Raw genomic sequence first — 72,089 nt, 5'->3', positions numbered from 1 at the left:
CTGGAGGGCACTTTCGTGGAAACCATCAAGGGGTGGCAATCGGGGTGGTTCTACATCACCGGGCCATGCGACCCTGATTGGGCAGCGGCCCTCAAATTTAGATCCGGCATCCCTACACGGCTCACCTCCTGGAAAGAGAGTGGCCGGATCTGGGGGGATTCGGAGGAGCTGACCATACTCCAAGCCTGTATCCAGAAGCTGGTGGACAAGAAGCTCAAGCTTGTAAACGTAGTCCAGGTCATGCTCATCCGCCGGATTCTCCCGTGCCAATGATGGGGCTTCAACATGTGGGAGTTCGATCCGGCGCAGCACCAGACTCTGAGCGGGCTCTTCGACCCTATGTACGAAGATGTCTGGAAGGTGTTGTTCAAAGGCGCCGAGGCTCCCGCATCCGCTACCGAAGATCGCGGATTCCGCTTGCAGCATCCAGCTGACGAGGTAAGTGATTTCGCCACTTGTTTTCCATAGTTTGACTCTATGCGGGATCTAAACTCCCTTTACCTTTGACAGGACTGGCTGGCGAAGGACGAACGGACTATCTGTCCGGCCCCATTGCCGGAGGACCCAGCGGACGCCCGCCTAACGGGGCTGCTGGCTCCGGCACCCCACATGGTGCCGGAGAAGAAGGCCAAGAAGAAGGCCACGGGGACTCGGAAGAGTTCCCATTTTCAGGTGCTATCGGATGATGAATCCGAGGCCGACTCCTCCCACCAAGGCGAGGAGGAGAAGAAGAAAGCCTCTCCCCCAGCGGGGGGAGGGAAGAAAAGGAAGGCCTCCCCAACAAGGGAGGCCAAGGGGTCCAAGAAGGAAAAACCTCTTCCCCCGGACTGCTCCGCCACCGCCAGTGACGACGACGAGGACTGGCCTCCAAGGGCCAAGCCCCTGGCGAGATCGTAAGTATCCAGACTCCCGAATAACTTCAAGGTTGTCTTTTTCGCCACATAATGTCTTTCTAATGCCGCATACAACCCTGCAGTCCGCCCAAGGATGATCTTCCCGCTTCGTCGAGCGGGTCCTTAGGTGCGTCGGATATGGATTCTCTTCCGACTGCCTCCACCCCCTGTGCCACGGACGATGTCGAGGTGGGATCCCAGGAGGGGACCCGCCAGGAGGAGGAGGCTCCGGAGGTGTCACAGGACAACCTCCCGGACTTTGCACCGGACTCGGCCCCGGAACCCACAGTGGCTCCGGAGTCCGGCAGGCGGCCCCTTCGCAAGAAGGGCAAGACCGTGACGTCGGCTGCCTCCGTCCAACCGGAGGTGCCGGATAATTTGCTGGAGGCGCTCAACGGCGCCTCCATCGAAGAGGAACACCGTGCTGTTATGAGTGTGGTGATTCAGAAGGTGCAGCTCGCCAAGAGCGGGATGACCGAAGCCCGCAGCAGCCTTCTAACAGGCTTTGAGGTAAAAACTTCAATATGTATAAAATGGTACTGCATAGACAGTAGCCCCTGATGCTCGGTTCGGTGTTCGGAAAGAAAAGTCGAACTGAGGATCTAAAAAGATATACGCAGGAGTCATAATAAATATGTCAATATGGGATTGCAGGGTGCGCTGCTGACCTCTGCCGCACTGACTGCGAAGGTCAATACTTTGAAGGAAAACCTCGAGCAGTCCGAGAACGAGCTCGGCCGTGCCAAGAAGCAGTTCAAGGAAGGTGAGTAACACCTTATTAAAATTTCACCTTACAGAAAAGGATTTTGGTTGCAAAAAGAATGACAAGTATAACGTCGGTATTGCAGGGGCCACTAACGAGGTGGCGACCCTGAAAGAGGCGGTGGCCGCGGCCGAACGCAATGCAGCCGCGGAGCGCACCGAGCGAGAGAAGCAGGAGGCGCGGGTGGCGGAGGTACAACAAGAGCTCCAGGATCTCGTGAAAAAACATGAGAGCCTGGAGCGTGACTCGAAGACTCGAGAGTCCGAGCTTGCAATGGCTCTTGAGAGTGCCAAAGCCGCTAAGGCTGAAGCCTACAAGGCCCTCCAGGAGATTGAGGCGGTGAAGAAAATAGCAGCGGGTAAGGCATTTTTCATGCAAAGTAAGCATGTGAGTGTTAATTACCTGTTGCTTACCCGAATTCGGAGCTCTCTAGGAGCGTTCGCAGATCTTCCTCGCAGCGTGTCCGATGCTGCCGCATTCTACCGGGCCGAGGAGGGGAGCTCCACGGAGAAGGTCTTCTGGTCTCAGTATGCTGAGGCCGGACATCCGGTGCCCCTTAGCGACCAGCTGAAGCAGCTGGTCGAGCTCCACAAGGCGGCCGAACAGGCCATGAAGGGCCTCATAGTTCGGCTGTGGCCTAAGGAGGCCATGCCTGGGAGCTACTTCGGCCTGGTGCGGCGCCTGGTGGATGCGTGCCCGTGGTTTGAAGTCATCAAGCACTCCGCCTGTATTGAGGGTGCTCGTCGGGCCCTTGCCCGCGCAAAGGTGCACTGGGGCAAGATGGATGCCCAGAAGCTTGTGAAGGACCCGCCACAAGAGGGCAAGGAGCATCGCACGCCCGAGATGTATTATAAGAGTGTGCTGAAGGGTGCCCGCACTATTGCGGGGGAGTGCTCCAAAGATGTAATTTTTGAGTAAACTCGCAATTTGTTATCCTGTGCGCTGAAAACTTAGTTCATATGCGCTACGCAACGCTTGTTAATTTAAAATATTACCTTTTGTGCGGCTGTTTATCAAATCTGAGAGATGGCAAGTCGTCGGCTTCAGCCCCCATGCCACGAGTGCTGGGGTGTTCAGGATAAACTTGAGCACTCTTGTTCCCATTTTTGGGTCCATCTAGGGAGGCGCTCAACACAACGAACAAGGCAACCGGACTTATAATGCTTGAACACTCTCACTTAGCCATAGAATTCTATAATTTTAAATTTCGGCGAAGCCCCTAGTCTTCGGAAGGCCGAATTTGGGGCGCTATCCACGCCTGGGCCGGACAAGATCCGGCTCCTCGCTCTAAGCGGCATAAGTCTTTAAGGACTCGCAAAAACCTCTCGAACAGCGACCGGCTCTCGCCTCATCATGACGGTCAGTTTTAGCTTTCTCCACTGAGGCGTTAACCCAGCTCAACTGGGGCGCAATCGCAGTGGTTCTCCCAGTGCTACGTTAGCCGATATAACAGAACGTAAGGTACCAAAACATGGGAGCCGGGCAAACCCAACTATTGACCCAAGACATGATTCGGAGCCGATGCATATAATGCTATAAGTTCGGGGTGCCGCACTTGTGAAAGTGTTCAGACTTATCACACCATGATGCGGGAAACATAAGCCCTGGTGTGTTTTAACCGTACCAAAGTGTACGGATGCGACATGTCGTAAATGAACATATGTATAAAAACGAAATGCAATTATAAGCAAAAAGGTGCTGCATTGTTTTATTCAATAAGTGCTGTTATGGATGCAGAACGATACAAATAGTGCGATAAGCAAGGGATGGGACTGTTAAACATGTCCCCCTCCAGGGGTAGGCTGCGGATTGGTGTAGAAAAATGCTCGTAATGGAGACCACCTGTATATTCGTTGTAGCCTTTATCCTTCCCTGGCTGTTGCATCGTGAGTTCGGCAGGTCTGCTGCCGGACAGGGCCTCTGACGAACGGAGTCCTGTGGGTAAAAAATAAAAGGTAAAAAGAAAAAAGAACAACACACTTGAGAGCCCCTGGTGTGGTTGAGCCGCAGCCTGGGCTTATCGTGGTCGTGCCCCTCTCCCCTTGCCCATGGTATCTTCAGAGCGTAATGGTGTACGCGAAGGACCTATTTTGACATTTTGCAGGGGCTGGGGTTGGGGCCGCACTGCTACGCGTGCTCGGAACGTGCCAGGTGGTCTTGTTGTAGGTTACTCCGGGCGTGCTTAGCTATGTCCGGCCGCTTAACAGCCGGACTCGAGAATTGCCTTAAGAGGCTGCATTGTACTTCTGCCGCGAGAGCCGCTGTATGTTCCTCCGTTCGGAGAGAATGTTCAGTGTTTCCATTGACCGTGATGACTCCTCGAGGGCCTGGCATCTTGAGCTTGAGGTATGCGTAGTGCGGCACCGCGTTGAACTTTGCAAACGTGATACGTCCGAGCAAGGCATGATAGCCGCTGCGGAACGGGACTATGTCGAAGATTAACTCCTCGCTTCGGAAGTTATCCGGGGATCCGAAGACCCCTTCTAGTGTAACTAAGCCTGTACAATTGGCTTCTACACCTGGTATGACGCCTTTAAAGGTAGTCTTGGTAGGTTTAATCCTTGGGGGGTCTATGCCCATTTTGCGCACTGTATCCTGAGGTGAGGTGAGGTGGGGGGTCTATGCCCATTCTGCCGCCGTCCATCAGGACTCTGGTGAGGTGAAATCCGTCGACGATTGGGTCTAAGACCAATGCGGCGAATCCGCCGTGGCGGATGCTGGTGGGGTGGTCCCTTCGGTCAAAAGTGATCGGGCAGGAGGATCATGGATTGAACTTCGGGGCGACTGGCTCCATCGCGTATACATCCCTGAGTGCACGCTTCCGCTCCCTTTTAGGTATGTGCGTTGCGTATATCATGTTCACTGTCCGCACCTGTGGGGGAAAACCCTTCTGTCCTCTATTGTTCGGCGGTCGGGTCTCTTCCTCGTCATCGCTATGCAGCCCCTTGTCATTGTTTTCGGCAATTAACTTGCCTGCCTGCTTGAATACCCAACAGTCCCTGTTGGTGTGGTTGGCTGGTTTTTCGGGGGTGCCGTGTATCTGGCACGAGCGGTCGAGTATTCGGTCCAAATTGGACGGACCCGGAGTAGTTCTTTTGAATGGCTTTTTCCGCTGACTGGGTTTAGAGCCTCTGAATCCGGCATTGACTGCCGTATCCTCACTATTGTTGCCATTGATGCGGCATTTGTTTTTGTTACGACGCGACCTGCCATTTCGGTCCTTGAAATCCGGACTGCCAGAATTTTTGCTGAGGTTGTTGCTGCATGCTAGCCAGCTATCCTCACCCGCGCAGAAGCGGGTCATGAGTGATGTGAGGGCTGCCATGGATTTCGGCTTTTCCTGTCCCAGGTGCCGGGCAAGCCACTCGTCGCGGATGTTATGCTTGAAGGCCGAGCGCCTCCGCATCCGGACAGTCGACGATTTGGTTTTTCTTGGTTAAGAACCGTGTCCAGAATTGTCTGGCCGATTCGCCTGGCTTCTGAATTATGTGGCTTAGGTCATCAGCGTCTGGTGGTCGCACATACGTGCCTCGGAAGTTATCGAGGAATGCGGCTTCCAGGTCTTCCCAACTCCCAATTGACTCTCCTGGCAAGCTGTTAAGCCAATGCCGGGCTGGTACTTTAAGGTTGAGGGGGAGATATTTGATGGCGTGAAGATCGTCACCGCGGGCCATGTGGATGTGAAGAAGATAGTCTTCGATCCAAACCGCGGGGTCTTTTGTGCCATCGTAAGATTCGATATTCACGGGTTTAAACCCTTCGGGGATTTGATGATCCATTACTTCATCTGTGAAGCATAGTGGGTGTGCGGCGCCTCTGTACTGGGCGATATCACGACGGAGCTCAGAAGAACTTTGTCTGTTTTGTTCGACCCGGCCGAACTTACCGTGTCCTGCGCGACGGCTGTCTCACGTACCGTGGGGCGCCCACGCGATCCATAGATCTATCTTGATTGTCTTGCCTTATCCTCCAATATATCTCGCAAGTCCGGAGCGTTCCCCTGTGGCCTTGTGCTTTTCGAGCGATGCCGGGGTACGGGTCTAGTGAAGGGCCTAGAGGCCACTCTGTCGCGACCACGGGGTGGTCGGTCAGCCGTATTGTCTCCTGGTGATGCGGGTTCATACGCTTCCTCCTCTAATCGGGGGAGCAGCTTGCGTTTAGGGTAGCTTTTGGAGGGGCGTTCGAGCTCATGCTCTTCGGCCGCGAGGACTTCAGTCCATCTGTCGGCTAGCAGATCTTGATCAGCTCTAAGCTGTTGCTGCTTTTCTTGAGGTTGTTCGCCGTGGCCATAAGCCTGCGTTTAAAACGCTCTTGTTCGACGGGATCCTCAGGCACGACGAATTCTTCGTCGTCGAGGCTTGCTTCGTCTCCGGAGGGAGGCATATAATCCTCTACCTCTTCTTCTGCCGCTCTCTCATGAGGGCTGGCGTCTCCGTCCTCCTGCGCTGCATCTTGCTGGAGTGGGTTGTCTTCGGCACTGTCCGGTGTATTATTATCTCCGGTGCCGGAGTCTTCATTCTTGCGGTGGCGGGATTTAGAGCGGCGCCGCCGACGCTGGCGCTTGGGATGCTTCTTGGAGGGGTCATCCTCCGTTGTTTCTTCGCCATTCCCATCCTTTGGGATATCCACCATGTATATGTCATATGATGAGGTGGCTTTCCAGTGCCCAGTAGGCGTTGGTTCTTGGTCGTCTCCAGCATCTTCGTCCATACCGTCGATGTCTTCGGAGTCGTAGTCTAGCATGTCGGTTAGATCGTCGACAGCGGCTACCAAGTGGGTGGTGGGTGGGCTTTGAATTTCTTCGTCGTCCGCATCCCAACCGTCCTGACCGCAGTCCGGCCAGGGCTCTCCTGATAACGAGAGATACTTTAGCGAACTCAAGATGTCACCAAAAGGTGAGTGTTGAAAGATGTCCGTTGCGGTGAACTCCATGATCGGCGCCCAATCGGATTCGATCGGAGGGGCGCGGGAGGTTCGGAGTCCGGCAAGGAGTCCGGCGCCTCGGAGTCACGAGCTTCATGAGGGACAAGGTCATTGTTCGGCTCCATCGCCGTAAAGGTTGCAGCTCCCGAGGCGGTGTCTAGCCATCCGTCCTCGATCTGTGCAGCCAGCTCCGAATTGAAGATCGGAGCGGGTTCGCGTGCGGCCTCTAGGGTACTGTCCGGCTGCAGAGCTAAATCATGCTCATCGTGACAGTGCGGCACGCTCGGCTGTGGCTCGAATCCATCAAGGATCAAGTCCCCGCGGATGTCAGCCATGAAGTTCAAACTTCCAAATCTGACCTGATGGCCAGGGGTGTAGCTTTCGATCTGCTCCAGATGGCCAAGCGAATTGGCCCGCAGTGTAAAGCCGCCGAATACGAAGATCTATCCGGGGAGAAAGGTCTCACCCTGGACTGCGTCGTTGATGATGGTCGAAGAAGCCATCGAGCCTATCGGTGATGACACAGAGGAACTCTCAATGAAAGCACCAATGTCGATGTCAAAACCGGCGGATCTCGGGTAGGGGGTCCCGAACTGTGCGTCTAGGCGGATGGTAACAGGAGACAAGGGACACTATGTTTTACCTAGGTTCGGGCCCTCTTGATGGAGGTAAAACCCTACGTCCTGCTTGATTAATATTGATGATGTGTGTTACAAGAGTGGATCTACCACGAGATCAAGGAGGCTAAACCCTAGAAGCTAGCCTATGGTATGATTGTTGTTCGTCCTATGGACTAAAGCCATCCGGTTTATATAGACACCGGAGAGGGCTAGGGTTACACAGAGTCGGTTACAATGGTAGGAGATCTACATATCCGTATCACCAAGCTTGCCTTCCACGCCAAGGAAAGTCCCATCCGGACACAGGACGAAGTCTTCAATCTTGTATCTTCATAGTCTTGGAGTCTGGCCGATCATGATAGTTCAGCTATCCGGACACCCCATAGTCCGGAACTCCCTCACTGTCCTTGGGGAGATCATCTCGCTTCTCCCCACGAAGGATTGCGTCCGCACCCAAGTTCTCTCAATTCGGTGGCGCCCTCTATGGCGCGCCGTGCCCCTTAATCTCGAGTGTCGCCAGTTATCTCTCTTCAATGATTTTGAAATCCCCAGAGCCATCATCTCCTCCCACCAGGGCTCTGTTCAAAGCCCCTGCATCCCATCATGCTACCTGAGCAAGCATACCATGCCCTGCATGGTCGACGCCTGGCTGAAATCCCCTGAATTCACAGAAGTACAGTTGCTTGTGTTCTACTATTCCCCTGGAAATCACCTACCACATACCGAACGCCATGTACTTGTGCCCTCAGCACCGATGTCCATCTTGCGGTTTTCCTCCTCTCTCCACACCGCCACCTTTCCATTGTGCTACCTACCAGACAATCTGGTACTAAACCTTCGACTCCCATTTCTCAAGAAACTTTCCCTTGTGCTAGTCCGTATATCGGAGGCCAAATTGCACATCATCATCCACTCCAGTTGCCCTGCCCTTGAGTGCTTGGTGCTTGTTTTCACAGTTAGAATCGGTTGTCTCCAAATAAAGTCACCTAACCTTGTAAGAATTGGAATTTCTTTTAACGGAAGGCAGCTCATCATCCAAGATGCCCCTTCACTTCAAAGATTGATACTTGATTCTAGTTATTCACTATTGCAAATAACTGTCCTCTCTGCGCCTAAACAGGAGACCTTGGGTGTAATACATGATCTCTGTGCTCATTTCAATATGGTGTTTGGCTCCATAGTTCTTCGGGTACTTCATATTATCATCTACACTTGTAACCATAAGCTGCATTTTAAATTTCTGCGCATAAGTTAAATATCATCTTGGAGTACACATTTTGTACTAATATTATGTTCTATGCTCAATGAAGAGTTTCTCCATGGATGGCCTATCAATGGTGCTGGATTCTGTCAAAATCTTATATATCCAAATGAATAGTTTTGATCTGGACAAGATTATTGGCTTGCTGTAATGCTTTCCCTGTTTGGAGAAGTTGTATATAAACGTGATAATTTCACGCACGTTGGAAGCCCGCATATAGTGTACTAGAATTAACCGTTCAGCTGTTTCTCTTTCAACACTCTTTTTTTAGACCTTAATTGTTTTCAATCATCATGTCTATTTAGGCAACAGGATGGGGTAAGAAAGTTATAACAAATTGGTGGATTCGTAAGCACCAGGATTCTCTCACTTCTCATGAGATTCGATTGAAGACAATAACGCTAGAACGATGTGTAGACAACTGTGCAGACACTAGATTTGTCACATTCTTCCTGCTGAATGTGAGATTACTATTGTCCAGCAGGCTTAAGTTTATCAGTAGCATGGTTTTGACGGATGGGTATGTAGAAGGGCAAAAAAAGGAGTTTCAGGTGGGCAAAAGAGCTTCTGAATGTGTCGGGCTTCTATTTACAACATATTGTGGTCATAATCCAGTAAATTTTAAGACCAAGGATGTTCATTCTATGGACCTGACCGATCCATTTGATCGTGACTGTCGAAAACAATGCTGGAGTTAGATGTTGTTGCTCTTTTCAACCTGGGTTTTGTCTAAACCCGATGAACAATTGATCCTCGTGCTTTTGTATAGTTTGTAAGCTGGAGTTAGATGTTCTTGCCCTTTTCAACTCGGTTGTGACTGTTATATTTTCTTTGAAACAAGGCAAATGGCTTGTCATTCATTTAATTTAGAGTGAAATATTGTAACAAATCCCAACCAAGGAAATAACATCACTCTCGCTGGCTGCTTGAGCTCACTGTGCATTACAGAAGCCATGAGATTAGCCCCTACCAGCACCCACTAACTTATTTCGAACTAGCACATCAAATGGGCTGTAAATTTTCATAGGAAGGCTGAATGACCATGACAAATTTGGATTCTGACATTTGGTACCCAAGAGGAAATAGCCTATCCAAGGTGGTGTCGACTTACTAGCCAGTCAACAAACGATTCTGCCTACCAGCCGTTGGATTGACATCCAACATATGTTGTGTATCTTCTATCCGTTGTCTTCTTCCTCCAGCCGCCCAAACCAAACCACCCCATCGGCTCCGCCTTCTCCCGCCTCCCATGGCTGGTTGCGCCTCCACCGTCCTACCGTACCCTCCAATGTTGGCTAGTCGCTCCCTCTATTCCCCCACACGTCATGTTATTCTCCAGCGACGTCAGCCCCAACACGCACCCGCACCCGAACTAGTCAACCCTCGTACTCCCCTCCGCCTGCGACTGGACCGACGCATATTCCACAGCTCCTGTTCGTTACGTCCGAGGCCTCGCTGTCGTCCTCCGCCATGGTTCGATCACCGTGCGCGGGGCGCCGCCCTCTTGCATTGTCAACATCGTCAACAACCGAGAGGAACAAGGAGATGAATGTACATGGAGAGGATGACAGTAGGGACCCACCAGCGTCATAGCAGTACGCAAGCAAGTGCCTCGTTATTACAAGCCCCCAAAAATGGTTCCTCCTAATGGTTGGACATCTGGGGCTCACGCTATTGTCAACATAGTCAATAAACGAGAGAATTACACTACGAGCGGCTGACACCAAGGACCCAGGAGGTCACGCGGTTTTTTTAGGAACAAGAAGTTGTTATTTATACTATTTTTAGCGACGGATCAGGGTAACAATGGAGCTGTGTAGGGGTTGTGGCCCATCTAGCCAGGGTTTTATTTATGTTTACCACATCATGAGCCCAGTTGTGTTTTTTTCTTGCTGAAAATGGCTAGCCCAGTTCTATTTTTTTAAGAAATACCCAAATGAGGCCTACTTGCTTTATCAGCCCTACAGGGCTGCAAATCTTTCAAGACAAGGATAGTTTCATTCGGTTTGCCCAGAAATGGGTTGTACATTTTTAAAACACATCAAACCGGGAAATTGTTTCAATTTTTTTCATTACAAGATTTTAAATTCCATTGATTTTTATGCGTGGACAATTATTTGGAATTTATATTTATATAAATTATTTTTTCAAAATAGTTTGAATGTGAATCGATATTTGGGGATTAAAAACAGTTGACCACACCAAAATATGCAAAATTTCGTATAATTTTTAACCGTGGCCACAATATGGGGTGTAATGCTAACAAAAAGAAGATGGGCTCCAAAAAAATTCTTAAGAATTTGCAAATGGGTTGTAAACTATTAGAAATAATGGCAGATGGGTCGTATGCTATTTTCCACAGATTTGAGGCTGACTTGTGCGCCTACTATAGGTTGACGCATATGCTTTCCTAAAAAAAGGTTGACGCACACGCAACACTGTGTCAACTTAGCCAACACACAAGAGCAGTGACTGTTGGATGTCCATCCAACGGCCGTCGTGCTTCTTCAATCTCTGCTCTTCCTGCTCCAGCCACTCAAACAAGCGCCAGCGGGACTGCCTACTCCCTCCTCCCACGGCCAGCTATGCTGCCGGCAGGCCTCACCGTCCCACCGTACTCCCGTCGCTACCTAGCCATCCCTCTACTCACCTACACCTGTTGTTATTCTCCGACGACGGCAGACGGCAAGCGACGGCAGGTCGAGATTGCGCTCGGCGGCCTCCAGCGTCAGCTCTTCCTCACGCCTCCGGAGCTCCTCCTCCTCGACGGGCGTCCCCTTTAGCGACGCCAGGGCAGCCTGGCGCAGCTCCACTTGCTTCTCTAGGAAAGTGCTCTAGGCTTGGAGCTCCCACACATGCTTCTTTGCGATCTCGCATCGTTGGACTGCTTCCCGAGCCTCCTCAATTGCTCGGGAGCAAGCCTTTCGCGAGGCTGCAAGGGATGCTTCGGCCTTCGCGTTGTAAAGATCACACTGATGACGTGCAAGGGACTGTCACCATCAGCTTGCGTCGCTCCTCAATCAGCCGCAGGCCCTCGGCTTCAAGACATGCGTCCGCGTCTGCGAGCTCTCCAGCAAGCTGGCCCATCGTGTCCATTGCCCTCCGGAGGAACTCTTGGCGGACGACGCGACGCTCCCACGCCCGCTTGAGTATGTAATTGATATCACCCTCCGCCACCGGCATTGGCAGAGGGCCCTGAGGTAGTTCACCCCCTCTCGGTAGGGGGCTGGGGGCTGGCACCCCCACAATCACCGGGCGGGCTCCGCAAGGGGCCCAGGCCGGTGCAGATCCATTCCCAGAAGAAGAGCCAAGGACCGATTTTAACCATTCGTCGTCCACGATCAGAGGAGGAGCCCGGGGCAAGCTGGTCATGCCCCGGGCGAGGTCGCGAAGGAAGGGCGGGAAGGGCACATTCTCAGGGCACCATGCGGGCCGGCTTGCTTCTCCGGCCGAACTCGCGTCAGGGGCATCACGCAGACTCGGGGTGCTCAAGGCCAGCGATGGAGGAGAGGCCGGAGGAAGTTGCTTCATGGCAGACTCCACAGGCTTGGCAGGAGGGATCCTGAAGGGCCACAGTAAGGAAAGGGACCCGCGATTGAGGAGTCACAAGAATGAGGTACTTACTCGTCTATGGCGAAGTACTTCTGATGCTTCAACGGTCGGCAGGGGCGCTCGCTGCCACTCAAAGACTCTTTCCTCTTGCGGAGGGTGTCGAAATCTACACGGAACTGAACCAGGTGCTTAGCATGCGGGCCGGTGCAAGGCGCGGATGGAGAAGCACTCAGGCAGCCAACCTCAGGGGCGCCAAGCTGGGAGGAGCGATCGGGCGCCGCTTCTTGATAACCTGCCGAGGCCTCGGGGGCTCCAGCCTCGGGAGTCGCAGGTCATGTCTCCACGTCAACAACCGTCTCGGGGCGGACTTGATAAGCTCCGGAGGATGACGCTTCGGGAGCCCCGTGCGATGCCACGACACCAGAGCTTCCCACTTCAAGTGATGCTTGCCTCCCCGCACCAGCTCCTGGGGAAAGATCGGTATTGGCGACGAGGAGGGGAGCCACGGCGATGGGATTCTCGCGAGGCCCCACGAAGCTGGCTGGGTGCAACCCACATTCGTCGAAGTGAGGCATCTGCCTTGCGAACTCGGCCTCACCCGAGCAGATATACAGAAGGTTGCCCCCGTGCCGGATATCGCCCGGCGAGGGGTCGCCTGTCAAGACCTCCACCACCTTCTTCAGTGTTTCGGGCGCCAGCTCCATATCCTGGAGCCTCATGCGGTCCTGATACCCGGTCAGGGCCCACATCGGCCGGGATTGGTGCTGGAGAGGAGCAATACGACACTGGAGGAACTCCTTCGCCACCCGGGGCGCAGTCATGCCGAGCTCTCTCAACCTCCCAGTCGGCGCCAGATGAAGGAGAGGCGGGGGCTCGCGAGCCTCTCGTGGCCCCATCCTAGACTGGGGATAGCAGGCAACGTCGGATGCGAGAGCAGGGGGCTGGGCACTCCGACATCCACATACAGCCACCGCGTCCGGAACCCACTCATGGAAGGCGGAAGTCTAAAATCAATCCCCGAGGTGACCATCTCTACCACGGCCTGGAAGCTCACGCACCCCGAGCACTGCAAGGGGGCGGTTAGGCGCAAGAAAAGAAGTGGTGCAAGAGGGCAATGGAAGGAGCAATGCCCACCATGGCTTCGCAGACAAAGGCAAAGATGGCAAGAAGGGTAACGGATTGAGGATCAAGGTGCATCATGTGGATCTGATAGTGGGAGAGCACCGCATTGAAAAAGGCAGAGAAAGGAGGAACCAGGCCATCCCACAGGGCATCGACGGAGAATCTAACCTCCACGACAATCATGTCGACGGAGGCATGGGATGCTAGCCAAACCATCGTCCTCCCGCACTCATTGAAGCTGGAGGCGAGTGCGGGGCGGACCTTCTCCAAGGCCTACAGATTCAGCACCAGCGACTCACCGATGGCGAGCTCGATTGCCGGAGGCGAACTGGATGAGGACACGGGCTTCTTCCCCCTTTGTTTGTTATTTGGCCCCATGGAGATGGAGGGGGCAGAGCACAAGTCAGATTGGAAGCGGAAACAGAGGTTCGAGGAAGAAAGGGGAACTGGAAGCATGCGGGCGGCGAATAGGGAATAACTGTGTAAAGCTCCGTGGCTGCCTAGCCGGGTGGATATTGGGGGAGCATGGGGAAGTGGAGATGCCCATATCCCATCATTTGCCACGCATCAACCAAGGCCGCAGGCTGATGGGGCCCGCGGTGCTCTGCACTTGCCCTTTGGCTTCGCTGCTAAGCCAAGTCCAAGCGTGCCTTGGGCCTGGGGGCTACTGTCGGTGTTCTGGGAATGGGGGTCCTTAGACTTGCCTGCCTGCGGCCTGCGGCGTGGCTCAAGCAATGGCCTAGTATGGCCCGTCTTCATCAACCCAAGTTCAAGACCCTCGCGAGGGGCCAAGCCTCGCGGTGCGGACAACACAAGGCTTCCTCAGGGGCGGCCTCACCAGGCAGGCTCGCGAGGAGGCGGAGAGATCAAGGCAAGGAGTACCTCACGAGGTGCTCGTGACGCAAGCCATGACGATCAAGACCAGGCGGGTGCCAACTTGCACAGTGTCCACGTTTCCTCTTTGGTGCAAAGGGGCCTAGCGTAGGCGCGGAGTACCGAGGCATCAGGCAAAGGTTTCCATATCGGTGCAACGAGACCAAGACCAGCAGAGCGGCAGGATGGAGGTCACCATGGATCCCAAGACGGCGTCATTACTAGTGCCTTTGGCAGTCGAAGACCAACTTTAGTCAGGATAGCTTGTACTAGCTGTCCCCCTTCAAAATGGTCGTTGTTGGCTCCCTTCCCGCTCAATATTTGGGAAGAGGACCAGGGACTATATAAATAGGGCTAGCCACCACAGTAGGGAGGGATCTTGGATCGAATCCCTTCCCTAAGAGAACACCGCACCAGCTCAAGAACACCCCTCGTGAGGCTGTTCTTCCTCTGTACCGTTCATCATCAGCCCCAGAGGCAATCCACCACACCACACACTGGATTAGGGTATTACACCACAACGGTGGCCCGAACCAGTATAAACCTCGTGTCCCTTGCATTTTTCATGGTGCTAGCTTAGAATGGCGACGAGGTTTTGGGGCGCGGATCGGTAGGGAGAAGATCTTCGTGCGCACCCCAGAGTTCGAACCTTAAGGGTTTTGCCGGAACCAGATATCCGACAGCCTCCTTATTACGCACAAAATAATGATTCCTCCACCTGACAGATAGGACCCACTGGAAGGGCCTCTGTATTTCGTGAAAAAAATGTTCCCCCTGCTGACAGATCGGACCCACTAGCTATATCTTCGCACGCAAGGAAGTGCCTCCTTATTACGCACAAAAAAATGAATACCCCCCTACTAGCTGGGACCCACCATAGGATGCTGACTTGTGGGCCCACTAAGTTGACGGGGATGGAGGGCTTTGTCAATTTAGTCAATATGAATGATTCTAACTCCAATGACTATACGATGTGCATCCAACGACTGTAGTGCTTCTTCAACCTATGGTCTTCTTGCTCCAGCCGCCCAAAGCAGCATCGGCTGTGCCGCCTCCTCCTGCCTCCTGTGGCCGACTGTGCTGCCGCGGAGGCCTCACCACCCCCTACTACTCTCACTGTTGGCCAGGCCATCCCTCCACTCACCCACATCCCCTGTTATGCTGCGGCGACGGCAGCCTCACACCAAAGCCGAACCAGTGAACCCTCGTACTCCTCTCCGCGTGGGCACACAATTTTGCGTCTTCCTTGACTCTGTGTTGTCCCCTTCCTAGGCCTCACCGTCATCCACCGCCCTGATGCTCTCGGCGCGGGGTGGTCAACGTGGTCAAATAACAACTTCCATCACAAGAGTACTATACGTGGAGAGGCTGACAGCTGGGCCCATGGCCGCAGCAAGGAAGTGCCTCCTTATTACACAGAAAATAATGATTCCTCCACCTGACAGCAGGGACCCACTAGACGGGCCACTGTATTTCATGAAAAAAATGTTTCCCCCCCCCCTAACTGCCGGGACCAACCATCTACATCTTCGCACGCAAGGAAGTCCTGACAGTCGGGACCCAATTGGTCGAAGCATATGCGTCATTGTCATTCTGGTCGCGAACGTGTACGTACATACTGGTCGATGTAGAGGCGCGCACGTGTCATAGTAGAGGAGCGCACATAGCATGTACACGTACGTACAACGGCCAGAGTGCAAGAAAGTAAATATGGCCATGTACGTACATACGGGCGGGGTCTCGAACACCTACTTGTGCATACGTACGGCCAGGGCTTGTGTACATGGGGAGCCAACCGGTGGGTCGGAACGGAATGTGATGTCGTGTTCATCAGGAGGGCTTGGACGGAATAGCCAATGGAAACGAGGCATGGTGTACCGCAGAACGGGGGAAATGGCCTTGTGTTCAACCGGCCACGGTCGAAACGGGACCGTGTTCATCGGGAGGGGTCTGGCATACCGCAAAACGGAGGAAATGGACTTCTGTTGGACCTCCTACGGTCGAAATGGGTGTGCCATACCGCAAAACGGAGGAAACGGACTTGTGTTGGAGCGCTACAGTCGAAATGGGGGCCCTGTTCATCGGGAGGGGTGTGGCGTACCGCAAAATGGGACTCCACAGGATATTGTTCATCTCCACCGTTGACCTCCTCTAGCCTCCACGGGCTATTGTTCATCCACCGTCGACCTCCTCCAGCCTCCACTTGCGACTGTTCATCCACTGGCTCCTGTTCATCCAGCCTCCACCGTGCGCTCCTCCATCGGCTACTGTTCAACCAGCCCTCTCTACGGGGTCCTATTCAACCACCCCTCCACGGGCTACTATTCATCCAGCCCTCCACTAGCGACTGTTCAACAAGCCCTCCACAGGGTCGTCCTGTTCATCCAGCACTCCACGGTGTCCTGTTCATCCACCCCCAACTGGCTCAGTCGGGGTCATGTTCATCCAGAGGCGACAGTACGGGGTCTTGTTCATCCACCCCCCATCGGGAACTGTTCATCCAAACCCCTCAACAATGCTCAATGTTCATCAAGGGAAGGAGGCAGCAGGGTTCGATCGGCTTCAGTTAGCAATAGTAGCGAACGATTCACTCGGGTTCAGTTAACAGCAAGGGATCGATCACTCGGGTTTAGTAACATAGCTAGTGCAATCGCTCGGGTTCAGTTAGAGCCCGACGCCTCGCACACACGCGCATACGTGTACGAGTGAAACGTGCATCGCTCGCCCCCCGACCACCCACCGTAACCGGGAACTCCCCGAAATTTTCCTCGCCCTCCCTTCTATCATGGTTTTTTCCGTCATGGACGGCCCAAAGAATGTCATGCAGCTGCGTCTTTGGTCCGCCTAGGACGAAAAGCCCAATTTCTATCATGATTCTTTTTCTTATAAATGGGATCCCACCACATCTATGATGATACCGGGTTTTGTCACAATTATCGTCATAGAATTGTCATAAGTATGACAGAAAAAATTTCTTTCGGCCAAAAATGTCACGGATGTGTCCTTTTTTGTAGTGTTGAGAGAGGGTTTTGAGAAGTCGCCGTAATATATTAGCTTGATGCCGGATAAGTCCCTGTTGGTACCTATTATTTTTCGAAGACGCTTTTGCCCAGAGTTCGGTCATGCTGAACACTGAGCACTTTGAATTTTCTGCATTGAATAGGCAATGTAGTAGCCCCCGAGACACTGGTCGGGTGGCAACACCAGATCAGGGGATTGATGTGCCCCTTTAATATTAGTAAATAATAAGCCTGAAGCCCGGTAGCCCCGAGCCTTAATGCGGGCATGGGTGGCTGAATTAAGGATAGATATCCAGAGTAAAATCACAAATTATGTGTAATGATTCTATGTATCCAAGTACTCTACATTATTAATTAATGCTCGGATCCGCATTGTACAAAACTTTGTTGACCAAACCATCGGCTTCAACCTCCTGGGCCAGTAGTCAAGGAGTGTTTGTCCTACTTTATAAAGCCTTTATAAGGGCAAAGATTTACGGCAAACAAGGCAATCCGGCCATATGGTTTTATAAACAAAGGTACACGGAGAGATATGTTATATTACTATTAACGTAAGAAACATCTTCCAAAGAAAATAGTCCCGCTATTGGTTCCTTTACTTGGGTTGTCATGCTGACCATGATCATGAAACCTCACCTCCAGTAAATGTGGGAGAAAAATATTGAGGGTTTAGTTTGTGGAAAGTTCCCGAACTCTATGGTCTAGTGAACCAAAATCTTCACTTCCATCGTTGCCGACCAATTATATCCTTTAAGATGGCTAGCTTTCGGCTTCACCCAGTCTAAGGTACTAACTCGTATGACCTGGTAGTAACAATCACAAAGGTGCTCCCTTTACCGCCTAGTCGAACAATCAGGAACGTAGGGGTAAGCACAGCAGCCAGGCAACCCAGCTTGGCCAAAATCTTGAGTCAAATTGATGCATGTTTATGGCTTTATAAACATAATTACGGAAGGCGGAGCTTGTATAATGAATACAAACTCTGATGATATATGTTTATTTTGACTCTGTTGCGACCGTTTATCATTTGAAAGTTGCCCTTCATCGGCTTCCACCCCCTTGTAGATGCTACGCAGGGTGTTTCTGCAATAACAAAACAACCATTAGCCAACGTCTCGGTGTGGCACCCTGATCCACTTGGAGTAGGGGGCATTCGCACGTCAGCGCAGGATAACACCTGACGCACAACAGGTCCATGATACATCATTCCAGGTACAAGAGTATTCATCAAATACATGTCTATAAGATTACATCATTGATGAATACAATCTTCTGGCATAGCCCTAAGGCAATTTACATGGCAGCAGAAGTCCATATAAATGGTGGCGGAAGTCTTGGTTTGGCAGAATATCACTAAGGTTGGGCTCCATAAGGCACAGGACTGGCAAGATTATGACCTAGCACGACGGAACAAATGAACGACCTACAAAACTGGCATGACACGCCAGGTCAGTACGTTGAATGTATTTGCAAGAAAACCAAATACATAACATCCAAACAAACAGAAGACAAGGCAAGAACCAAGCATATGCAACAGTCTACATCAACACAACTTCTAAGCATGGCATGATATTAACTAGAGACACGCATGGATCAAAATAAGCATGAGCAACATCATGGAATCTACTAGCATGGCAACAACATGGTATATCAAACTTACTCTAACATGGCAACGGCAAAACAAAGCATAGCATAGGATTTCAATCATAACATGACATAATCTAAACATGGCATAAGTTCAGTCAAAACCTGGCATGGCATCATGAAACTATGCTGAAAATAAAATACCAATCATATCTGATGCAGACATGACATGTTACCTTTATGCTATCACCTCATGTTCTATCATGGTTCTTTAAATGCAAATAACAACTTACTAGTCATGCAATGCAACCAAACTTGTGCACTGATTCCCTCAGACTCTCATACCAACGGGTTGCCTCGCAACCGAACGGTGATCATTCACGGATCACAAACGGAACCACACTCGGTTCAACACTCACCGAGACCTCGTCTCATGATCATATCAACACATCATCGTGATTACTAACGATGGTCTCATAGTCCAAATCACCACATTATTTGTTACACATTATTCATCAACTTACTTATTTTAGGTTTATCCTCCATTTTGACCAAGACCTGATAGTGTGACCTATTACAAACTTGTGCCCATGACCGAGGACGCGGCTATCAATAGAATAAATACACTTTGCAAAGGTAGCGCACTGTACCCGCACCACGGAACCCATGGCATCGCATTCCCATTCGGGTGGACCAATGGTGTTCCGACAAAACCGTCCTACTACCATGACGCTATCCCGCCCACTCCGACCAACACCCCCATGGGGTTCAGTCCTGGGTGGCCCCGTGCCTACCAAAGACACCAACGGCCACCATCGTGGCAAAACAAAAACGGTCCCAAACGGGGACAAAAGCGCTTATCATCCAACTACAGGCACACAAGGCTTATGTCTGCCTACCTGATCAGGGTAGCGTGTGCCCATAACCTTCCCTCGTTGGAGGCACCAGCGAGAGGCATGACAATAGACCCAGTTAGGGCCTGTCCATAATAGGCAAATGTGGCTGCACTAGAAAATAAAAGCTCGATTTGCTGGCACTATGACTCGATCCCATCGATGATGGAGCAGGTTTGTTATTAAGTCATATTATTAACTTCTCCATCATCACTGATCATGCAAGCATTTTTAACATGAATGCAACAACTAGCATGCAACATACTGATGCGGTAGCAAAACATCAATCTTTTCAAGTGAACGGTGATAGCATGTGAAACATGGTAATACAAGTACTAGTAATTCCACGAGTGCAACAGAATCATCATAATATCGATACTACTAGATAGAGGCATGATATTATCATGAACAACATTGAGCTAGCATGTCAAATTATTTCATGAAAGCACAATCATGTAAGGCAGATAACAAAAACATATAGCAGGACTGAAATAACAGCAGAAGGAACAGACAAGACCCTACTGCAACTAAACACACACAAGAGGTGCAAGAAAAGTCAACATGCAAGTTCGGGGCTCATGATAAGAGGTTGGCTTGCCTGGGGATCGACAAATACTCCGGGAGGAAGTGTGAAACGATCGCGGAAAGATTTGTCGGAAATAGTTCTCTCTCGGAGGGGGCTGTTTATGGGCAAGGGGAAATGGTCATTTTAGAATGTGCAAACATCAAGAAAATAGTACCAATGGAAAGATCTCGACAAACAAATATAGTGAGCGCTGGAATCACCTCAATCGGAGTTACGATTAAAAAGTTGTGGCCCTTCACTTTTTAGGCAGAAAAGGCACAAAATAGTGAGCGCTTACAAAATAGCCACTTCGGCGGGCGAGGCTGAAAAAGAGAAAGCGCATTTGAGAAAATACGTTACCAGAGAAGAGAAAGCGTATTCTAGGCAATACATTTCAGTAATAGAAAGCGTATTCTTCGCCGGGCGTCTCTACTTACGCTGACGTGGACTCGGCTGAGCCCTTGACAGTTGGGGTCGCGGGGGGAGGGGCCTGCCTGACCAGTCTTCTCCTTCCTCCCGCTCGAGTGCGCGCCTGGCCGAGGCAGGCGTCCACCTCGAGGGTGCTTGTCGGTGGGTCCGGCCACTGCTGGAGGCGTGTGGCATACCGAGATGACCAGGGGAGAGAGGCGCATCCAGAGGTGGTAGCCGCTGCCGCCGATGTGCTCTATAGAGAAAGCAGCAAGGCCCGCGACGGAGGGAGGATTCGGCCACCAGAGAAAGGGAAGCTACGGTGGAGGAGGGGAGGGGCTGAGGCTACGGGGAGGTCCGCCAGAGCCTCGGGGATGTAGCGGTGGTGAGGGAATGGAGAGGAGAGCTCGAGATCACCAGAATCAAGCGGGTCCCGAGACGGCGGCCATGGCGATGGCGGGGGTTGGGGAGAAGCTCCGGGGCTAAATGAGGAGTGTGGGGAGGCGTGGGGAGAGGAGGAGGGGCTGCTAGTGATCTCCAAATGGTCTCGCGTGGGCTATATACATTCGGGGCAAAGACGCCTGAGCCGGGCACCGCCAAGCGCATCCGGCCGCGGCTCTGGTCGTGCCCAGAGGTCACGGGGAGGAGTGGGAAGGCGACGAGGGGGGTGTGGACAAGCGCCAGAGAGTCACGGAGACGAGCATCGCTCGGAGATGAGAGGAGGAAGATGACACCAGCGAGGAAGAAGACGAGCTCACGGGCGCGCACTGTTTGGTTGTTGGCACGGCTCACCGGAGAAGAAAACGGAGGGGGTGAGTGGTCTAGAGGGAAGAGGACGCCGAGGGGGAACTATAGGGCATTAATGGCGAGGCCAAAGCTGGTCAGAGCAGCATTGCCGATGAGAACAGTGCGTAGACCACCGTTTTGGCTGGCTCTAGCATTCTACTCCAGGCCAAACCATGTCTACAGCATAGTCCATCCAAAGTAGAGTATTACCACGGTAAATAAACGGGCAGAGACAAATGGAGCTGAGTAAACTAAGCCCAACAAGTTTGCTATTGCAAACTTGGAAACATTCTAGAGATAAAACCAGAGAGGTTAAAAGGTAAAATTGATGTCTGGTAGGCTTAGGGTGGCAAGGATTACAGTCCTGGGAGTTATGAGGTCATCAGGACAAGTATTTAGCATAGTTGTAGTGCAACTACTAAATCTGGTCCAGAAACCAAATTATGAAGAGGCACTCACTAGGAGTGTTAGATTGGGCTACCACTTGGCAATTCCTCATGATTTGGTCATATTTAGATGATGCAAAGAGATCATACCAAATGGGCTTGCCAAATTGGTACTTGCTTCATAAGCATCACTGCTGACCAGAATCTTGGGGAAACTTCTAGGAAAATATTGGCTACATGAAATGAGCCGAATTTGGGTGGAGGCTAATGATTTCGGATACTTGAGAGGATGGAAAAGTTTCATCCCATTTGGAAACTCTGTGAAGGTACTTCCTTCACAAAGTTACATTCTGGTCAGAAACTTTAAAAATTTGCACAAAGAGCTAGGATGAATGGATTTAGCTCATCTTTGGTATCCATGAGTGATTTATTAAAGTTAATCACCCTGCCAAATTGCATATCAAAATAAATTAGGAATAAGGCACTTCCTTTGCCAAATTTCTGAGAAGGCAGAAACTTGAATTGGATCATGTGCCAAATTTTTGACCTGTGGAACATGAGATAAAGATGGAACTTGTGACTATATAGCAAGGACAAGCTCCACAATTTATGTGGGAATTTTATCTGCTAAAAAATACTAGTTCCTTTAGAAAATGGCAGAAATGCAATATTGGCATAAAATAGGAAAAGGCAATTTTCCTTATTTAATTATGGCCAATATCTTTGCTAGTGCTTGCACTAGGCATAATTATCAACTCCACAAATCCTCATGAATTTAGGAGATGATTAGATATGCCTTTGGATTTTATTCCTCAAAAAGGCAAGAAAAGGAATAAATCACAATTCAAATATATTGCATGGGACTAGGCAATATTTTTGCATATCTAAGGTTGAAAAGGATAGGAGGGTCTCTGGGAACAGATGGGATGATTAACAGATCAAGGAAAATGATAGCTCCTTTGTAACCACAAAGGTCTTATTCAAATTCCATAAAAATTGGAATTAGGGTTTGAGAGGGTTGAAGCTGATGCAAATGAGGTCTTGCCCACTGAAAAAAGACTTGAGCAAGGTTTTGAAAGGTTGGAAATGACAAGAATTCTCGGAGTCATCCAGCAAAACTCAGGAGAAAGATTTTGAAAATGAGTGCCAGGAAGGAATAACAACACAAAAATTGTCAACCCAATTTAGGGGCTGTTACACTCGGTGCTCGGAGGTGCTTGTGTTAGCAGAAACAAGGCAATCAGATATGCGGGCTTTATAACTTATACTTAGTCATAGGAGCTTAAAGTTGGGAAGCCAGTTACTAGCCCCCAGTTAGTGTTTGGTGTCATCCAAGGTAAAGCCGTTAACACTTCAGCCAATGTTATGAACGACCCGTCTTTTAACACGGGGTGACCTCCATTGATCTTGTAGTTTGACACAGTCATCGGACCGCTGACCAGTTTAAACGCATTGTGACAGTTAGTTTTCGGCTTTCTCCACTGAGGTGCTTAACCATTCGAGTTGGAAGCACAATCGCAGTGGTTCTTCCTTTGCACACCTAGCCGAACAAAGCAGCACGTAGGAGGCAAGCACGGGAGCCGGGCAATCCAACTATTGACCGAAGACACAATTTGAAACCGATGCATATAAAGCAATGCCCGAGAACGCTTTGCCGAGGACTCTATGGGGTACCTTGACTTTGGTGGGTTCGGCTGTAGTCTCAACCCCCAGTTAATATTGCCAATGCTTTAAAGGCGTCTGGCGTTGCACTGCTCAGGAAGTAGTCTTGATGTGGCGTCCGAGGTATAGTTTGGCGGGAAAGATGTCGAGCTGTGGGTCGAAAAAAAATCTTTCGAGACGAATTATTATGCAGGGCACCTCGGTCATGAGGATATCCCGCTTCCTGAAAGAAAAATATAAAAATAGCTAAAAAGTGCCATAAGCTCGAAAAGCCAAAAAGCTTATGCAAAAACTTGACGCTCGAACTAAATCAAGTTATTGGTGCCAATCCGAAGATTGGTCTTAAAATTAGTTTGTGCTTCTCTCGTGTTGTAACATGACACATCCAATCTCAAGACTTCAAGTGGGTCAGCCTGCACCTTCAACCTCCTATCCCAAAGGCGGTGTATTTCTCATTAGGCCAGTTTAGCAAACTAAACCCGAGAAGCTTTATGGAGAAACCAGGCTATCCAGCTATTGACCACACACTTGAGTCAATAAAGGAGTGATAGAAAAAGAATTCGCAGTGACCAAGAAGAAAACACATTTACTATGAAACGGCTCATATAAATTTTAAGAGCCCCCAGTTAACATGGGTAAAGGGTTTTTCTTTTAACAAACAACATATGTGAGCATGGTCAAACCGACCACAAATTAAAAATTTAATAATTTGAACATGAAAGCGACTTAGCTGGTTAATGTGTTCGGTGTTGATGACGCGGTCCAAACTTGCAGCGGGTCGAGGCCCCGGCCCCCCAAGCCGGTACTGAAGTGCCCGAGCAAAGAGCTCGGCTTGATGAAGGGATAGCATGACACTACTGATGCGGCGAGGCAAAGCCACCGGTTCAGCCAAGGAAATGAAACTGGTCGGTTGGTGACGTCGAAGTCCTTGGAGTAGGTGATGAAGAGATGGGAAACCCCCGGTCCAGCCGAGATGTCGGAGTAGATCGGCTGGGAGACGTCAGAGCCGAAGTGACGACTTGGTTTTGGTCGATGTTGGAAGAACAAGGACGTTTGTTCGCCGAGGTGGCAACACAGAGCGGGTAATTAATGGCCTGGGTTCTGACACGGCATGGTTGACATCAGCTCGGATGAGTGACGTGCCGGCGATGTTGTTGCTGGTGCTAACCCGCGGGGCGTCAGCTCAGGACACGTGCAACAGTGACGCCTATACGTCATAGTGAAGAAACACAAAATCGCCAGGCGACAACATTGGGGCCAGCAATTACCTGTGTACAGAAGATGATACTGGCCAAAGCAATAATTCTCAAGAGAGAAAAAAAAGGTATTAAAAATAATTTGGAGAGGTAACACCTGATAGTAATACGAGGCAGCCATATTAAAGACAGTCAATGCAAAATCTGACAAAAAGGTTGTCCGGCTTGTGTGTCTACTTTGCCCATCATTCAGATCGATCTCACACCACGTTGTCGTGGGCGATAAAATAGACTTCCGCGTGCATGTTGGCTTGGTTTGGCGCCCCGGCCTGCTACAGAGACCATGTGACCTGGCTTCGATAATCTGAACCCTGGGTCATCTGACCGACATTGCGACATAGTTGGGTCGTTTCTTATTTATCCGTGTGTTGAGGTCGGATAAAAAACACAGAGATGTCGATGGCGTCGAGGCGTTGTGCTGACGCCATGACGAAGTCTCAATACACAACATAGATTGTGTCGCGCGGGCACTGTCCATCTACCTGCGGATCTCATGCTCCAAATCGTGAAATAATTAGCACACTTAGATTATGCATATGCTAGTACATAAGAGGTGTAGGCCACTACGTAAAAACTAGATAAAAAGCAAACTACTAGTCAAAATTAGACTACCTCCACATATAGTTAAACAATGAATAGAATAAAGAGAAAGGATCGAATCTCCCTGGGGTTGCCACGTAGCTGAATCGACTTCGGCCCAGGTGTGCTTGTTCACACGAGATATACTATGCACGCCTGGACTCCTTGTCTGGAGCGCCACTGGCCGGGCACCCTATTTTTCTTTTTTTGCTAGCATTTAGATCGGGTCTACGAACTGACGGCTGATATTTGTACGCGGGTGCTTCTCAGTAGCTAAACACCTTGGATCCGACCCAGTCGTGCCGCCGCCGCTAATATTTTCTTGATCCTGTTCTTCCTGTATACAAAGTACCACGACACGAAAGCAACGATTTTGTAGAAGAGATAATTTACATGAAACAGATCTTTACTGGAATATCACCTGATTTGGCTTTGATTTTGATTCCCATCGAACGGCGACGAACACCTAGCAGGCTCTCAATGAAAGCACTAATGTCGGTTCCATATCCGTCATATCTCGCAGTAGGGGTCCTAAGCTAGGAGTCTTGGTGTGATGGTAACGTGGACACAGAGTTTTACCCAGGTTCGGGCTCTCTCGAAGAGATAATACCCTACATCTGCATTCTGATTGTATTCATATGGGGGATAGTACTGAGTACAGGTATCTACCACGAGATTGTTCTAATGAATATATGTTGATCTATTGACTAGTATGGCCTCAGCTTATATAACACACCGGTGGCCTAGGGTTTTTAGGAGAGTCCTTGGCTTGAGCGCCAAGTCTTGTGGAGTCTTCCTTGTATGCGGCATGGGCTGCATAAAATGACCCATTAGTGAATCGCCATGGGGGTCCTCGGCCTGATCCAGCTGGTCGGGAGACGATGTGGTGAGTACCCCCTAGTCCAGGACACCGTCTCTTTGCAATTCTCAAAGCTGCGGAGGTAGAAATCAAGAAGGACCTGGGCCTACATAAATAGGGCTAGCCACTACAGTAGGGAGGGATCTTGGATCAAATCCCTTCCCAAAGAGAACACCGCACCAGCTCAAGAACACCCCTCGCGAGGCTGTTCTTCCTGTGTACTATTCATCATCATCCCTAGAGGCAATCCACCACACCACACACTGGATTAGAGTATTACACCACAAAGATGGCCCGAACCAGTATAAACCTCGTGTCCCTTGCATTTTTCCTGGTGCTAGCTTAGAATGGCGGCGAGGTTTTGGGGTGCGGATCGATAGGGAGAAGATCTTCGTGGGCACCCCAGAGTTTGAACCTTAAGGGTTTTGCCGGAACCCGATATTCGACAGCCTCCTTATTACGCGCAAAATAATGATTCCTCCATCTGACAGATAGGACCCACCGGAAGGGCCTCTGCATTTTGTGAAAAAATGTTCCCCCTGCTGACAGATCGGACCCACCAGCTATATCTTCACACGCAAGGAAGTGCCTCCTTATTACGCACAAAAAAATGAATACCCCCTGCTAGCTGGGACCCACCATAGTGGGATGCTGACTTGTGGGCCTACTAAGTTGACGGGGATGGAGGGCTTTGTCAATTTAGTCAATATGAACGATTCTAGCACCAATGACCGTACGATGACCATCCAACGGCCATAGTGCATCTTCAACCTCTGGTCTTCTTGCTCCAGCCGCCCAAAGGAGCGTCGCTCGTGCCGCCTCCTCTTGCCTCCTATGGCTGGCTGTGCTATCGCGGAGGCCTCACCGCCCCATACTACTCCCAATGTTGGCCAGGCCATCCCTCCACTCACCCACATCCCCTGTTATTCTGCGGCGACGGCAGCCTCACACCGAAGCCGAACCAGTGAACCCTCGTACTCCTCTCCGCGTGGGAATCCAATGTTGCATCTTCCCCGACTCTGTGTTGTCCCCTTCCTAGCCTCACCGTCGTCCACCGCCCTGGTGCTCTCGGCACAGGGTGGTCAATGTGGTCAAATAACGACTTCCATCGAAAGAGTACTGTACGTGGAGAGGCTGACAGCTGGGCCCACGGTCGCAGCAAGGAAGTGCCTCCTTATTACACGGAAAATAATGATTCCTCCACCTGACAGCAGGGACCCACTATACGGGCCACCGTATATCATGAAAAAAATGTTTCCCCCCTAACTGCCGGGACCAACCAGCTACATCTTCGCACTCAAGGAAGTGCCTGACAGTCGGGACCCAACTGGTCGAAGCGTACGCGTCATTGTCATTCTGGTCGCGAACGTGTACGTACATACTGGTCGATGTAGAGGCATGCACGTGTCGTAGTAGAGGCGCGCATATAGCATATACACGTACGTACAGCAGCCAGGGGGCAAGAAAGTAAATACGGCCACGTGCGTACATACGGGCGGGGTCTCGAATGCGACTTGCGCATACATACGGCCAGGGCTCGTGTACATGAGGAGCCACCCGGCTGGGTCGGAACGGAATGTGTCGTCGTGTTCATCGGGAGGGCTTGGACGGAATAGCCGATGGAAACGAGGCATGGCGTACCGCAGAACGGGGGAAACGGCCTTGTGTTCAACCGACCACGGTCGAAACGGGATCGTGTTCATCGGGAGGGGTCTGGCATACCGCAAAACGGAGGAAATGGACTTCTGTTGGACCTCCTACGGTCGAAACCGGGTCTTGTTTATCGGGAGGGGTGTGCCGTACCATAAAACGGAGGAAACAGACTTGTGTTGGAGCGCTACGGTTGAAACGGGGGCCCTGTTCATCGGGAGGGGTGTGGCGTACCGCAAAACGGGACTCCACAGGATATTGTTCATCTCCACCGTTGACCTCCTCTAGCCTCCACTGGCTATTGTTCATCCACCGTCAACCTCCTCCAGCCTCCACGTGCGACTGTTCATCCACGGGCTCCTGTTCATCCAGCCTCCACCGTGCGCTCCTCCATCAGCTACTGTTCAACCAGCCCTCTCCACGGGGTCCTATTCAACCACCCCTCCATGGGCTACTGTTCATCCAGCCCTTCACCGGCGACTGTTCAACAAGCCCTCCACAGGTTCGTCCTGTTCATCTAGCACTCCACGGTGTCCTGTTCATCCACCCCCAACCGGCTCGATCGGGGTCATGTTCATCCAGAGGCAACAGTACGGGGTTCTGTTCATCCAACCCCATCGGGAACTATTCATCCAAACCCCTCAACAACGATCAATGTTCATCAAGGGAAGGAGGCAGCAGGGTTCGATCGGCTTCAGTTAGCAACAGTAGCAAACGAATCACTCGGGTTCAGTTAACAGCAAGGGATCGATCGCTCGGGTTCAGTAACATAGATAGTGCAATCGCTCGGGTTCAGTTAGAGCCCGACGCCTCGCACACACGCGCATACGTGTACGAGAGAAACGTGCATCGCTCGCCCCCCGACCACCCACCGTAACCGGGAACTCCCTGAAATTTTCCTTGCTCTCGCTTCTACCATGGTTTTTTCCGTCATGGACGGCCCAAAGAATGTCATGCAGCTACGTCTCCGGTCCACCCAGGATGAAAAGCCCATTTTCTATCATGATTTTTTTTCATAGAAGTAGGATCCCACCACATCTATGATGATACCGGGTTTTGTCACAATTATCGTCATAGAAGTGTCATAAGTATGACAAAAAAATTCGTTCGGCCCAAAATGTCACGGATGTGTGTTTTTTTGTAGTCTTGAGAGAGGGTTTTGAGAAGTCGCTGTAATATATTAGCTTGATGTCGGATAAGTCCCAGTTGGTACCTATTGTTGTTCGAAGATGCTTTTGCCCAGAGTTCGGTCATGCCGAACACTGAGCACTTTGAATTTTCTGCATTGAATAGGCAATGTAGTAGCCCCCGAGACACTGGTCGGGTGGCAACACCAGATCAGGGGATCGATGTGCCCTTTAATATTAGTAACTGATAAGCCTGAAGCCCAGTAGCCCCGAGCCTTAATGCGGGCATGGGTGGCTGAATTAAGGATCGATATCAAGAGTAAAATCACAAATTATGTGTAATGATTCTATGTATCCAAGTACTCTACATCATTAATTAATGCTCAGATCCGCATTGTACAAAACTTTGTTGACCAACCATCGGCTTTAACCTCCTGGGCCAGTAGCCAAGGAGTGTTTATCCTACTTTATAAAGCCTTTATAAGGGCAAAGATTTACGGCAAACAAGGCAATCCGGCCATATGGTTTTATAAACAAAGGTACACGGAGAGATATGTTATATTACTATTAACGTAAGAAACATCTTCCAAAGAAAATAGTCCCGCTATCGGTTCCTTTACTTGGGTTGTCATGCTGACCATGATCATGAAACCTCACTTCCGGTAAATGTGGGAGAAAAATATTGAGGGTTTAGTTTGTGGAAAGTTCCTGAACTCTATGGTCTATTGAACCAAAATTTTCACTTCCATCATTGCCGACCAATTATATCCTTTAAGATGGCTAGCTTTCGGCTTCACACAGTCTAAGGTACTCACTCATATGACCTGGTAGTAACAATCATAGAGGTGCTCCCTTTATCGCCTAGCCGAACAATCGGGAACGTAGGGTTAAGCACAGGAGCCAGGCAAGCCAGCTTGGCCTAAATCTTAAGTCAAATTGATGCATGTTTATGGATTTATAAACATAATTACGGAAGGCGGTGCTTGTATAATGAATACAAACACTGATGATATATGTTTATTTTGACTCTGTTGCGACTGTTTATCATTTGAAAGTGGCCCATCATCGGCTTCCACCCCCTTGTAGATGCTACGCAGGGTGTTTCTGCAATAACAAAATAACCTTTAGCCAACGTCTCAGTGTGGCACCCTGATCCACTTGGAGCCGGGGGCCTTCGCACGTCATCCCAAGATAACACCTGACGCACAACAGGTCCATGATACATCATTCCAGGTACAAGAATATTCATCAAATACATGTCTATAAGATTACCTCATTGATGAATACAATCTTCTGGCATAGCCCTAAGGCAATTTACATGGCAGCAGAAGTCCATATAAATGGTGGCGGAAGTCTTGGTTTGGCAGCATCTCACTAAGGCTGGGGTCCATAACGCACAGGACTGGCAAGATTATGACCTAGCACGACGGAACAAGCGAACGACCTACAAAACTGGCATGACACACTAGGTCAGTACATTGAATGTATTTGCAACACAACCAAATACATAACATCCAAACAAACATAAGACACGGCAAGAACCAAGCATATGCAACATTCTACATCAACACAACTTCTAAGCATGGCATGGTATTAACTAGAGACATGCATGGATCAAAATAAGCATGAGCAACATCATGGCATCTACTAGCATGGCAACAACATGGTATATCAAACTTACTCTAACATGGCAACAACAAAACATAGCATAGCATAGGATTTCAATCATAACATGACATAATCTAAACATGGCATAAGTTCAGTCAAAACCTGGCATGCCATCATAAAACTGTGCTGAAAATAAACTACCAATCATATCTGATGCAGACATAACATGTTACCTTTATGCTATCATCTCCTGTTGGTCCATGGTTCTTTAAATGCAAATAACAACTTACTACTCATGCAATGCAACCAAACTTGTGCACTGAGTCCCTCGGACTCTCTTACCAACGGGTTGCCTCGCAACCGAATAGTGATCATTCACGGATCACAAACGGAACCACACTCGGTTCAACACTCACCGAGACCTCGTCTCCTGATCATATCAACACATCATCATGATTACTCATGACTGTCTCATAGTCCAAGTCACCACATTATTTATTACACATTATTCATCAACTTAGTTATTTTAGGTTTATCCTCCATTTCGACCAAGACCTGATAGTGTGACCTATTATGAACTTGTGCCCATGACCGAGGACGCGGCTATCGATAGATTAAATACACTCTGCAGAGGTAGCGCACTGTACCCACACCACGGAACCCATGGCCTCGCACTCCCATTCAGGTGGACCAACGGTGTTCCGACAAAACTGTCCTACTGCCATGACACTCTCCCGGCCACTCCGACCAACACACCCTTGGGGTTCAGTCCTGGGTGGCCTCGTCCCTACCAAAGACACAAACGGCCACCGTCGTGGCAAAACAAAAACGGTCCCAAACGGGGACAAAAGTTCTTATTATCCAACTACGGGCACACAAGGCTTATGTCCGCCTACCTGATCAGGGTAGCGTGTGCCCATAACCTTCCCGCGTTGGAGGCACCGGCGAGAGGCATGACAATAGACCCAGTTAGGGCCTGCCCATAATAGGCAAATGTGGCTGCACTGGAAAAGAAAAGCTCGATTTGGTGGCACTATGACTCGATCCCATCGATGATGGAGCAGGTTTGTTATTAAGTCATATTATTAACTTCTCCATCATCAATGATCATGCAAGCATTTTTAACATGACTGCAACAACTAGCATGCAACATACTCATGCGGTAACAAAACATCAATCTTTTCAAGTGAACGGTGATAGCATGTGAAACATGGTAATACCAGGTACTAGTAATTCCACGAGTGCAACAAAATCATCATAACATCGATACTACTAGACACAGGCATGCTATTATCAGCAACAACATTGAGCTAGCATGTCAAATTATTTCATGAAAGCACAAGCATGTAAGGCAGATAACAAAAACATATAACACGACTGAAATAACAGCAGACGGAACAGACAAGAAACTACTGCAACTAAACACACACAAGAGGTGCAAGCAAAGTCAACATGCAAGTTCGGGGCTCATGATAAGAGGTTGGCTTGCCTGGGGATCGACAAATACTCCGGGAGGAAGTGTGAAACGACCGCGGAAAGATTTGTCGGAAACAGTTCTCTCTCAAAGGGGGCTGTTTATGGGCAAGGGCAAAATGGTCATTTTTAGAATGTTCAAACATCAAGAAAATGGTACTAATGGAAATACCTCGATGAACAAAGAAAGTAAGCGCTGGAATCACCTCAATCGGAGTTCGGTTAAAAAGTTGTGGCCGTTCACTTTTTAGGCAGAAAGACACTAAATAGTGAGCGTTCACAAAATAGCCACTTCGGCGGGCGAGGCTGAAAAAGAGAAAGCTCATTTGAGAAAATACGTTTCTAGAGAAGAGAAAGCGGATTCTAGGCAATACGTTTTCAGTAATAGAAAGTGTATTCTTGGCCGGGCATCTCCACTTACGCTGACGTGGACTCGGCTGAGCCCTTGACAGATGGGGTCGCGGGGGGAGGGGCCCGCCTGACCAGTCTTCTCCTTCCTCCCGCTCGAGTGCGCACCTTGCCGAGGGAGGCGTCCGCCTCGACGGTGCTTGCCGGTGCGTCCGGCCACTGCTGGAGTCGTGCAGCCTACCCAGATGACCAGGGGAGAGAGACGCATCTAGAGGTGGTAGCCGCTGCCGCCGATGAGCTCTATAGAGGAAACAGAAAGGCCCGCGATGGAGGCAGGATTCGGCCGCGGGAGAAAGGGAAGCTACAGTGGAGGAGGGGAGGGGCTGAGTCTAACGGGAGGTCCGCCGGAGCCTCGGGGATGCAGTGGTGGTGAGGGAATGGAGAGGAGAGCTCGAGATCACCGGAATCAAGCGAGTCCCGAGACGGCGGCCATGGCGATGGCGGGGGTCGAGGAGAAGCTCCAGGGCAAAATGAGGAGCGTGGGGAGGCATGGGGAGATGCGGAGGGGCTGCTGGTGATCTCCAAATGGTCTCGGGTGGGCTATAAATATTCGGGGCAAAGATACCTGAGCCGGGCACCGCCAAGCGCGTCCGACCGCGGCTCTGGTCGTGCCCAGAGGTCACGGGGAGGAGTGGGAAGGCGATGATGGGGATGTGGACAAGCTCCAGAGAGTCACGGAGACGAGCAGCACTCAGAGACGAGAGGAGGAAGATGACACTGGCGAGGAAGAAGACGAGCTCACAGGCACGCACTGTTTGGTCGTTGGCACGGCTCTCCGGAGAAGAAAACGGAGGGGGAGAGTGGTCCAAAGGGAAGAGGACACCAAGGGGGAACTATAGGGCATTAATGGCGAGGCTAGAGCTGGTCGGAGCAGCGCTGCCAATGAGAACAGTGAGTAGACCACCGTTTTGGCTGGCTGCTCTCGTGGTCACCATACACAACGCTCGCTCTGTGATTCTACTCCAGGCCAAACCATGTCTACAACATAGTCCATCCAAAGTAGAGTATTATCGCAGTAAATAAACGGGCAGAGACAAGTGGAGTTGGGTAAACTAAGCCCCACAAGTTTGTTGTTGCAAACTTGGAAACATTCTAGAGATAAAACCAGAGAGGTTAAAAGGTAAAATTGATGTCTGGTAGGATTAGGGTGGCAAGGATTACGGTCCTGGGAGTTATTAGGTCATCAGGATAAGTATTTAGCATAGTTGTAGTGCACCGCCAAGAGTGTGGGGAGGCGTGGGGAGAGGAGGAGGGGCTGCTGGTGATCTCCAAATGGTCTCGCGTGGGCTATATACATTCGGGGCAAAGATGCCTGAGCCGGGCACCGCCAAGCGCGTCCGGCCGCGGCTCTGGTCGTGCCCAGAGGTCACGGGGAGGAGTGGGAAGGCGACGAGGGGGGTGTGGACAAGCGCCAGAGAGTCACGGAGACGAGCATCGCTCGGAGACGAGAGGAGGAAGATGACACCAGCGAGGAAGAAGATGAGCTCACGGGCGCGCACTATTTGGTTGTAGGCACGGCTCACCGGAGAAGAAAACGGAGGGGCGAGTGGTCTAGAGGGAAGAGGACGCCGAGGGGGAACTATAGGGCATTAATGGCGAGGCCAAAGCTGGTCAGAGCAGCATTGCCGATGAGAACAGTGCGTAGACCACCGTTTTGGCTGGCTCTAGCATTCTACTCCAGGCCAAACCATGTATACAGCATAGTTTATCCAAAGTAGAGTATTACCACGGTAAATAAACGGGCAGAGACAAATGGAGCTGAGTAAACTAAGCCCAACAAGTTCGCTATTGCAAACTTGGAAACATTCTAGAGATAAAACCAGAGAGGTTAAAAGGTAAAATTGATGTCTGGTAGGCTTAGGGTGGCAAGGATTACAGTCCTGGGAGTTATGAGGTCATCAGGACAAGTATTTAGCATAGTTGTAGTGCAACTGCTAAATCTGGTCCAGAAACCAAATTATGAAGAGGCACTCACTAGGAGTGTTAGATTGGGCTACCACTTGGCAATTCCTCATGATTTGGTCAAATTTAGATGATGCAAAGAGATCATACCAAATGGGCTTGCCAAATTGGTACTTGCTTCACAAGCATCACTACTGACCAGAATCTTGGGGAAACTTCTAGGAAAATATTGGCTACATGAAATGAGCCAAACTCTTAGGTCGGTGGGTTATATGGATAGGAAAAGTCTTGGAAACATTTTCAGCCATATTGGAGCAAGATAAAATATACTTGCTTCACAAACTGAAAATTTGGACAAAAACCAAGAATTGCTCCTATTCTTACATAGATCAATGAAAAGAGCTGAATTGGGGTGGAGGCTAATGATTTAGGATACTTGAGAGGATGCAAAAGTTCCATCCGATTTGGAAACTCTGTGAAGGTACTTCCTTCACAAAGTTACATTCTGGTCAGAAACTTTAAAAATTTGCACAGAGAGCTAGGATGAATGGATTGAGCTCATCTTTGGTATCCATGGGTGATTTATTTAAGTTAATCACCCTGCCAAATTGCATATCAAAATAAATTAGGAATAAGGCACTTCCTTTGCCAAATTTCTGAGAAGGCAGAAACTTGCATTGGATCATGTGCCAAATTTTTGACCTGTGGAACATGAGATAAGGATGTAACTAGTGACTATATAGCAAGGACAAGCTCCACAATTTATGTGGGAATTTTATCTGCTAAAAAATTGTAGTTCCTTTAGAAAATGGCGGAAATGCAATATTGGCATAAAATAGGAAAAGGCAATTTTCCTTATTTAATTGTGGCCAATATCTTTGCTAGTGCTTGGACTAGGCATAATTATCAGCTCCACAAATCCACATGAATTTAGGAGATGATTAGATATGCATTTGGATTATATTCCTCGGAAAGGCAAGAAAAGGAATAAATCACAATTCAAAAATATTGCATGGGACTAGGCAATATTTTTGCATATCTAAGGTTGAAAAGGATAGGAGGGTCTCTGGGAACAGATGGGATGATCAACAGATCAAGGAAAATGATAGCTCCTTTGTAATCACAAAGGTCATATTCAAATTCAAAAAAATTGGAATTAGGGTTTGAGAGGGTTGGAGCTGATGCAAATGAGGTCTTGCCCACTGAAAAAGACATGAGCAAGGTTTTGAAAGGTTGGAAATGACAAGAATTCTCAGAGTCATCTAGCAAAACTCAGGAGAAAGATTTTGAAAATGAGTGCCAGGAAGGAATAACAGCACAAAAATTGTCAACCCAATTTAGGGGTTGTTACACTCGGTGCCTGGAGGTGGTTGTGTTAGCATAAACAAGGCAATCAGATATGCTAGCTTTATAACTTTCACTTGGTCATAGGAGCTTAAAGTTGGGAAGCCACTTACTAGCCCCCAGTTAGTGTTTGGTGTCAGCCAAGGTACGTTAACTCTTCAGCCAATGTTACGAACGACACGCCGTTTAACACGGGGTGACCTCCATTGATCTTGTAGTTTGACACAGTCACCGCTGACCAGTTTACACGCATTGTGACAGTCAATTTTTGGCTTTCTCCACTGAGGTGCTTAACCATTCGAGTTGGAAGCACAATCGCAGGGGTACTTCCTTTGCACACCTAGCCGAACAAAGCGGCACGTAGGAGACAAGCACGGGAGCCAGGCAATCCAACTATTGACCGAAGACACAGTTTGAAACCGATGCATATAAAGCAATGCCCGAGAACGTTTTACCGAGGACTCTATGGGGTACCTTGACTTTGGTGGGTTCAGCTGTAGTCTCAACCCCCCGTTAATATTATCAATGCTTTAAAAGCGTCTGGCGTTGCACTGCTCAGGAAGTAGTCCTGATGTGGCGTCCGAGGTATAGTTCGGCGGGAAAGATTGTCACGCCCAATATACAACCCTATCCAAAAGGAACTCGAAGGTCCCACCAAGGATAGACCCGCATATTGAAACGCTTTTGCAAGGTGGTTATCATTACATCAACATTACATAATACATGGGGATACATACATAAGGCATACAATTCCACATGAATACAACATCACAATACATAAGAGCATCATCCGACTACGGATGAATCACAAACAGAAACTCAAACGACATCCACCCTGCTAGCCCAGGCTGCCGACCTGGAACCTATCCCCTGATTGAAGAAGAAGCAGAAGAAGAACTCAATGCAAGCAAGCATCGCTCTCGCGTCATGATCATCGCAAAACCTGTACCTGCAACTGTCGTTGTAGTAAACTATGAGCCACGAGGACTCAGCAATCCCATTACCATGGGTATCAAGACTAGCAAAGCTTAGAGGGAAAGGAAGTGGTAAAGTGGTGAGGCTGCAGCAGCGACTAAGCATATATGGTGGCTAACATACGCAAATAAGAGCGAGAAGAGAAACAAGTGGAACGGTCATCAACTAGTAATGATCAAGAAGTGATCTTGAACTCCTACTTACGTCAACCATAACCCAGAAACCGTGTTCACTTCCCGGACTCCGCCGAGAAGAGACCATCACGGCTACACACACGGTTGATGCGTTTTAATTCGGATCTGGTGTCAAGTTATCTAGAACCGGACATTAACAAATTCCCATCTTCCCATAACCGCAGGCACGGCTTTCGAAATATTATACCCTGCAGGGGTGTTCCAACTTAGCCCATGACAAGCTCTCGCGATCAATGAAGGAATAGACCTTCTCCCAGGAAGACCCGATCAGACTCGGAATCCCAGTTTACAAGACATTTCGACAATGGTAAAACAAGACCAGCAAAGCCTCCCGAATGTGCCGACAAATCCTGATAGGAGCTGCACATATCTCGTTCTCAGGGCACAACGGATTGTCTAAACTTCCGGTAGGCCAGCCCAGAGTTGCCCCTGGTGGCCACCGGCGGTTGACAGGTTGGACCAACACTCACGACGAGCACTGGCCCGGGGGGATAATAATATAAAGATGACCCTCGAGAGCACGACTCCCAAGGGAAAAAGGGCTAGGTGAGGCAAATGTAAAACCAAGGTTGGGCCTTGCTGGAGGAGTTTTATTCAAAGCGAACTGTCAAGGGGGTCCCATAAATCACCCGACCGCGTAAGGAACGCAAAATCAGGGAACATAACACCGGTATGACGAAAACTAGGGCGGCAAGAGTGGAACAAAACACCAGGCAAAAGGCCGAGTCTTCCACCCTTTACCAAGTATATAGATGCATTAATAATATAAGAGATATTGTGATATCCCAACCAAAATCCTGTCCACCAAGGAGAAATCTTCAACTTCACCTGCAACTAGCAATGCTATAAGAGGGCTGAGCAAAGCGGTAACATAGCCAAACAACGGTTTGCATAGGAAAGGTGTCAAAGGTTAGAGGTTCATGGCAATTTGGGATGGCTTGATAAACAGGTAATAGGTAGCGCAGCAAGGTGATAGAACGAAGCAACTAGCATAGCAATGATAGTAGTTAGATCCAGGGTAGCGGTCATCTTGCCTGAAATCCCGCTAGGAAGAAGAACGAGTCCATGAAGAAGACAAACGGATGAAGCCGAACCAAGCGTAGACGAACGAATCCTCACGATCGCAACGAACCAGGAACTATCGAAAAGAAGCACACAACATAGTAAACACACCACACATGAACAAGGCATGATGCACAACAAGCATGATGCATGACAAGGCTACATGAAGCTACTCATGGCAAGAGATGATGCAAACAAGAGCAACACATCAAGGCAAGTTTAAATGAGGCCGGGAACAACATATAGCAATTCCGGTAAGTCCTCATATGCATATTTCGAAATTGGTCCAGATCTGAATAAACCTTATGTTCAAGTTGTTAAACGGCAAGTTAAGATGCAACAAGATGAACTACACGAGATTCTAGTCAAGTTACATATAAAGTTCATTAGATTTGGAGTTACGGCCTAGAAGATATGAGCAAAACAAGTTAAACATGGCATTGATGCAAAATGCATACAAACACCAAGCAAACACTCCAAAACAAGGATGCAACATGATAATATGAAACTACATGCAAAAACAAGCAAGTTTCATATAGAGCACACTCAAAACGGAGCAACGGTTCAACACACACACCCCATACAAGTTTAAAGGACAAGCTGTCCAAAACAGCAACTAGGCATAATGCAAGCACCAAAATAGCATGCTACAGCACCATAATATGAAAACAAAAGGCATGGACATGATGTACTGGTAAAGCATAACAAAACATGAACACTGAGCTATCTCCAGAAATCACTAGAACATGCTCAAACACACATGGTAAGATTGCAAGTTATAACAATTACAGACTTTGCAGAAAATACCATCACGATGCAATGTTCAGAGCTATCAAACAACATGTTACAGGAACTTATAATGGCAAACAAAGGCATGACATTAATCTACTAAATGCATAGATCAAAAGTCCCTTACTGACCATAAGCCAAAAAGGATCAGAAAATATGATGGCACCCACGTAAACATAGCAAGTTATATTACGGATTCAAACATGGCAGAAACAGAATTATGAAGGCATGTAGATGAGCTTGTGAAACTCACTACAGAGCAATACATGGCATGGCAAGGCAGCCAACAGTAAGAAGGCATATTTGTGAAGCTAAGCATGGCAAGAGCAAGGTCATAGGGTGCATAGAACACTAGGAAAACACATGGAAACAACTGAACTTAATGTAAACAGGCTGACAGCAACATTATCAAGCAACTTTGGAGCAAGATATGTACAAGGTACAGCAAGCTATAAATGCAACCAGGGGCATTTATGGTTAGAGGATGACATGTAGATCAAAACATGTTTATAGAACATCTCCAGATTATGCATAGAATGACTAGTAGCAACATGTTTATATAGCATCACGAAATAATAGATTCAGCCCAGCAAAACAGCAACATCATGTACCCTACTTAACAAGTTCGATTCACTCACCACAAGTCATTGCATGACAAGATAAGCATAGCATCATCAAGAAGACATATTTGTGAAACAAACCAAGTCAAGAACAAGTTCATAGCATGCAAGGATCAACTATAGCAAGCTTGGCCAAATTGAATAACATGTAAACAATCTGCAAGGAAACATTTTGAAGCAAAAGTAGAGCACGAAAATGACATGCTAGACTACTCCATAATTACAAACAAGGCATCAAGTTTACATGGCATCAAAATAACAGCAGAACAGGGACTAAAACAGCAATATCACGATGCCTAGTTTGCATGCTTGTGCTAGTCACCACATTGATCACAAAAATACATGGTAAGCACCTCTGTAAAGAAGACATGGCATAGTTCAAAACACATGAAGACATCAACCTCATAGGATGCACACATCTATTATGGCAAAAATGACAAAAGAGCTCGTTCTGATAACAGACAGCAGAAAACATCATGAAGCACTTTTACAACGAAGATTCAGGCATCTAGATGACCTCAAATGAATATGATGCCATGGAATGAAATGATGTACTCTTTGAGACGAACAATTTGACATATTACACGCACAAAACGGAGCTACGGATGCAGAGATACAACAGGTCAAAGTATGCAACATTTTAATAGTTTCTGGGGACTTGGCAGATCTTTTCAGAAAAAAAAACATAGACGAGCGGCGGATAGCTAAAATGTGACCGGGCGGGTTTTAGCGGGCGCTCACCATGGGCTTCGGCCCAGGCTGGTGGAGGACGAGGTGGGCCGGGTTGCGGGCGAGGCCGCGCGCTAGCTGGGCCGCGGGGGAGGCGCTCGGTCGTCTCCTCTCCCGAACGGGGACGAGGCCGACGGCGCCGGTGGTTAACAGCGATGGAGGACGGCGGGACTCGGCGAAGGGGCACGGAGGAGGCCAGATCCGGCGAGGGGAGGCCGGATCCGGGCAGATCTGGTGCGGCGGGTCCGTTCCCGGCGACGAGCGGTGGCGGACGGCGCACCTGCGGGGAGAGAGAGAGACACCATGAGAGAGAGGGAGGAGAAAGGAGAAGGAAGGAGAGAGCGGCGGGGAGGGACCTGGTCCGGCGCGGGGCACGGGTCGACGGGGAGGGATCTCCGGTGAAGCTCCTCGCCGGAGACGGCCGGAGACGAATGTGGCGCGGTTCTGGGCGGCGACCGGCGGCGAGATCGGGATCTTCCCCGATCCGGTCGAGCGGGGCAAGCGGGAGGCGCTCGGGCCTCGCGGGCTTCGGCGGTGGCTGCGGGCCTGGGGTGGGCTGCGCCCGGGCCTGGCGGGCCTGTGGAGGAGGGAACGCGGCAGGGGCGATGTGGCGCGCCCAGAGTGGCTGGAGGCGGCCACGTGTCGGCGCGGGAGAGGTGGAGGACGACGGGAAGGCGGTGCAGGACGGCGGCTGGCCGTTGGGCCGGTGCCAAGTGGCGGCGGGGTGCTGGCTGGGCACGGATTTTGAGGTGGAGATGGTTGGATGCAGCTGAAAATGAGGGAGAAGGTAGGTGGAGGCCAAAAATGGCATATGGGTGGTGTTTAAATAGGCAGGGATTAGGTTTAGGGGGTTTGAGGGGGGTTTCGGAGCCCTTCGATCGCGATCTGAGGGTCCGGAACCGAGGGGGGTAGCTGGGCTGCAGGCGGGCGGTGTAGAGAAGGCGTTGGGCTTAGGGAGAGAAGCGAGAGAGAGGCCCGACGGCAGTTTCGAAGACCGAAACGTCCGACGAAGGTACCGACAACGGTACCGCTATACATTTATCGGTTGGGCAGTCAAACGGACTCCGAATGCGACGAAACATGACAGGCGGCCTGTCTACACTATAATAAGACCGCAGACAAGTTGCAACGCATTCCGAGAACATTTTTATGCCACTTATAAAATAATATTTCGGAGGTGCCGCGGGCGCGTGCGAGTGTGGTCTGGACTCCGAACGGACAATGGAGAGAACTGGGGAAACCCGAACGGACGCAAGTTTTGAAAAACATGAAGATGAAATGCAGATGATGACATGGCAAAATGCAACACGCAAGCAAATGGCATGGCAACGACGACGAATAACTAACGGACACCCGGCGCATCGGATCCGGGGCGTTACAACACTCCTCCACTAACAAGAGATCTCGTCTCGAGATCTTAGGACCGAGACGGGAGAGAAAAAGGGATGAGGTGAAACAAGAACTGAATAGAAGAAGCAAAGAATCGAGAGCACTCGAGAAGAAGAGAGGAACGACGAGAATGACGAGAATCGAAAGCTCACTGAATCGGATAGACTATGAAACAACTCCGGTTAGACGAGATAAGAAACGAATAAGACTAAAAGGATTTAGGTAGCACTTCGGTTGAAACATGGCGGAATAGAACACGAGCTTGAGGGGATGGAATGATACTTGATGAAGACATGACACAAAACCTCCGGAAAGAATTAAAAGAGTAGAATGAAAAGAACTTAGAAGGAAGCGTTGAACGGAGTTGTTGAGAAAATCAACAACGAAAGAATAAGCTTGTTGTGGACTTATGGAAAAAATCTCAAAATTATGAGGTGATCACCGACCACAAGCGGAAAAGATTGAATAGCCGAGAAGAACGAAGAAATGCAAAACTCCACTTCAAAAGAATACGGAGAATTAATTGCACTTCGAGACGCGAGAAGAACAGATATTTGAACTCCACCAACAAGAATCTTGATGAACTCTAGAAGAATGAATTAAATCATGAAGAACCACCATGAAAAACTCCAGTGACAAAAGGATGATGAGATAGAATGAAGGATGAGTAGAATAAGATGAGCCTTGCGATGATTTAGATTGGGTTCCGACGAAATGACCGAGGAAATTGAACTCCGGAAAAGAAAAGATGAAAACACTTGGAACTAGAATTTATTCACCAAGAACAAACTCCGAAGGAAGGAATTAATCACTTAAATGAAATAAGAATTAATATATTGTATGATTATACTTCATCAAATTAAATTGATGACTAGCAATGGATTTTTGCATACTACTTATTCTTCTTGAAAAGGATTGAGAAGTGACATATCGCAAACTTGAGAAGGTCTTCATAAACCACCGGTAGGATTGAAAAGAACGAATGGATTGAATGTTAATCAAGGAAAAAATAATCTTGAACGAACCACCGTAAGAATTCGGAAATGACTGACGGCAGAGAATGAAACACCGGTAAGGATTAGAATAACCAATAAGCAAGAGGGGATTTAGATGCACAAGAACGAAGAGATAACGAGCTGATTACTTGAATAAAGCACCGGGATAAATACAGAACGATAACTGGAATGATGGCCTCCGGTGAAAAGAAATGCAAAACAACTCCTGACATACTCCGGATGGGTAAGAAAAGAATAACTGACAAAAGGAATAATTCTCGAGGATAACAAGAAGCTAGAACGACGAATCTTCGGGAGAAAGGGCGAGATTTAGAGGAAAACTCCTCTGCGATCTTCAAAGATGAGAAAGACGACGAGAAACACCACCAAAATTACTGAGATACTCCGGGAGAATGAAAAACAGAGAGGTTGAGCCAACAATGAAATGATTAAGAAACTGATCTTGGAAAGGCATCTGACTGATGAAATTCATTCTTACGTCACACTTGAAAAGAATTGAGAATAACTCCAGGGGAATTAGAAGAGTCGGGTAAGATCCTGGAAAAAACCTGTGGGTTAGGGCCCACTGAAGAGAAAAACACCGTCGGAAAAGGATGTTGAACAGATAGATGATGCACCCGAACAATTGAAATATTTGAATGAGGTGACAACCTCGAATTAATTGGAACACATACGAATCTCCTGAGATGTCTTGAACACTCCGGAAGGATAAAATGGTGAGAGGCGAACGAGCAGGGAAAACACTTGAGCTGAGGAAAAGAATATGATCACCTAGAAAAAACTTGAATTGAAATCCACCGGAAAGAAATGAAGAATGACGAACAAAACGAGAATTCACCGGTTGAAATAATTTAGGGAAGACCGAAGAGGTTCCCCACAAATGGAATTGATGGTCGAAAGAGACTCGGGCTCCGAGAAGAAAAAGGGTGGGAGGGCGGGGAAACAAAGGCAACTTGGAAGGGGAAACGACGAATATCTTGAAGAGAAAACACTGGTTGAAATCATTGAGGAAAGAAAGCAAAGACTTCCAATGAGTAGGATGGATACTCGATTACGAACTCCGGTTCAAGAAGAAAAGGGGGAGGGCGGGTGGGAAATAAAACAACTGAGGATTGAACTCAAAGATGAAGAGGGTCGAGTCGACTTGACGAGAAATGCACCGGATGAAAAGAGCTGAGGAACAACTTTCAAAAAACCAACTGCGTGATCCTAAAGAAAAATTTGAAGGGGAAGAGAAGTAATTCAAAACACCTACGTCAAGATTCCTCACCAGAGCGACGAAGGGACTGAGGAGTAAAAAGAATTCCTACTCTCCGATATAACTAGACTCCGAACACAGTTTTCTTCTAGACTCAACAACGGCCAAACTACACGATCAATCAAGGGGGCTCCTAAGGTCGGTCGAGGCTCTGATACCAACTTGTCACACCCAATATGCGATACTATCCTAAAGAGACTCGAAGGTCCCACCAAGGATAGACCCGCATTTTGAAACGCTTTTGCAAGGTGGATATCATTACATCAACATTACATAATACATGGGGATACATACATAAGGCATACAATGCCACAGGAATACAACATCACAATACATAAGAGCATTATCCGACTACGGATGAATCACAAACAGAAACTCAAACGACATCCACCCTGCTAGCCCAGGCTGCCGACCTTGAACCTATCCGCTGATCAAAGAAGAAGCAGAAGAAGAACTCAACGCAAGCAAGCATCACTCTCGCGTCATGATCATCGCAAAACCTGTACCTACAATTGTCGTTGTAGTAAACTGTGAGCCACGAGGACTCAGCAATCCCATTACCATGGGTATCAAGACTAGCAAAGCTTAGAGGGAAAGGAAGTGGTAAAGTGGTGAGGCTGCAGCAGCGACTAAGCATATATGGTGGCTAACATACGCAAATAAGAGTGAGAAGAGAAACAAGCGGAACGGTCGTCAACTAGTAATGATCAAGAAGTGATCCTGAACTCCTACTTACGTCAACCATAACCCAGAAACCGTGTTCACTTCCCGGACTCCGCCGAGAAGAGACCATCACGGCTACACACACGGTTGATGCGTTTTAATTCGGACCTGGTGTCAAGTTATCTACAACCGGACATTAACAAATTCCCATCTGCCTATAACCGCAGGCATGGCTTTCGAAAGATTATACCCTGCAGGGGTGTCCCAACTTAGCCCATGACAAGCTCTCGCGATCAACAAAGAAATAGACCTTCTCCCAGGAAGACCCGATCAGACTCGGAATCCTGGTTTACAAGACATTTTGACAATGGTAAAACAAGACCAGCAAAGCGCCCGAATGTGCCGACAAATCCCGATAGGAGCTGCACATATCTCGTTCTCAGGGCACACCGGATTGTCCAAACTTCCGGTAGGCCAGCCCAGAGTTGCCCCTGGTGGCCACCGGCGGTTGACAGGTTGGACCAACACTCACGACGAGCACTAGCCCGGGGGGGATAATAATATAAAGATGACCCTCGAGAGCGCGACTCCCAAGGGAAAAAGGGCTAGGTGAGGCAAATGTAAAACCAAGGTTGGGCCTTGCTGGAGGAGTTTTATTCAAAGCGAACTGTCAAGGGGGTCCCATAAATCACCCGACCGCGTAAGGAACGCAAAATCTGGGAACATAACACCAGTATGACGGAAACTAGGGCGGCAAGAGTGGAACAAAACACCAGGCAAAAGGCCGAGTCTTCCACCCTTTACCAAGTATATAGATGCATTAATAATATAAGAGATATTGTGATATCCCAACCAAAATCCTGTCCACCATGGAGAAATCTTCAACTTCACCTGCAACTAGCAACGCTATAAGAGGGCTGAGCAAAGCGGTAACATAGCAAACAACGGTTTGCATAGGAAAGGTGTCAAAGGTTAGAGGTTCATGGCAATTTGGGATGGCTTGATAAACAGGTAATAGGTAGCGCAGCAAGGCGATAGAACGAAGCAACTAGCATAGCAATGATAGTAGTTAGATCCAGGGTAGCGGTCATCTTGCCTGAAATCCCGCTAGGAAGAAGAACGAGTCCATGAAGAAGACAAACGGATGAAGCCGAACCAAGCGTAGACGAACGAATCCTCACGATCGCAACGAACCAGGAACTATCGAAAAGAAGCACACAACATAGTAAACACACCACACATGAACAAGGCATGATGCACAACAAGCATGATGCATGACAAGGCTACATGAAGCTACTCATGGCAAGAGATGATGCAAACAAGAGCAACACATCAAGGCAAGTTTAAATGAGGCCGGGAACAACATATAACAATTCCGGTAAGTCCTCATATGCATATTTCGAAATTGTTCCAGATCTGAATAAACCTTATGTTCAAGTTGTTAAACAGCAAGTTAAGATGCAACAAGATGATCTACACGAGATTCTAGTCAAGTTACATATAAAGTTCATTAGATTTGGAGCTACGGCCTAGAAGATATGAGCAAAACAAGTTAAACATGGCATTGATGCAAAATGCATACAAACATCAAGCAAACACTCCAAAACAAGGATGCAACATGATAATATGAAACTACATGCAAAAACAAGCAAGTTTCATATAGAGCACACTCAAAACGGAGCAACAGTTCAACACACACACCCCATACAAGTTTAAAGGACAAGCTGTCCAAAACAGCAACTAGGCATAATGCAAGCACCAAAACAGCATGCTATAGCACCACAATATGAAAACAAAAGGCATGGACATGATGTACAGGTAAAGCATAACAAAACATGAACACTGAGCTATCTCCAGAAATCACTAGAACATGCTCAAACACACATGGTAAGATTGCAAGTTATAACAATTACAGACTGCAGAAAATACCATCACGATGCAATGTTCAGAGATATCAAACAACATGTTACAAGAACTTATAATGTCAAACAAAGGCATGACATTAATCTACTAAATGCATAGATCAAAAGTCCCTTACTGACCATAAGCCAAAAAGAATCAGAAAATATGATGGCACCCACGTAAACATAGCAAGTTATATTACAGATTCAAACATGGCAGAAACAGAATTATGAAGGCATGTAGATGAGCTTGTGAAACTCACTACAGAGCAATACATGGCATGGCAAGGCAGCCAACAGTAAGAAGGCATATTTGTGAAGCTAAGCATGGCAAGAGCAAGGTCATAGGGTGCATAGAACACTAGGAAAACACATGGAAACAACTGAACTTAATGTAAACAGGCTGACAGCAACATTATCAAGCAACTTTGGAGCAAGATATGTACAAGGTACAGCAAGCTATAAATGTAACCAGGGGCATGTATGGTTAGAGGATGACATGTAGATCAAAACATGTTTATAGAACATCTCCAGATTATGCATAGAATGACTAGTAGCAACATGTTTATATAGCATCACGAAATAACAGATTCAGCCTAGCAAAACAGCAACATCATGTATCCTACTTAACAAGTTCGATTCACTCACTACAAGTCATTGCATGACAAGATAAGCATAGCATCATCAAGAAGACATATTTGTGAAACAAACCAAGTCAAGAACAAGTTCATAGCATGCAAGGATCAACTATAGCAAGCTTGGCCAAATTGAATAACATGTAAACAATCTGCAAGGAAACATTTTGAAGCAAAAGTAGAGCACGAAAATGACATGCTAGACTACTCCATAATTACAAACAAGGCATCAAGTTTACATGGCATCAAAATAACAGCAGAACAGGGACTAAAACAGCAATATCACGATGCCTAGTTTGCATGCTTGTGCTAGTCACCACATTGATCACAAAAATACATGGTAAGCACCTCTGTAAAGAAGACATGGCATAGTTCAAAACACATGAAGACATCAACCTCATAGGATGCACACATCTATTATGGCAAAAATGACAAAAGAGCTCGTTCTGATAACAGACAGCAGAAAACATCATGAAGCACTTTTACAACGAAGATTCAGGCATCTAGATGACCTCAAATGAATATGATGCAATGGAATGAAATGATTTACTCTTTGAGACGAACAATTTGACATATTACACGCACAAAACAAAGCTACGGATGTAGAGATACAACAGGTCAAAGTATGCAACATTTTAATAGTTTCTGGGGACTTAGCAGATTTTTTCAGGAAAAAAAAACATACACGAGCGGCGGATAGCTAAAATGTGACCGGGCGGGTTTTAGCGGGCGCTCACCATGGGCTTCGGCCCAGGCTGGTGGAAGACGAGGTGGGCCAGGTTACGGGCGACGCCGCGCGCTAGCTGGGCCGCGGGGGAGGCCCATGCGGGGGAGGCGCTCGGTCGTCTCCTCTCCCGAACGGGGACGAGGCCGACGGCGCCGGCGGTCAACGGCGATGGAGGACGGCGGGACTCGGCGAAGGGGCACGGAGGAGGCCAGATCCGGCGAGGGGAGGCCGGATCCGGGCAGATTTGGTGCGGCGGGTCCGTTCCCGGCGACGAGCGGTGGCGGACGGTCCACCTGCGGGGAGAGAGAGAGACACCATGAGAGAGAGGGAGGAGAAAGGAGAAGGAAGGAGAGAGCGGCAGGGAGGGACCTGGTCCGGCGCGGGGCACGGGTCGACGGGGAGGGATCTCCGGTGAAGCTCCTCGCCGGAGACGGCCGGAGACGGATGTGGCGCGGTTCTGGGCGGCGACCGGCGGCGAGATCGGGATCTTCCCCGATCTGGTCGAGCGGGGCAAGCGGGAGGCGCTCGGGCCTCGCGGGCTTCGGCGGTGGCTGCGGGCTTGGGGCGGGCTGCGCCCGGGCCTGGCGGGCCTACGGAGGAGGGAACACGGCAGGGGCGACGTGGCGCGCCCAGAGTGGCTGGAGGCGGCCACGTGTCGGCGCGGGAGAGGTGGAGGGCGACGGGGAGGCGGCGCAGGACGGCGGCTGGCCGTTGGGCCGGCGCCAAGTGGCGGCGGGGTGCTGGCTGGGCACGGATTTCGAGGTGGAGATGGTTGGATGCAGCTGAAAATGAGGGAGGAGGTAGGTGGAGGCCAAAAATGGCATATGGGTGGTGTTTAAATAGGCAGGGATAGGTTTAGGGGGTTTGAGGGGGGTTTCGGAGCCCTTCGATCGCGATCTGAGGGTCCGGAACCGAGGGGGTAGCTGGGCTGCAGGCGGGCGGTGTAGAGAAGGAGTTGGGCTTAGGGAGAGAAACGAGAGAGAGGCCCGGCGGCAGTTTCGAAGACCGAAACGTCCGACGAAGGTACCGACAACGGTACCGCTATACATTTATCGGTTGGGCAGTCAAACGGACTCCGAATGCGATGAAACATGACAGGCGGCCTGTCTACACTATAATAAGACCGCACGACAAGTTGCAACCCATTCCGAGAACATTTTTATGCCACTTATAAAATAATATTTCGGAGGTGCCGCGAGCGCGTGCGAGTGTGGTCTGGACTCCGAACGGACAACGGAGAGAACCGGGGAGACCCGAACGGACGCAAGTTTTGAAAAACATGAAGATGAAATGCAGAACATGACATGGAAAAATGAAACACGCAAGCAAATGACATGGCAACGACGACGAATAACTGACGAACACCTGGCGCATCGGATCCGGGGCGTTACAAAGATGCCGAGCTGTGGGTCGAAAAAAAATCTTCCGAGCCGAATTATTATGCAGGGCACCTCGCTCATTTGGATATCCCGCTTCCTGAAAGAAAAAATATAAAAATAGCTAAAAAGTGCCATAAGCTCGAAAAGCCAAAAAACTTATGCAAAAACTTGATGCCCGAACTAAATCAGGTTTTGGTGCCAATCCGAAGATTGGTCTTAAAATTAGTTTGTGCTTCTCTCGTGTTGTAACATGACACATCCAATCTCAAGACTTCAAGTGGGTCAGCCTGCAGACTTCAAGGCGGAGTATTTCTCATTAGTCCAGTTTAGCAAACTAAACTTGAGCAGCTTTATGGAGAAACCAGGCTATCCAGCTATTGACCACACACTTGAGTCGATAAAGGAGTGATAGAAAAAGACTTCGCAATGACCAAGAAGAAAACACATTTACTATGAAACGGCTCATATAAATTTTAAGAGCCCCCAGTTAACATGGGTAAAGGGAGTTTCTTTGAACAAACAACGTATGTGAGCATGATCAAACCGAACACAAATTATAAATTTAAAACTTTGAACATGAAAGTGACTTAGCTGGTTAATGTGTTCGGTGTTGATGACGCAGTCCGAACTTGCAGTGGGTCGAGGCCCCAGCCCCCCCAAGCCGGTCCTGAAGTGCCCGAGCAAAGAGCTCGGCTTGATGAAGGGATAGCATGACACTGCCGATGCGGCGAGGCAAAGCCATCGGTTCAGCCGAGGAAATGAAATTGGTCGGTTGGTGACGTCGAAGTCCTTGGAGTAGGTGATGAAGAGATGGAAAAACCCCGGTCCAGCCGAGATGTCGGAGTAGATCGGTTGGGAGACGTCGGAGCCAAAGTGACGACTTGGTTTTGGTCGATGTTGGAAGAACAAGGACGTTCGTTCACTGAGGTGGCGACACAGAGCAGGTAATTTACGGCCTGGGTTTTGACACGGCGTGGTTGACATCGGCTCCGAGGAGTGACGTGCCGGCGACGTTGTTGCTGGTGCTAACCCGCGAGGCGTCAGCTCAGGGCACGTGGAACAGTGACGCCTATACGTCATAGTGAAGAGACACAAACTCGCCAGGCGACAACGTTGGGGCCAGCAATTACCTATGTACAGAAGATGACACTGGCCAAAGCAATAATTCTCGAGAGAGAAAAAAAGGTATTAAAAATAATTTGGAGAGGTAACACCTGATAGTAATACGAGGCAGCCATCTTAAAGACAGTCAATGCAAAATCTGACAAAAAGGTTGTCCGGCTTGCGTGTCTACTTTGCCCGTCATTCAGATCGATCTCACACCATGTTGTCGTGGGCGATAAAATAGACTTTCGCGTGCATGTTGGCTTGGTTGGCGCCCCGGCCTGCTACAGAGACCATCTGACCTGGCTTCGATAATCTGAACCCTGGGTCATCTGACCGAGATTGCGACATAGTTCGGTCGTTTCTTATTTATCCGTGTGTTGAGGTCGGATAAAAAACACAGAGATGTCGATGGCGTTGAGGCGTTGTGCTGACGCCATGACAAAGTCTCAATACACAACATAGATTGTGTCGCGTGGGCACTGTCCGTCTACCTGCGGATCTCACGCTCCAAATTGTGAAATAATTAGCACACTTAGATTATGCATATGCTAGTACGTAAGAGGTGTAGGCCACTACGTAAAAACTAGATAAAAAGAAAACGACTAGTGAAAAGTAGACTACCTCCACATATAATTAAACAATGAATAGAATAAAGAGAAAGGATCAAATCTCCCTGGGGTTGCCACATAGCTGAATCGACTTCGGCCCAGGTGTGATTGTTCATGCGAGATATACTATGCATGCCTGGACTCCTTGTCTGCAGCGCCACTGGCCGGGTCACCCTATTTTTCTTTTTTGTGCTGGCATTTAGATCGGGTTTATAAACTGCCGGCTGATATTTGTACGCGGGTGCTTCTCAGTAGCTAAACACCTTGGATCCGACCCAGTCGTGCCACCGCCGCTAATATTTTCTTGATCCTATTCTGCCTGTAGATAAAGTACCACGACGCGAAAGCAATGATTTTGTAGAAGAGATAATTTACATGAAACAGATCTTTACTGGAAAAATATCACCTGATTTGGCTTTGATTTTGATTCCCATCGAACGGTAACGAACACCTAGTAGGCTCTCAATGAAAGCACCAATGTCGATTCCATATTCTGCATATCTCGCAGTAGCGGTCCTAAGCTAGGCGTCTTGGTGCGACGGTAACTTGAACACAGAGTTTTACCCGGGTTCGGGCTCTCTCGAAGAGATAATCCCCTACATCCTGCATGTTGATTGTATTCATATGGGGGATAGTACTGAGTACATGTATCTACCATGAGATTGTTCTAATGAATATATGTTGATCTATTGACTAGCATGGCCTCAGCTTATATAACACACCGGCGGCCTAGGGTTTTTAGGAGAGTCCTTGCTTAAGCGCCAAGTCTTGTGGAGTCTTCCTTGTATGCGGCATGGGCTGCCTAAAGTGGCCTATTAGCGAGTCTCCATGGGTGTCCTCGGCCTGATCCAGCTGGTCGGGAGACGACGTGGTGGGTATCCCCTAGTCCAGGACACCGTCACTTTGCAATACTCAAAGCTGCGGAGGTAGAAATCAAGAAGGAGCATCAAGTGTTGATGGTTAAAAAGACCACTAGTTTCAAGAAAAAGGGCAACGGAAAGAAAGGGAACTTCAAGAAGAATGGAAACCAAGTTGCCACTCCCAGGAAGAAGCCCAAAATTGGATCCAAGCCTGAAACTGAGTGCTTCTACTACAAAGGGACTGGTCACTGGAAGCGGAACTTCCCCAAGTATATGGCGGATAAGAAGGATAGCAAAATGAACAAAGGTATGTTTGACATACATGTTGTTGATGTGTACCTTACTAATGCTCGTAGTAGCGCTTGGGCATTTGATACTGGTTTGGTTGCTCATATTTGTAACTCGAAACAGGAGCTACGGATTAAACCGAAGATTGGCTAAGGATGAGGTGACGATGCGCGTCGGGAATGGTTCCAAGGTCGATGTGATCGCAGTCGGCACACTACCTCTACATCTACATTCGGGATTAGTTTTAGACCTGAATAATTATTATTTGGTGCCAGCGTTGAGCATGAACATAATCCGGATCTTGTTTAGTGCGAGACAGTTATTCATTTAAATCAGAGAATAATGGTTGTTCTGTTTATATGAGTAATATCTTTTATGGCCATGCACCCTTGAAGAGTGGTCTATTTTTGTTGAATCTCGATTGTGGTGATACACATATTCATAATATTGATGCCAAAAGATGAAAAGTCGATAATGATAGTGCAACATATTTTTGGCACTGCCATTTAGGTCATATTGGTGTAAAGCGCATGAAGAAACTCCATGCAGATGGACTTTTGGAATCACTTTATTATGAATCATTTGATACTTGCGAACCATGCCTCATGGGCAAGATGACTAAAACTCCGTTCTCCAGAATAATGGAGCGAGCCAATGACTTATTTGAAATAATACATACCGATGTATGCGGTCCGATGAGTGTTGAGGCACGCAGTGGATATCGTTATTTTCTGACCTTCATAGATGATTTGAGCAGATATGGGTATATGTACTTAATGAAACACAAGTCTGAAACATTTGAAAAGTTCAAAGAATTTCATAGTGAAGTGGAGAATCATCGTAACAAGAAAATAAAATTTCTACGATTTGATCGTGGAGGCAAATATTTGAGTTACAACTTTTGCCTTCATTTAAAACAACGTGGAATAGTTTCACAACTCACGCCACCTGTAACACCACAGTGTAATGGTGTGTCCGAAGATCGTAATCGTACTTTATTAGATAATGGTGCAATCTATGATGTCTCTTATCGATTTACCACTATCATTTTAGGGTTATCCATTATAGAAAGCTAAATTCACGTTAAATAGGGCACCATCTAAATCCGTTGAGACGACACAGTATGAACTGTTATTTGGCAAGAAACCTAAGCTATCGTTTCTTAAAGTTTGGGGTTGCGACACTTATGTCAAAAGGCTTCAGCCTGATAAGCTCGGACCCAAATCGGAGAAGTGTGTCTTCATAGGATACCCTAAGGAAATAATTGGGTACACCTTCTACCACAAATCCGAAGGCAAGATCTTCGTTGCCAAGAATGGAACATTTCTAGAGAAGGAGTTTCTCTCAAAAGAAATGAGTGGGAGGAAAGTAGAACTTGATGAGGTAATTGTACCTTCTCTCGAATTGGAAAGTAGCTCATTACAGAAATCCATTCTCGTGATGCCTACACCAACTAGAGAGGAAACTAATGATGATGATCATGAAACTTCAGATCAAGTTACTACCGAACCTCGTAGGTCAAGCAGAGCACGATCCACACCAGAGTGGTATAGTAATCCTATTCTGGAAGTCATGTTACTAGACCATGGCGAACCTACGAACTATGAAGAAGCTATGATGAGCCCAGATTCCGATAAATGGCTTCAGGCCATGAAACCTGAGATAGGATCCATGTATGAGAACAAAGTGTCGACTTTGGTGGGCTTGCCCAATGATTGGCGAGCCACAGAGAATAAATGGCTCTTCAAGAAGAAGACTGATGCTGATGGTAATGTTACTATCTACAAAGCTCGACCTATATCGAAAGGTTTTCGGCAAGTTCAAGGAGTTGACTACGATGAGACTTTCTCACCCATAGCAATGCTTAAGTCTGTCTGAATCATGTTAGCAATTGCCGCATTTTATGATTATGAAATCTGGCAAATGGACATCAAAACTGCATTCCTTAATGGATTTCTTAAAGAAGAGTTCTATATGATGCAACCAGAAGGTTTTTTCGATCCTAAAGACGCTAACAAAGTTTGCAAGCTCCAGCGATCCATCTATAGACTGGTGCAAGCATCTCAGAGTTGGAATATATGCTTTGATGAGGTGATCAAAGCATATGGTTTTATATAGACTTTCAGAGAAGCCTATATTTACAAGAAAGTGAGTAGGAGCTTGGTAGCATTTCTAATATTATATGTGGATGACATATTGTTGATTGGAAATGATGTAGAATTTCTGGATAGCATAAAAGGATACTTGAATAAAAGTTTTTCAATGAAAGACCTCGGTGAAGCTGCTTATATATTGGGCATCAAGATCTATAGAGATAGATCAAGAAGGACTTTCACAAAGCACATACCTTGACAAAGTTTTGAAGTTCAAAATGGATCGGTCAAAGAAAGAGTTCTTGCCTGTGTTGCAAGGTGTGAAATTGAGTCAGACCCAATGCCTGACCACTTCAGAAGATAAAGATAAAATGAAATTCATTCCCTATGCCTCTGTAGGGTCGAAAGTATATCTAGAGGGGGCTGATTAGACTACTTGACCAAATAAAGGTCTAGCCTTTTCCCAATTTTAAGTATTGGCATATTTTAGCAACTTAGCACTAGTCAAGCAATCAACCTACACATGCAATTCTAAGAGTATAGCAGCGGAATGTAAATCATTGCATATGAAGGTAAAGGGGAGGAGTTTGGAGGGAGCAAACACAATGTAGACCTAGAGATTTTTGGCGTGGTTCCGATAGGTGGTGCTATCGTACATCCACATTGATAGAGACTTCAACCCACGAAGGGTAACGGCTGTGCGTGTCCACGGAGGGCTCCACCCATGAGGGGACCACGAAGAAGCAACCTTGTCTATACCACCATGGCCATCGCCCACGAAGGACTTGCCTCACTTGGGTAGATCTTCATGAAGTAGGTGATCTTATTGCCCTTACAAACTCCTTGGTTCAACTCCACAATCTTAGTGGAGGCTCCCAAGTGACACCTAACCAATCTAGGAGACACCACTCTCCAAAAGGTAATAGATGGTGTGTTGATGATGAACTCCTTGCTCTTGTGCTTCAAATTATAGTCTCCCCAACACTCAACACTCTCTCACATATTTGGCTATGGTGGAAAGATGATTTGAGTGGAATGCAACTTGGGGAAGACTAGAGATCAAGATTCTTGTGGTTGGATTGGAATGTCTTGGTCTCAACACATGAGTAGGTGGTTCTCTCTCAGAAATGAATAATGGAAGTGTAGGAATGTTCTGATGGCTCTCCACACAAATGAAGAATGGGTGGAGGGGTATATATAGCCTCCACACAAAATCTAACCGTTACACACAGATTCCTAAACTCGGTAAGACTAAATAGTGAAACTCAGTCAGACCGATTCAGTTCAAAATGTGAGCGTTAGGCTTTTCGGTGCGACCGACAACATCAACTCGGTGGGACCGATGTGCTAGGGTTAGGGCATAACTTGATCTTGGTGAGACCGATCACATGAACTCAGTGGGACCGATTTCAGTAATAGGCAAACTGAGAGTTGGCCAGGCAAACTCAATGGGACCGGTTGCTTATTTCGGTGAGACCAAAACGTTACTAAAAGGAAACAGAGAGTTTGCATTGTGAATTCAGTGGGGTCAATCGCTCATTTCGGTGAGACCAAAACGTTACAAAGGGAAACAGAGAGTTTGCAATCCCATCTCGGTGAGACCGAGATCCCTATCGGTGAGATCGATGTGATTAGGGTTTGTGGCAGTGGCTATGTCAAATGAACTCCGTGGCGCCGGATAGATCAAATCGGCGGGGCCGAGTTTGACTTTAGGTTTAGGACATATATGGATATGAGAAATAGGTTGAGGGTTTTTGGAGCATATCACTAAGCATTTTGAGCAACTAAGCCATTAAGCAACACCTCGTCCCCTTTTAATACTATTGGCTTTTCCTATGGACTCAATGTGATCTTGGATCACTAAAATGAAAATGTAGAGTCTTGAGCTTTTGCCAATATGTGTCCTTAGCATTTTGAGGGGTCCACATCTCTAGTCCATGCCATGCCAATCATTGAACTTTCTGAAATGATCATCTTGAAAGAGTATTAGTTCAATGACCACCCAGGGATTAGTTGCACTTTCAATCTCCCCCTTTTTGGTAATTGATGACAACATATAGATCAAAGCTTCGATAAATGATAATAAGAATGAAATACATCGTCGCTTTGAGAAGTATGTGATAAGCAAGAGCTCCCCCTAAATTTGTGCATTATTTAAAATTTTCTTTTAAATGCAGATGCACAATCGATTAGGATCATGGGTTACTCTTCCATGTCGCATACATCTTGGTGGAGCGCTCAAAATGATAGAATATGAAATATGCACTCATCACTAAGGCAAAGTGAATGATCATACATAAGAGATAGAGAATATTATCATCCAAGCACAAACATTAAAGTATGATATGATCAAACACATGACCATACAAGTATCTCACACACATAATCATAAAGTATCATCAAAGCAAGCAAGCAAATAAGTAGAAAAAGATTTAAAAATAAGCAAAGCTCCCTCTCTCTCAAAGCCTATGATCTATACACTTTCTCCCCCTTTGGCAACAAGTTACCAAAAAGCTTAAAAATGCATAGTGATATGCGGCTCTCTAAGCTTGGTATTCTGGAGGTGGAGTGGAGAGGAGTCCTGCAACAAATGCTTCTGAAGAGGTTGTAGGCGCTGGAGGAGTTGCAACCGGAAGGGCAACTGAAGTTGTGGCTGTAGGAGCTGAAGTTATAGCTCTAGTGTATGTCACTAGCACTGCTGCAGACCTCTATCTTCTGGGCACCCTTTGATAGACATTTGTGGTGGTCTTGTCACTCTTGTCCTCAAGCTCTTCTTGGATCTTCTCCACAGAAGTCTGAATCTTTGTCACTTTGACATCCAAGTCATGAAGTTTTGTCTCAAAAATTATTTCAAGACTCTCTTGGTTCTGAGTCAGGGTGGCCAATCCCTTCTCAATCCTCAAGGTAGCCTGAATGAGATAGCCAATTTGAGTCAAAAACTTAGTTTTAGTTTTTTACAGAAAGCATTTAGGAGCTACTGATTTGTAAACTCATTGACACCGAAGCAACATTATGTGTCTAAACTAGTGATCTCGGTTAGACCGAGGCACAGTTTGGTGACACCGATATTGCTAGGGTTTCACAAAGTTCTGAACTCGGACACACCAATTTGTAAGTTTCGATCAGACCAAAAATTACAAGTGCAATGGCCTAACCAAATCGGTGAGACCGATTTCTACAACTCGGTCAATCTGAGATGAGTTCGGCGGAAACGTAACCCTAAATTTTCGAATCAAATCTAAATTGAAAGAATTTTTGGCTGGATAGGATAATCTCAAACATGTCAAGAATCATGGCATTGTCTCTGTGCTAAGAATCGGAGTGAGAAAACACAGAGGGTCGAACTCATACCCTAATTTGGTGATGAGTTTGCTACGGCGGCAATGGCAGTGGAGATTTCCATTGACGCCACCGGAGACCAGTGGCAGGGGGTCGCTGGCAACAAGGAGACGATCCGGAGACCTGGTTCGGTAGAGCAGGATACGCGCGGGTGAAAAGTTTTCAGAGGAATTTCCAAAAATTGACCCGTGGGTATTTATATCCTGCCTCTGTCGGTGTGACCGAGTGGAACGACTCGGTGGCACCGAGATGCAGAATCGCAAGCGGTTACTAGAACTTAGTGTGACCGAATTGTTCATATTGGTTGCATCAAGATTTAAAACCTAGATCAACTCAATGGACTCGGTTTGACCGAAAGAAATGAATCGGTCAAACTGAAATGCATAGAGAAGTTTTGGAAGTTTAGGTCTATGACGAATCGGGACTCCGAGTGCTCCTCACCCAGAGGGTTTGAATCTGACTTGAGCAAACTTTGTGATGTAGCATGAATAGAGTTTGAGACAAGAAAATCATAGATAGCTAGAGGGAGTTCTTGGGCATTCTTGTCCATCCATTTGGCAAAACAAAAATGAGCCAAACAATCAAAGCAACAAATGGATGTCCTCGAATGAGAAAAATATGCAATCAACATGCTCACACTATAAAATGGCAAATGAAATATGTGGCAAAGCATGCACAATCACTCTAGCATCTATCAAGTAATTGGCGATGACTAGGTCATCTATATATGAGTATATTGACTTAGGATTCAAATGAGAACATTTGATCATAGGTCATAATCATTGTTTAAGCACAAGTGGGGTTACCACTTTTACATAAAGCATTATTGTGTTCACACCATTAGAGTTTCTTTAGCCCAATACTTAGAATAAAGCTCCCCCTAGATGTTATATCCCCCTAAGAGGGATGAACTAACCTTGGGTTTTGTCGATGATGACTTCATGTAGGTGTGGAAGATGTGGATGCTCATTGTTGATGTAGATCATTTGGAGCAATCCATTTGAGTGAGTTGCACTTTCAATACCTACATGGGTTAGTCCCACAAGGAACAAACAAGGATATCCATAGACATAGAGTGAAGTTCACAATAGATGATGTCCATGAGAGCATTAGATTACCTTGTCCCTTGTCTTACCAACAAGAGGGTTTGTGACTCCTTGAATTAGTGCAAGATGTGGAATTTGTTTGCACTTGTCCTTGCCAAAATTAATATGAATGAAAAATGTTGGCGGAGTCACCCTCAAGAACTCTCTAATTCTTCTTCTTCGGGATCCACATCATCTTGATGGGAATCCTTGGGGTTGTAGATGTACTTGATGAAGTAGAACTTGATGTAGACTTGGAAACCCACTTGACCAAGGCCTTTGGAGCTTCTTCAAATGCACCAATTTCTTCTTGAAGCTTGTCATTGCCTTTTAGCTTGTGGTCTTGTGGTGGAAGATCATCTTGAGCTTATGTCCCCTTGAAGGAAGTAGGATCATACTTCACTTGCTGAAGAACAAACTTTGTCTTGGGGTATTGATCTTCATCCCACTCAACTCCGTTGGCATTGAACTTTCATTCAAAACCAACACCTTGATTCTTCCGGTACCTTCCTTGCTTCCATACAATTTCTTCAAATTGCTTACTTCTGGCAAGGCTCTTGTAAACACCTTTCTCTATAATTCCCTTCAATAAGCTATTTTATTGCTCAAGTGTAACTTGGCTAAGAGAATCATTAATTGAATCAAGAGAACTACTAGAAGCAACAATATTGGATTTAACATAATTATTGTTACCACTAGAAGAAGAATCTTTTCAACTCTTGTTGCTAGATTTTACTTGTGGCATGTAGGTAGACAAGAGTAAGGTAAGAAGAACTTTTCTTCCGAAGATCATCATTGATGGCTTTTAAGAACCCATGTTATTGCTCTAGATTGAGCTTCTCAAAGCGTAGCTTCTCATGAGTTTTTAAAAGTTCTCGATGATTAAGTAGTTTCATGAGCTAAATAAGAGTGTTTAGTTCTTTAGTTAGACGCTCAATCTCCTTCTTATCATTGTCAATCGTTTCGTCTTGATTAGCATGATTAATAACATTTTCATCATAGTATTCATCACTAGAGTTGTCAACAAGTAAATCATCATCACCTAGCAAATCATCTTCATCACTATTGAAATCAACATACTCGCGGTGTGATACCTTAGGGCGTTTAGCCATGAAGAATCTTCCAATTCCTTCATTTGGTGACTCAAATATGTCATGGGAGTTGGTTGACACAAGTGCTAGACCGGCAACACCTTCATCTTGAGTATATTCGGATTTGGAGTGATAACTTCTCTCGGAGTGGTGGTCGGAGTTGGAACCGGATACCCATTCACCAACATGAGCTTGATGTCTTTGTTTTGTGTATCTCCTTGGTTACTTGTCCTTCCTATCTGAATCCTTGCTTCTACGAGAGGTTCTTCGTTCATAACGATCATCTCTACTCCTTCACTCTCTTGGAGGTGATTCTTCCCTTTTGCTTCTCCTTTTAGGTGAGTCTTCTCTTCTTTTGTAGGGAGCCGTACACTCATTGGAGTAGTGTCCGGGTCTTCCAAAATTGTAGCAATTTCATTCACGACTAGAAGATCTTTTATCATTGTAGGACCTTGACTTGGAACTCCTTTCCTTGATTCTACTCTTGTAGAACCTATTGAAATTATTCACCATTAAGCTCAATTCTTCGTTGAAGGCTTGTTTCTCACGTGATGATGTAGGAGCATCACTTGAGGCTTTATAAGCACCACTAGACTTGTTGTGAAGCTCTTCTTTATCCTTGAGTGACATCTCATCAGCAACAATTCTTCCAATGACTTCAGTTGGCTTGAGATCTTTGTAATTTGGCATCATTTGGACCAAAGTGCACACGGTATCATATTTTCCATCCAAGGCTCTTAGGACCTCCTTGATGATGAATTTGTTGGTCATCTCTTCACTTCCTAAGCCGGCAATCTCATTTGTGATGAGAGTAAGCCTAGAGTACATTTCCGCGACACCTTCACCATCCTTCATTTTGAACTTGTCAAGTTGACTTTGAAGCACATCCAACTTGGATTTCTTGATGGGGTCGGTATCTTTGTGCATATCAATCAAAGTATCCCAAATTTCCTTTGCATTCTCAAGACGGCTGATTCTGTTGAATTCTTTGGTGCATAATCCGTTGAAGAGGATATCGCAAGCTTGAGCATTGTATTGCAACATCTTCAATTCTTCCGCGGTAGCTTCACGATTTGGTTCTCTCCATCGAAGAATTCACCTTGCAAGCCAACACACATAATGTCCTAAATGGCGGGGTTATGTAAAAGAATATGCATTTTCATCTTATGTTTCCAACTAGCAAAATTAGTGCTATCAAAGTAAGGACCTCCACGGTGGTAATTTACTTCACTAGACGCCATACTCTCCTAGGTTGTGAAACCAAGGCTATGATCACCAAAGCTATGGAAATCAAGGAAAATGGAGACCAAAGCTCTTATACCACTTGTAGGATCGAAAGTATGTCTAGAGGGGGGGTGATTAAACTACTTGACCAAATAAAAGTCTAGCCTTTTCCCAATGTTAAGTCTTGGCATATTTTAGCAACTTAGCACTAGTCAAGCAATCAACCTACACATGCAATTCTAAGAGTATAACCGCGGAATGTAAATCCTTGCATATGAAGGTTGTAATAGCCCCAAAATTGGGTTATCAATTTTTGTGTTGTTATTCCTTCCTGGCACTCATTTTAAAAATCTTTCTCCTGTGTTTGCTGGATGACTCTGAGACTTCTTGTCATTTCCAACCTTTCAAAACTTGCTCATGTCTTTTTTAGTGGGCAAGACCTCACTTGCATCATCTCAAACCCTCTCAAACCCTAATTCCAAATTTTTGGAATTTGAATGTGGCCTTTGTGATTACAAAGGGGCCATCATTTTCCTTGATTTTTTGATCATCCCATCTGTCCCTAGAGACCCTTCTATCCTTCTAAACCTTGGATATGCAAAAATATTGCCAAGTCCCATGCAATATTTTTGAATTGTGATTTATTTCTTTTCTTGCCTTTCTGAGAAATAAAATCCAAAGGCATAGCTACCCATCTCCTAAATTCATGTGAATTGGTGGAGTTGATAATTATGCCTAATCCAAGCTCTGGCGAAGATATTGGCCATAATTAAATAATGAAAATTGCCTTTCCTATTTTATGCCAATATTGTATTTCTGCCATTTTCTAAAGAACCTACTATTTTTATAGCAGAGAAAATTCCCACATAAATTGTGGAGCTTGTCCCTGCTATATAATCACTAGTTCCATCCTCATCTCATGGTCCACAGTTCAAAAATTGGGGACATGATCCAATGGAAGTTTCTGCCTTCTCTGAAATTTTGCAAAGGAAGTGCTTTATTCCTATTTCCTTTTGAGCTGCAATTTGGCAGGGTGATTAACCTTGATAAATCACCCATGTATACCAAAGATGAGCTCAATCCATTCATCCTAGCTCCTTGTGCAATTTTCCAAAGTTTCTGGTCAAAAGTAATGCTTGTGAAACAAGTACCAATTTGGCAAGTCCATTTGGTATTATCTTTTTGCAGCATCTGCATATGACCAAATCATGAGGATTTGCCAAGCGGGAGCTAAATCCAACACTCCTAGTGAGTGTTTCTTCCTCTCTTTTTTTGGGCCAGATTTAGTAGTTGCACTACAACTATGCTAAATACTTGTCCTAATGACATCATAATTCCCAGGACCTTAGTCCTTGCTGCTCTAAGCCTCCCAAACATCAAGTTTACCTTTTAACCTCTCTGGTTTTATCTCTAGAATGTGGCCAAGTTGGCAACAGTGAACTTGTGAAGCCTAGTTTACTCAGCTCCATTTGTCTCTGCCCATTTCTTTACCGTAGTAACACTCTATCTTCGACGGACTATGCGGTAGACATGAGTTGGCCTCAGTAAAAACTCCAGAGCGCACCTTGTCTATGGTGACCACGAGGGCAACCAACCAAAACGGTGGTCTTTCCACTGTTCTCGTCGGCAGCGCTGCTCCGACCAGTGCTGCCCCCCTCCTTGATGTCCAATAGTTCCCCGTCGGCGTCCTCTTCCGACTGGACCCCGCTCCCCCTCCATTTTCTTCTCTAGCGAGTCGTGCCAACGACCGAACAGTGTGCGCCTGTGAGCTCGTCTTCTTCCTCGCCAGTGTCCTCTTCCTCCTCTCGTCTTTGAGCGTTGCTCATCTCTGTGACTCTCTGAAGCTCGTTCGCACCCCCCCCCCTCGTCGCCTTCTCGTGCATCCCTATGACCGCTGTGGCCACCAGAGTGTTGGACAGACTTGCCCGATGGCACTCGGCTCGGCCACACCTCGCCCTGGCTATTTAAGGAACCCGCGTCCCCCTAGAGCACTCCAGCAGCCTCTCCTCACCTCTCTACGCCTCCACAACCCCTCCCCGAGCACTCATTTCTCCCCGGAGCCCCTCCCTGACCCCCACCATCGCCATGGCCGCCGCCTTGGGCCTCCATCGATTCCAGCTCTCCCGAGCCCTCCTCTCTGTTCCACCTCCACCACTGCATTCCCCATGCTCTGGCGAGCCTCCCCGTGGCCTCAGCCTCTCCCCTTCCCCACCGTAGCGCCATGTCCACCCGAGCCCAAACACCCCCTCTCCGCCACGGGCCCTGCTGCTCTCTCTCTGGTGCTCCTCGACGGCAGCTGACACCACCCCGAGATGTGCCTCTCCCTCCTGAGCATCTGGGTAGGTCGGCCATCGCGAGTGGTGGCCGGAGTCACCGGCTAGCGCCGTCGGGGCGGATGCCTCCCTCGGCCAGACGCGCGCCCGCGCGTGAGGAAGAAGAAGCCAGGCCAGCCGGGCCCCACCTCGCGCGACCCCACCTATCAGCGATAGAAGGGCCTGGCCCCGTGCCAGTGTGGATAAGTGGCGGCGCCCCCGCCGTGAAGTCGCTTTCCCCGCGTGAAAGCATATTCCCAAAAGTGCGCTTTCAATCACAGAAAGCGTATTTTTCCTCTTCTTCGGCCGGAAATACGCTTTCCTCTCTGGAAAGCGTATTCTCAGAAAAGACAAGTTCTGTTTAAACTACCAGGGACCTGTTTGTAGGAGTATTTTTACAAACTAGTCCCTGATCTTTAAACGTCTGTATCTTTTTACCCGTAACTCCGATTGAGGTGATTCCAGTGCTCACTTTCTCTTTTGGTCAAGTTATTTCTGATGGAATCATCCTCACAATGTTTGCACATTTTGAAAATGACCATTTTGCCCTTGCCCGTAAACAGCCCCCTCCGAGAGAGAACTGTTTCCGGCAAATCTTTCCGCAATTATTTCACACTTCTTCCCGGAGTATTTTTTGACCCCCAGGCAAGCCAACCTCTTATCATAAGCCCCAAACATGCATGTTGACTTTGCTTGAACCTTGTGTGTGTTTAGTTGCAGTAGGTTCTTGCCGGTTCCGTCTGCAGTTATTTCACTCGTGCTATATATTTTTGTTATTGTGCCATGCATGCTTGTGCTCTCGTAGAATATGTTGACATGCTAGCTGGACATTGTTGTTGATATTATCATGACTCCGTCTAGTTTAGTTTTATGTTAGTAGTATCGTTGTTATGATGATTCTGCTGCACTGATGAGATGCTAGTACTTGATATTGCCATGTTTCACATGATATCACAGTTCACTTGAAAAGATTGATGTTTTGTTACCGCATTTGTATGTTGCATGCTAGTGGTTGCTTCATGTTAAAAATGCTTACATGATGATTGATGATGGAGAAGTTAATAATATGACTTAATAACAAACATCCTCCGTCATCGATGGGATCGGGTCATAGTGCCACCAAATCAAGCTTTTTCTAGTGTAGCTACATTTGCCTGTTATGGGCGGGCCCTGACTGTGTCTATTGTCATGCCTCTCGCTGGTGCCTCCAACGAGGGAAGGTTATGGGCATGCTCTACCTAGGTCAGGTAGGCGGACATAAGCCTTGTGAGCCCGAGTTTGGTTATGTGCACATGTCCCCGTTTGGGACCGTTTATGTTTTGCCACGATGGTGGTCGTTGGTGCCTGGGGTAGACACGGGGCCACCCATGACTTAGCCCAATGGGGAGTTAGTCAGAGTGGCCGGAGAGTGTCATGGTAGTAGGACGGTTTTGTCGGAATGCTGTTGGTCCACCCGAATTGGAGTGTGAGGCCATCGATTCTGTGGTGTGGGTACAGTGTGCTACCTCTGCAGAGTGTAATTAAGTCTATCGATAGCCGCACAGTTCGTAGTAGGTCACACTATCAGGTCTTGGTCGAAATGGAGGATGAAATAACTAAGTTGATAAATAATGTGTAATAAATAATGTGATGACTTGGACAATGAGACAATCGTGAGTAATGATGGTGATGTTTTGGTATGATCACAAGACAAGGTCTCGGTGAGTGTTGAACCAAGAGTGGTTCCATTTGTGATCCGTCAGTGATCACCGTTTGGTTACAAGGTAACCCGTTGAATCGAGTATGGTTCTGTTTGTGATCCGTGAGTGATCACCATTTGGTTACAAGGTAACCCGTTGAACCGAGTATGGTTATGTTTGTGATCCGTGAATGATCACCGCTTGGTTGCGAGGCAACCCATTGGTAAGAGAGTCTGAGGGACTCAGTGCACAAGTTTGGTTGCATTGCATGAGTAACATGTTGCTATTTGCATTTAAGAACCATGGTAGAACAGGAGATGGTTGCATAGATTTAACATGTTATGTCTGCATTTGATATGACTGGTAGTTTATTTTCAGCATAGTTTCATGATGCCATGCCATGTTTTGATTGAGCTTATGCCATGTTTAGATTACGCCATGTTATGATCGAGATGTTATGCTATGTTATGTTTTACTGTTGCCATGTTAGAAGTAAGTTTGATATGCCATGTTGTTGCCATGCTAGTAGATGCCATGATGTTGTTTATGCTTATTTTGATCCATGTCTCGAGTTGATATCATGCCATGCTTAGTTTCTGCTATGAGATAGGTTGTTGCAGATGCTTGGTTCTTGCTTTGTCATGTGTTTGTTTGGATGCTATGTATTTGGTTGTCTTGCAAGTACATTCAATGTACTGACCTGGCGTGTCATGCCAGTTTTGTAGGTCATGATCGAATTGTTCGCTTGTTCCATTGTGCTAGGCCGTAATCTTGCCAGTCCTGTGAGTTCTGGAGCCCAGCTAGAGTGATATGCTGCCAAACCAAGACTTCCGCCGCCATTTAAATAGACTTCTGCTGCCATTTAAATAGCCTTAGGGCTATGCCAGGTAATTGTATTCATCAATGATGTAATCATACACACATGTATTTGATGAATATTCTTGTACCTGGAATGTTGTATCATGGACCTGTCGTGTGTCGGGTGTTAACCTGGGCTGATGTGCGAAGGCCCCCTACTCCATGCGGATCGGGGTGCCACAAAGGTAAAGGGGAGGAGTTTGGAGGGAGAAAACGCAATGTAGACACGGAGACTTTTGACGTGGTTTCAATAGGTGGTGCTATCGTACATCCACGTTGATGGAGACTTCAACCCACGAAGGGTAACGGTTGTGCGAGCCCACGGAGGGCTCCACCCACGAAGGGTCCATGAAGAAGCAACCTTGTCTATCCCACCATGGCCATCACCCACGAAGGACTTGCCTCACTTGGGTAGATCTTCACGAAGTAGGTAATCTCCTTGCCCTTACAAACTCCTTGGTTCAACTCCACAATCTTGACGGGGGCTCCCAAGTGACACCTAACTAATCTAGGAAACACTACTCTCCAAAAGGTAATGGATGGTGTGTTGATGATGAACTCCTTGCTCTTGTGCTTCAAATGATAGTCTCCCCAACACTCAACCCTCTCACACAGATTTGGCTATGGTGGAAAGATGATTTGAGTGGAAAGCAACTTGGGGAAGGCTAGAGATCAAGATTCTTGTGGTTGGATTAGAATGTCTTGGTCTCAACACATGAGTACGTGGTTCTCTCTCAGAAATGAGTAGTGGTAGTGTAGGCACGTTCTGATGGCTCTCCCCACAAATGGAGAATGGTTGGAGGGGTATATATATCCTGCACACGAAATCTAGTCGTTACACACAGATTCCCAAACTCGGTGAGACCGAATAGTGAAACTCGGTCAGACCGATTCAGTTCAAAATGTGAATGTTAGCCTTTTCAATGTGACAGAGAACAACAAATAGGTGGGACCGATGTGCTAGGGTTCGGGCATAACTTGATCTCGATGAGGCTGATCACATGAACTTGGTGGGACCGATTTCAGTAATAGGCAAATAGAGAGTTGGTCAGGCAAACTCGGTGGGACCGATCGCTCATTTCGGTGTGAGCGAAACGTTACGAAAAGGAAACATAGAGTTTGCATTGCGAACTCGGTGGGACAGATAGCTCATTTCGGTGAGCCCAAAATGTTATGAAGGGAAACAGAGAGTTTTCAATCCCATCTCCGTGAGACAGAGATCCCTATCAGTGAGACCGAAGCGATTAGGGTTTGTGGCAGTGGCTATGTCGAATGAACTCGGTGGCGCCGGATAGATCTAATCGGTGGGGTCGAGTTGGACTTTAGGTTTAGGACATATGTGGATATCAGAAAGTGGTTGAGGGTTTTTGGAGCATATCACTAAGAATTTTGAGCAAGTAAGCCATTAAGCAACACCTCATCCCCTTTTAATAGTATTGGCTTTTCCTATGGACTCAATGTTATCTTGGATCACTAAAATGAAAATGTAGATTCTTGAGATTTTGCCAATATGTGTCCTTAGAATTTTAAGGGGTCCACATCTCTAGTCCATGCCATGCCAATCACTAAACTTTCTGAAATGATCATCTCAAAAGAGTATTAGTTCAATGAGCAATATGTTGTTAAGAATTACCAAAACCACCCAGGGATTAGTTGCACTTTCAGCCTCAGCCATAGGTTCTATCATGTATTCTATGTTGTGTACTAGACCTCATGTGTGTCTTGCCATAAGTCTGGCAGGGAGGTACCAAGTAATCCAAGAGTGGATCACTGGACAGTGGTCAAGAACATCCTGAAGTACCTGAAAAGGACCAAGGATATGTTTCTCGTTTATGGAGGTGGCAAAGAGCTCGTCGTAAATGGTTACGTCGATGCTAGTTTTGACACTAATCCAGATGACTCTAAGTCACAGATCGGATACATATTTATTTTGAATGGTGCAGCTATCAGTTGGTGCGGTTCCAAGAAGAGTGTCATGGCGGGATCTACGTGTGAAGTGGAGTACATAGCTACTTCGGAATCAGCAAATGAAGGAGTCTGGATGAAGGAGTTCATATCCGATCTAGGTGTAATACCTAGTGCATCGGGTCCAATGAAAATATTTTGTGACAATGCTGGAGCAATTGCCTTAGCGAAGGAATCTAGATTTCACAAAAGAACCAAACACATCAAGAGACGCTTCAACTCCATCTGTGATCAAGTCAAGTAGGGAGACAGAGATTTGCAAAATACATACCGATCTGAATATGGCAGACCCGTTGACTAAGCCTTTTCCACAAGCAAAACATGACAACACCAAAACTCCATGAGTGTTAGAATCATTACAATGTAATCTAGATTATTGACTCTAGTGCAAGTGGGAGACTGAAGGAAATATGCCCTAGAGGCAATAATAATGTTGTTATTATATATTTCCTTATTCATGATAAATATTTATTATTCATGCTAAAATTGTATTGATTAGAAACCTAAATACATGTGTAAATACATAGACAAACATTGTGTCCCTAGTGAGCCTCTACTTAGCTCATTGATCAAAGATGGTTAAGGTTTTCTAACCATGGACATGAGTTGTCATTTGATAATGGGATCACATCATCAGGAGAATGATGTGATAGACAAGACTCATATGTTAGCTTAGCATATTGATCGTTCAGTTTTATTGCTATTGTTTTCTTCATGTAAAATACATATTCCTTCGACTATGAGATTATGCAACTCCCGGATACCGGAGGAATGCCTCGTGTGCTATCAAACGTCACAACGTAACTGGGTGATTATAAAGATGCTCTACAGGTATCTCCGAAGGTGTTTGTTGAGTTAGCATAGATCGAGATTAGGATTTGTCACTCCGAGTATCGGAGAGTATCTCTGGGCCCTCTTAGTAATACACATCATAAGAAGACTTGAAAGCAAAGTGACTAATAAGTTAGTTGCAGGATGATGTATTATGAAATGAGTAAAGAGCCATGCCGGTAACGAGATTGAACTAGGTATGAAGATACCGACGATCGAATCTCGGGCAAGTAACATACCAATGGATAAAGGGAATTATGTATGTTGTCATAACGGTTCGACCAATAAAGATCTTCGTAGAATATGTAGGAACCAATATGGGCATCCAGGTTCCCCTATTGGTTATTGACCAGAGAGGTGTCTCGGTCATGTCTACATAGTTCTCGAACCCGTAGGATCCACACGCTTAACGTTCGATGATGATATTGTAATATATATATATATATATATATATATATATATATATATATATATATATATGAGTTATGTGATTTGGTGACCAAATGTTGTTTGGAGTCCCGGATGAGATCATAGACATGACGACGAGTCTCGAAATGGTCGAGAGGTAAAGATTGATATATATTGGACGATTGTATTCGGACACGAGAAGTGTTCCGGAGGGTACCGGGTGAGGGAGTCCTGGATTAAGGGGTCCTCGTACGTCTGGACTATTAACATGGGCCGGACTGTTGGGCTATGAAGATACAAGACCGAAGACTTCTTCCCGTGTCCGGATGGGACTCTCCTTTGCGTGGATGGCAAGCTTGGTGATTCGGATACGTATATTCCTTTCTCTGTAAGTGACTTTGTACAAATCTAGCCCTCTCCGGTGCCTATATAAACCGGAGGGTTTAGTCCGTAGAGGCAATTACAATCATAATAATATAGGCTAGACTTCTAGGGTTTAGCCATTACGATCTCGTGGTAGATCAACTCTTGTAATACTCATATTCATCAAGATCAATCAAGCAGGAAGTAGGGTATTACCTCCATAGAGAGGTCCGAACCTGGGTAAACATCGTGTCCCCCATCTCCTATTACCATCGACCTTAGACACACAGTTCGGGACCCCCTACCCGAGATCCGCCGGTTTTGACACCGACATTGGTGCTTTCATTGAGAGTTTCACTGCGTCGTCACAAAAAGGTTTTGATGGCTCCATCAATCATCTACAACAATGCAGTCCAGGGGGTGGTTTTTCTCCCCGGTCAAATCTTCGTATTCGGCGGCTTCGCACTGCGGGCTAACCCGCTTGGCCATCTAGAGCAGATCGACAACTATGGCCCTGGCCATCAGGTCTGGTTTGGAAGCTTGAATTACGTGGCCGATGTCCGCGGAGACTTGATCTTTGACGGATCCGAGCCCGTGATAGCCGCTCCCTGCCACAATGATGAACATGACTTAAATCTATCATCGGACCATGCTTAGGAGATTGCGCCTATAACTGCTCTGGCCCTAGATCCAGAGTAGATCACGCCGTCCGAGGACGGGAAGCTTAACCCCGCCAAGGAAGTTGCAGACTCGGCGACGTTGGAGTCGAACACAGATCCGACCTCAAGCAAAGCCTGTGTCATCGGAACCTCGGATTCGTCTCTGGCCATAGGTTCCAAATTGCATACATCTGCGCCCATCGAAACTGATCGGGCACCGATCGTCAAGTTCAGCTCCGCGGACATCTTCCGGCACTCGCCTTTAGGCGATGTGCTAAGCTCGTTAAAAGCCCTATCCTTATCAGGAGACTCTCAACCGAACTATATCCGGCTTGAATGGGAAGCTGATGATGGAGAATTTCACTTCCCACCCACCACCCACTGCATAGCCACTGTCGAAGACTTAACCGACATGCTCGACTACGACTCCAAAGACATCGACGATATGGACGACAATTTTGGATAGGAGCAGGAGCCAGCGCCTATAGGGAGCTGGACGGCCACCTCCTCGTATGACATATACATGGTGGACACGCCCAAAGAGAACAACGGAGACAATGAAAATCCAGTTGAGGATAAGCATCCTGAGATACAGCTGAAATGCTGGCGTCAGCGATGCTGCTCTAAACCATGCCATGGAAAAAAACAGCAATACTGGCACAGGAGAAAATAATACTCCGGGCGATGCCAAAGACAATGAAGACCCCGTGGGGCCAACCTCCGAACATGACGAACGGGAAGATGGGTGAGTTAGCCTTGATGAACAGGCCATGAACAAAGACTCGGAGGACAGTAACTACCTTCTGCTCTTCGAGGATGAGGTGAGCCTCGGCGAGAAAGAATTTATTGTGCCTGAGGAACCTCTCGAGTAGGAGCACTTTAAGCGCCGGCTATTAGCCAGTGCAAGGAGCCTGAAAAAGATGCAGCAGCAGCTTCAAGCTGATCAAGATCTGCTCAATGATAGATGGACTGATTTCCTGGCAGCCGAGGAATACGGCCTCGAGCGCCCAACCAAAAGTTACCCAAAGTGCAAATTGTTGCCCCAATTCGACGATCGAGGCGCTGGATCCTGTCGCACCAACAGATAATGCGGCTGACCGACCACCGCGTGGCCGGGACAAAGCGGCCACTCAAGCCGAACACCAGCCCGCACCTCCTCGCCGTAAAAACAGAAACACAATGATACGTCTCCAACGTATTTATAATTTATGAAGCATTCATGCTATTATATTATCTGTTTTGAATGATTATGGGCTTTATTATAGACTTTTATATTACTTTTGGGACTAACCTATTAACCGGAGGCCCAACCCATATTGTTGTTTTCTTGCCTATTTCAGTGTTTCGAAGAAAAGGAATATCAAACGGAGTCCAAACGGAATGAAACCTTCGGGAGCGTGATTTTTGGAACGAACATGATCCGAGAGACTTGGAGTCCATGTCAGAGAAGCTTCGAGGAAGCCACGAGGGTGGGGGTGCATCCCCCCTACTGGGCGCGCCCCCTGTCTCGTGGGCCCCTCGACCGTCCCCCGACCGACTTCTCTCACCTATATATCTCCATATACCCCGAAAACATCAGAACGGGAGATAGATCGGGAGTTCCGCTGCCGCAAGCCTCTGTAGCCACCAAAAAACTCTCGGGAGCCCGTTCCGGCACCCTGTCGGAGGGGGAACCCATCACGAGCTTTGCTATTATAGTTGGATCTTATGATGTTTCTCCCCCCTCTACTCTCTTGTAATGAATTGAGTTTTCCCTTTGAAGTTATCTTATCGGATTGAGTCTTTAAGGATTTGAGAACATTTGATGTATGTCTTGCCGTGCTTATCTGTGGTGACAATGGGATATTCACGTGATCCACTTGATGTATGTTTTGGTCATCAACTTGCGTGTTCAATGAACCTATGCATAGGGGTTGGCACACGTTTTTGTCTTGACTCTCCGGTAGAAACTTTAGGGCACTCTTTGAAGTACTTTGTGTTGGTTGAATAGATGAATCTGAGATTGTGTGATGCATATCGTATAATCATGCCCACGGATACTTGAGGTGACAATGGAGTATCTAGGTGACATTAGGGTTTTGGTTGATTTGTGTCTTAAGGTGTTATTCTAGTATGAACTCTATGATAGATTGAACAGAAAGAATAGCTTCATGTTATTTTACTACGGACTCTTGAATAGATAGATCAAAAAGGATAACTTTGAGTGGTTTTGTACCCTACCATAATCTCTTTGTTTGTTCTCCGCTATTAGTTTCTTTGGAGTGACTCTTTGTTGCATGTTGAGGGATAGTTATATGATCCAATTATGTTATTATTGTTGAGAGAACTTGCACTAGTGAAAGTATGAACCTTAGGCCTTGTTTCCTACCATTGCAATACCGTTTACGCTCACTTTTATCATTAGTTACCTTGCTATTTTTATAATTTCAGATTACAAATACATTTATCTACTATCCATATTGCAC

Source organism: Triticum dicoccoides, chromosome 2B (genome assembly GCF_002162155.2).
Source record: "Triticum dicoccoides isolate Atlit2015 ecotype Zavitan chromosome 2B, WEW_v2.0, whole genome shotgun sequence".
Classification (NCBI taxonomy): Eukaryota; Viridiplantae; Streptophyta; class Magnoliopsida; order Poales; family Poaceae; genus Triticum; species Triticum dicoccoides.
The sequence above is the reverse complement of the archived record's forward strand: the minus strand, read 5'-3'. Positions refer to the sequence as shown.